The sequence below is a fragment of the Jaculus jaculus genome, chromosome 11 (genome assembly GCF_020740685.1).
Source record: "Jaculus jaculus isolate mJacJac1 chromosome 11, mJacJac1.mat.Y.cur, whole genome shotgun sequence".
NCBI lineage: Eukaryota > Metazoa > Chordata > Mammalia > Rodentia > Dipodidae > Jaculus > Jaculus jaculus.
Window position 1 is genome coordinate 39,142,809 of NC_059112.1, and position 71,585 is coordinate 39,214,393.

At 46.6% G+C, this 71,585-nt stretch overlaps 1 protein-coding gene and 1 pseudogene across 1 annotated transcript; one reads left to right on the forward strand and one right to left on the reverse strand.

Annotated features, from left to right (window-relative positions):
* Positions 1–1,722: 1,722 nt before the first annotated feature.
* Slc34a2 (solute carrier family 34 member 2) lies at positions 1,723–34,901 on the reverse strand. Its single transcript, XM_004656155.2, has 13 exons — positions 34,800–34,901; positions 20,384–20,498; positions 20,157–20,291; positions 19,169–19,297; positions 17,292–17,435; positions 14,770–14,881; positions 11,027–11,222; positions 10,189–10,284; positions 9,140–9,260; positions 7,740–7,907; positions 5,815–5,931; positions 5,586–5,710; positions 1,723–3,787 (listed from the first exon to the last, which is right to left on the reverse strand). The coding sequence occupies exons 2-13, from the start codon at positions 20,493–20,495 to the stop codon at positions 3,158–3,160; spliced, it is 2,085 nt and encodes a 694-aa protein (XP_004656212.2). The 5' UTR covers positions 20,496–20,498; positions 34,800–34,901; the 3' UTR covers positions 1,723–3,157.
* On the forward strand, positions 15,617–15,710 carry LOC123453428 (annotated as a pseudogene).
* Positions 34,902–71,585: the final 36,684 nt, after the last annotated feature.

A 71,585-nucleotide genomic window follows, 5' to 3' on the forward strand; every position in this document is an offset into this window, starting at 1 on the left:
GGGAAGGCCCACCCACCCTGAGTGTGTGATTGGTTGGCATGAGTAAAGATGAGAGGTGCTGATAAGGTAAGTCCAGTATTGCGCAGTTCTCAGAAAGTTCATCAGGCTGCCCACCAAGGCAGCACAATGGCAGGAAATTTTCCTCCAGTCCAGGAAGGAAGGGAAGCATTCGCCATCTTAATTTACCCAGGGCTGTTTCCTAATCTACCTACCTCCCCAAAAAACTGTCTCCTGCAGTGTTCAAACTCTACGTCTGCATTTAATATTAGGAAATTGTCTTTGTTAAACAATTTATACCTAATAGTGCTCTAGAGGAATTAGAAAAGCCTATTTCAGACTCCAGAGATGGCTCAACAGTTAAGGCGCTTGGCTGTAAAGCCAAGGACCCATGCAAAACCAGATGCACAAGGTGGCACATGCGTCTGGAAGTCCATTTGAAGTGGCTAGAGGTCCTAGTGTGCCCATTTTCTCTCTCTCTCTCTCCCTCTTTCTTTTACTGTCTCTCAAATAAACAAAATATTTTAAGAAAAAGAAAAGCTTATTTCATGTTTGAAGAGAATAAGATTGTAACATCCCTTATACATTGATCAAGCTGATATTACTTAGATTTTTTATATCAGAAATATACCAGGAGTCATATGTGAACTTAAATTTTCTAGTAAGCATATTTAAAAGGTAAAAATAACCTGAGCATGGTGGTACACACCTTTAATCCCAGAATTCTGGAGGCAGGAATAGGAGGATTTCTGTGAGTTCGAGGCCACCCTGGGACTACATAGTGAATTCCAGGTCATCAGCCTGAGCTAGAGTGAGACCCTACCTCAAAAAAACCAAAAATAAATAAATGAATAAATAAATAAAAATAAAAACTAACAAAAAAATAAAAATAGCTGGGTGTGGAGGTATACACCTGTAATATGGAGGTAATATACCTGTGATCCCAGGACTTGGAGGCAGAAGCAAGTTTGCTACTGATACCAAATTAGCTTGGTCTATGTAGTGAGTGCTGAGACAATCAGGTGTCTCAATCGAAAATAGAAACAGGAGGGGCGTGGTGGTATACACCTTTAATCTCAGCACTCAGGAGACAGAAGTAGGATCACTGTGAGTCTGCCGAGGTCACCCTGAGACTACATATTGAATTCCAGGTCAGCCTGGGCTACAGCAAGACCCTACCTCAAAAAAAAAAAACAAAAAAAAAAAACAAAAAAAAACCCTCAAAACACCAAAAAAGAAAAGAGAAGAAAGACAAGAAACAGGGCTGGGGAGGAGGATCATTGGTTAAAGATGCTTCCCTGCATTTTACAGCCTAACGGCACCAGGGCTCAATTCCCCAACAGCCACATAATGCCAGATGCACAAAGGAGCCCATGCAACTGGAGTTCATTTGCAGTCATGGGAGATGTGCCAATTTTCTCTTTTTTTACAAATAAATAAACATAAAGTGGTTAAAGACACTTATTAGGGCTTGATTCTCCATTACCCACACAAAGCCAGATGCACACAGTGGCACATGCATCTGGAGTTCCTTTGCAGTGATATTTATGTGAGGAAATGGATTCAAGGAGGCCTCCATTTCCTTGTAATTAGAAGCAACAGCACTCCATTTGGGTTTGATTATCTTTTATTTCTCCCTTCCCATAACCAATAAAAAAAATACAATCAACATAGATACAAAGATCCCAGTTTTTTTTTAAAAAAAAAAATCAACTGAGTGCAAAGAGAGCCACTGCCTGGGTTTTAATTACATATTTACAGGATGTGAAGAGGTGGCGAGGCCACAGAGGTGTGCTTAAAGGCAGCATTACAAAATATACAAAGGTGCTCATTCTGTCTCTATATTTCAGAAAATAACCCTGCCTCATTTCCAAACGAGGCACTATAAAACAAATCCCAACTATTTACTATTATAACTTATGAAAATGCTGTACAGGGGCATGACTATAAATATGCAATATAAATGGCTCTGTTAGGGAATGGGTATCTACATGGCGGGCAGAGAGGGGCTCAAGTTAGCATCCCAGCCTGTTCAGATGGTGACGGCGTGGGCTGAGGGAGAAGGGGTTACAGCCACTGCCTCCTTTCCCGAGGCTGATGGTTGAGGGTGAGCAGCTGCCGTGTGACTGAAGCAGGGCTCTGGGAGGCATAAAGGAGGCATCTAGGATGAAAGGGCCCACACCCTCTTACATGGCATCCCAGAACCCTTACTGCGCTGTACACACAGTTCTCAGCCCTGTTCCAATTGCCTTCTCCTGGGGGAATTTAGTGCTTGGAGGAAGCTATGGAAAAATCACTGGTGGAAACTGGGAAGAGTTTGGGAAGACTTTGATGATGGATATAGGGGCAAAGGAGGGGTGAGGGGGCTGGAGAGATGGCTCAGTGGTTAAGGCACATGCCTGAAAGATGCGTGAAAACGACCACCAAAAGCTGGCCCAGAAGTGAGGGGGGAAGCAGGAGACATAGGACCATTCCATGAGCAGATGGTACCAAGTGGCAGAAGAGGGAGAGAGATTGGACCTAGGCCTCACACATCTGATTCCAAAAGTCACAACAGTACCACTTCTAACTGACCAAGAGAGTGGCATTAGGCTGCCGCCACAAATGTCTGCAAATTTGACCTCAATAGCGGTCTGGTGCAAGAACCTGGAGCCCTTTGGCAGGTAAACCATCTTTCCAAACGCTGGAAGAGGGACTTCCCATGGTCCCAAACAGTGCTCCATTTCGGCCATACCACCTGCTCATGGGGCGGGGCGTGGGGTGGAGGAAGGGGGAGGTGGGCATGATCTTTGATAAAGGAGAGCTGGCTGGGGATCTGTGCCAAGAAAGGAGATCTTTGTACACATATATACACATGGCCTTACAGAGGGCCCTTCGAGAACCTTCCCTAATGCCTCTTAGGCCTTTCTCTTCTGAAGAGGATGGATTTTGAAAGCAGTTCCTAGTGGACCACATCGGGAGTGGAGGTGGTCATGGAGGAGCCAGGTTCACAGTGTCCCCTCTGCGCCCTGCGTCTTGTGGGAGGGCGAGACCTGGAGAGCAGGGGCTATTGTCAGCTTGGCTTCCTGCTGAAGAACAAATCGCTGCGAGGCTGCAGGAGATGGAGCCAGGATGGGGGGAGCGCAGGGGCCCTGGCTTCTCCCGGACCTCGGGGCCTCCCCTAGAAGGCTGTGCTGGTAGGCATGGTCTTCATGCTCAGGGCATCCACCTGGCCCTTGCCCTCATCCTGGATCTCTTTGCTCGTGACTGCGTTGTTAAAGACCTCGGGGCCCTTGACCGGGACGTCCTGCTCCTCGCGCCCCTCCTCCAGGTCCCGGCAGCACCTGCTGCAACGACAGCACCTGCAGCCACACACCATGCAGCACACCTGACAGCACACCCGGCAGCAGCAGCAGCAACGCCGCTGGTAGCAGGTGGTGGCCAGGGAGATGACCCGGTCCCAGGGCTTCAGCGAGTGCATCCAGTAGGGCAGGAAGTTCCAGTCGCGGAGCTTCAGGGGCAGCATGCGTGGGCAGCGGGTCTGCAGCAGCCTGATGCACAGGATGAGGAGCAGCACCAAGACGATGGGCACCCCCACGCCTACCAGCACAGGCCAGCCCGCCAGCGAGAGGCCAAACACCGCCAGCGGGGTCAGGAAAAAGAAAAAAATCAGGTAGAAGACGGCGAACCAGCGGTACTTGGCGGAGATGTTGCCCAGGCCTTTGGCCAGGCGGACGGGCAGGCGGGTGAACGGGATCGGGTACCACAGCAAGATGCCGGAGATGTTGAAGAAAAAGTGGCACAGGGCGATCTGAAACAGAGGAGGTTGGACACGTGAGGGGATGAGGAGGGACGGTCACCTAACACCTTCCTTGCCGGAGCAGGAGCTCAGCCTGTACTTGAGTGGCGGGGGGGCGGGTTGGTGAGACCCAGCTCAACCACGGTTCTGCTTTCTGGCTCTGGGGTTCTTTAGTTATCATCTGGTAATGGGTTTGCCCACTGCTTCTCCATGCCTTGGTCCCACTGTCTCCACTGGAGCAATCGGCATAAAGCCTGGATCATGGGATCACTGGCTTTCTTGGTTCAGGGGGCTGGAGAGATTGCTTAGTGGTTAGGGCACTTGTTTTTAATCCTGATGACCCAGGTTTGAATCCCCATTATCCCACGTAAAGCCAGATGCACAAAGTGGCCTATGCATCGGAGTTTGTTTGCAATGGCACGAGGTCTTGGCATGCCCATTCTCTCACTCCCCCCTTTCAAATAATAATAATTTTAAAGAAATGCTATACAAGTGAGGGGTGGTGTACACTCCTAGAATCAGAAAGACCACAATTTTGAGCTCAGCCTGGGCCACACAGAGACCCCGCCTCAAAGCAGAACACCCGAGATCCATTCTGCAGAGTGGCAGCCGTTATTACTTAACGTATGTGAAAACTAAGGCATCCCAAGTTGCAAATAGGAAGTGAAGGTCTGGCTACACAGGCCAGACGCCTGTTCCACTTTGCCGTGGTAGGAGTCTTGGACCAGAACTGTCAGACACATTAGCCACCAGCTGCAGGAGGCCGCTGAGTACCTCCGGTGAGGCTCTTCTGCCCTGCAATGATGTTCACAGGTATTTCTGTTGGACAGTATGGCATCAGACAGTGCCATCTTAGCCATATATCCATGGTGATCTTAAGGAGAAGGGGATTATGGTCTCTATTTTCTGGATAAGGAATTTATTTGTGTCATTTGTTGAAGGTCACTCAGACTAACAATGGATGGGACAAAAAACCTCAAATCTCTAAGATCTTTCCCAAGGTAAGCTTGGTATTCCAGGCCAAGCAGGTACTCCTGGAATAACACAGGCCACCTCTTTGGCCACTTCTCAGGCAAAGTTCCCAAGAGGGCAGAGAGAAAGATGGGCCAGAATGTGAGGTCAGAATTTCCTATAATCAGTGTCAGTCTGTGGAAGGAATATCCCACTTGTGTTTACACGAAGGCCTTACTACCTCTCTAAGGAGTGAGAGCTCTGACTCTCCCTGCAGCTTCCAGCAACAACTTGGTTCCACCTTTTGGCTAGAACATAGAAAGTCTGGCTCTTGTTAGAAATGACCTTGTAAGGGCTAGAGAGATGGCTTAGTGGTTAAGGTGTTTGCCTGCAAAGCCAAAGGACACAGGTTCGATTCCCCAGGATCCACGCAAGCCAGATGCACAAGGTGACACATATGTCTGGAGTTTGTTTGCAGTGGCTGGTGGCCCTGGCATATTCATTCATTCTCATTCTCATTCTCTCTCTCTCTCCACATATATTATCTATGCCCCTCTCGCTCTTTCAAATAAATAAATAAAAATAAAATAATTTTTAAAAATAGAAATGATAGCTGGGCGTGGTGGCGCACGCCTTTAATCCCAGCACTTGGGAGGCAGAGGTAGGAGGATCACCGTGAGTTCGAGGCCACCCTGAGACTCCATAGTGAATTCCAGGTCAGCCTGGGCTCGAGTGAGACCCTACCTCGAAAAACCAAAAAGAAAATAATAATAATAAAATAAAATAGAAATGACTTCGTAAGACCACAGAGTGGGTTGTTTTCCACCCAGAACCCTGGCCCCATGCAGTAGGTCCTGACCTGCAGTGAACTCCTGAGGGTGTTGCCTGGGCTGGCTAAAGCAGCCAGGATGGCCGTGGTGGTGGTGCCGATGTTGGATCCCAGCGTGAGTGGATACGCCCTCTCAATGGTGATTACCCCGATGCCTGGGGAGGGGAGGGCACAGAGCACATAGCATTAGCCACAGGGCATGATGGGAGTGGTGATGGGAATGGGACCAACCCAAGGGAGAGCTCAGGGAGAAACTCACCGATGAGCGGGGTCAAAGCAGAAGTGAACACAGAGCTGCTCTGCACGATGAAGGTCATGCCTGCGCCCACAAGGATGGCCAAGTAGCCAGTCACCCAGGCAAAGGGAAAGGGAAAGTCTAGAAGACCAAGAGGAAGAGGTTACTCCATGCGTCCCCTCTGGAAGGCATGGGCTACCACCTCGCTAGAGCCCAGCAGCAAAGGCTGGGCTATGGCATGAGTTTGTATGCCACCCCTAGTCTAGATTGCCAAGTCTCTTTCTAGAATCCTGTTTCATGCCCTCATGTCTTTGACCCAGCAGGTGCTGGGATGGTGAAGCAAGGAAATAAGGAACAGTGACGCAGACCAAGTGGAGACCCAAGTACAGAGACTTGAATCCACCAGGACAATCCACCTCCCTGACCTGCTCTCCTTCCTCATTCGTTTCTAGCGGGTGGAGCCTGGAAGGAAGGCACAAGCCTGGAGCACTGTGTGCTCAGCCAGCAGTTCGGCTGCACCTGAAGCAGAGGCTCCTCTCCTGACATTTTATTCCAATTTCAGGAAAATGCGGAGGTCCTGCATAGTAAGTTCTCAATAGCCATGATGCCTGATTGGGCGGGAGCTTCTGTTTGGTCCCATAGTTATTCCAGAACTGAATTTCCTTCCCAAAGAGTGAAGGTAAGTGAGGATGTGAGTGAATACCTAGCACACTTTTTCTTTTTGAGGTAGGGTCTCACTTTAGCTCAGGCTGACCTAGAATTCACTATGTAGTTTCAGGGTGGCCTCGAACTCACAGTGATCCTCCTACCTCTGCCTCCCGAGTGCTGGGATTAAAGGCGTGCACCACCACGCCCAGCAATACTTCTTAAAAAAATATTTTATGTTTATTTATTTATTTGAAAGAGAGAGATAGAGAGAGAGAGAATGGACACATCAGGGCCTCTAGCCACTACATACAAACTCCAGCTGCATGAGCCACCATGTGAATCTGGCTTATGTGAGTACTGAGGAATGGAACCTGGGTCCTTAGGCTTTGCAGGCAAGCACCTTAACCGCTAAGCCATCTCCCTTACCCATTTTTAATTTTTTTTATATTTGTTTCTTTGTTTGTTTGTTTGAGAGAGAAAGGCAGAGAGAGAGAGAGAGAGAGAGAGAGAGAGCAAGAGAATCCTGTTACACTTTTACTAAGAGCTCCAAACAGAGTAGGATAATCCTGGGCATATAGAAATTCTGCTAAGGGGCTGGAAAGATGGCTTAGTGGTTAAGCGCTTGCCTGTGAAGCCTAAGGACCCCGGTTCGAGGCTTGGTTCCCCAGGTCCCATGTTATCCAGATGCACAAGGGGGCGCATGTGTCTGGAGTTCCTTTGCAGAGGCTGGAAGCCCTGGCGCACCCATTCTCTCTCTCTTCCTCTATCTGTCTTTCTCTCTGTGTCTGTTGCTCTCAAATAAATAAATTAAAAAAAAATTAAAAAAAAAAAAAAGAAATTCTGCTAGGGTATAGCTCTTTCACACGAGCTTTCTACTTTGCAATGGAAGCTTATTCCCCCTGCCAAGCCCACTGAGGACACTCAGAAAAAATTATAAAGCAAATAACATCTTAACTTTTACAGCTTATCATATCATTGCAAGATGGAAACACAAGAGTACCTCTAGGGCTGGAGAGATGGCTTAATGGTTAAGGTGCTTGCCTGTGAAGCCAAAGGACCTCGGTTTGAGTCCCCAGGAACCAGTGAGCCAGATGCACGAAGTGGTGCATGCATCTGGAGTTCGTTTGCAGTGGCTAGAAGCCCTGGCACACCCATTCTCTCTCTCCCCCATCTCTTTCCCTCTCTCAAGTAAATAAATATAAATATATAAAAGAAAAAGAAAATAAAAGACAAGAATGTCTCTAGGGGTGGTCATATGCCATCCACCAAAGGCCAGAATGGACAGCGGGCAGTACACCTACCAGTGTTGAGCGTCTTCTTAATGATGACCGCAACCTGCCCCTTGAGCACGGAGCCCAGGAGCTTGACGATCATGATCAGGCAGCCACAGAGGACCAGCAGGGAAACAAAGAGCAGGATGATGCCCACAGCGAGGTCCGGGAGGTTGAAATTCACAAAGATGTGCTGGCCTGAAGAGGTACAGAGAGCTTTGTCAGGAGAGGGGGGACCACACTGACCAGAGGTTGTTGTAAATCCCCTGCCGTCTTCCTTCAGAACAGGCTCTCAGCTGGCAGCCAGAGACACCTGGCCACATGGATTAAAGATGGCATCCTTTGTAGGTAAGTGTGTCCCTGAGATGAGACAGGACCATATGAAGCCCGGGCTCGCTTCCAAGTTGCTATGACTCTGAGAATGACCTTGAACTCCTGATCCTCCTGCCTCCATCTGTCCAGTGCTGTTCACAGTCAGTGTACACTGCTCAGGATTCGTGCCCATGGGGAAGGGAGAAGTCAAGATGCATGGGAGTGGGTAAGAACTAGGGATCCTCAAGCCAGAAAAGACTCCAGGGCAAAATCATGGCTTCTTAAAGACCAGAGTAGCAGATGGGCTCACTGTCTTCTTCAGGGCCTCCAGACAGAAGGGATTCACCTAGTAAAAATATCTGTCCTGTGTAGGCCCCATGTTGCTCTTCAAAATGGCTATCGTTGGGCTGGAGAGATGGCTTAGCAGTTAAAGCATTTGCCTACAAAGCCAAAGGACCCAGGTTCGATTTTCCAGGACCCACATTAGCTAGATGCACAAGGGGATGCAAGTGTCTGCAGTTCGTTTGCAGTAGCTGGAAGCCCGGGCGCGCCCATCCCCTGCCTCCCCCTCCTCTCTTTCTCTGTCAAATAAATAAACAAAAATAAAATATTTTTTAGAATGTAACAAAATGGCTATCATCACCCTAGAGTTAGTGAGAAAGGGATACTGGTTCACAGGGAGGGAGCTCTGTGGAATCTGACAAGCTCCTTTGAGCAGGTATGGAGGTGTCAGAGCTCCTGGGTTTCAAGTCCCCAATCTGCCACTTCCTGTGGGCCACCTTGGGCCTGTCACGTGGGACATTCAGCCTCTTCACACCCTGCTGTGGCAGCACATGCTGGCTAGGACGGGTAGAAAACGTGTGCCGCCTGCTGCCCTCCTCCCTGCCTTCAGCGGACTCCACAGATAAGAAATGCTCATCTAGGCGCGCGCCTTGAATCCAGCACTCGGGAGGCAGAGGTAGGAGGATCGCCGTGAGTTCGAGGCCACCCTGAGACTCCATAGTGAATTCCAGGTCAGCCTGGACTAGAGTGAGACAGTGAGACCCTACCTCGAAAAACCAAAAAAAGAAATGCCCATGTGCCCCAGTGGCAAGGCCAGCTCACCACATCCCACTCACATTTTGCAATGTTCTCTTTGTAGGTCACATTCGTGGTGGTCCACGTGTTGATGCCGTCCGTCCAACACATTGAAGGAGAGGTACAGTTCTCCGGCGAGGGGACGGTGACGTTCAATTCCGTCTAAATGACAAACAGGATAAATGTCCACAACACACACTTCTGGTGGCAACGACAGTCAGTGAGGGGACCAGGTAAGACACCGTGCCCATGGGTCTGGGTGGCTGCTCCACGGTAGAGTGCCATTCCTCCCTCCAGGATTAGCTTATTCGGCTTCTGAACAAGCTCTTGAAACAAATGGGACAAATGAAAACCAACCCCTGCCATTTAAGAAGCTGCTGCTTTTTAGAGTTACATCTCTGGCCTTTAGTACCTCAGTGCTGCCCTTGCTGCCCACCCCGAATAGATTCCATGACACCCAGTACCCAGGAAGAGGCAGGCAACGACAGGCAATAAGCCTTCCCCAAGGCAGGTCTAGAATGATGCATCCATGCCCTGGGATGAGGCAGAGGTCGCCATCTGCCCTATTGCCAAAGACCCTCACTCGTGGACTTACTTCCTTTTAAAAATATGTTTATTATTTATTTATTTGAGAGAGAACAGGGCCATGACAGGACCTCTATCCACTGCAAATCAACTCCAGACGCATGTGCTACCTTGTGCATCTGGCTTATGTGGGTATTGGGGAATTGAACTTGGGTCCTTTGGCTTAGCAGGCAAGTGCCTTAACCACTAAGCCATTTCTCCAGCCCACATGGACTTACTTCTGAAAGGAAAGTCCTTAGACAAGACTTCCAAGTTTTCTTTCCTTTTCCTTTTTTTTCTATCTTTCTTTTTTTTTATTTTTAGTTTTTTATGGTAGGGTCTCTCTCCAACCCAGGCTGAACTGCAATTCACTACGTAGTCTCAGGCTTGCCTCAAATTCACAGCAGCTCTTCTATCTCTGCCCCCCCTCCCAAGTGCTGGTGGTATTAAAGGCATACGCCACCATGCCCAGCTTGCTTTGCCACCTTTAAGGGTTCACCTGCCAGGAAGTATTCCAGATACTTACTATGTTGGTGAAAGTTTTGCACCAGATCTTGACCAGGCTCTTGTTTTGAGCTGCCTCGTTATTCATGGCGATTTGGTGAATCACGTCCTTGTCCAGCTGAGAAAGATAACAGGGGAAGACAGTCAGCGTGACTTCACATTGACTTGGGACAGAAGTGGGGTGGGACTGTCACAGGGCCTTTCAGGGAATGAACTTGACTGTGAGCCCCTAGGGGTATGATTTAGGGCTCAACTGTGTGTAACCCCCATCCCTGGAAGTAGCATCAGTCGCTGAATAACTGAATGACACAGGCACTTATAAGAAGCAGGTCACGGACACCCGCTGACTAAATAAGAGAAACCAGAAGAATGCAAGTTCAGGGTCCCAGCAGGCCTTTGCTTCCCGAGGCAACATGGGCAAAACCCTCTTTCCTTCTCATGATAGGGACAGATACAAGGGACCAATGGGCTGGATTGGCCCCTGGTGGGAAGGGCAGTAACCCTTCTTAGCTAGGCATTGGGTAATATTTTTGTCATGAAAAACCCATTAGCTAGGCATTGGGTAATATTTTTGTCATGAAAAACCCATGTTGGAGACACTGATGGGGACAAAGTGGTCACAAGTGTCCAGTGAAGAATGCTCTAGAAGCACTCATCACCCTTGTCCCTTTTCTGTTAAAGAGGACACACATATTGAAGTCCAGGAGAGGGGACAGACAGACAGACACACACACACACTACTAAGCATCCCTGGAGTTCTGCTGCCCTTGGCTTTCTCCAAACTCAGCAGTGCAGTATTCCAGACTCCTAGGCATGGAGGGGCCCAGGCCCTGGGATTAGCTATGCTCGGTAACAGTTACCTGGATGATGAGCTTTGTGAACGGATCTGTGATGACTTTCAGAATGGCTGGGGCTTCTTCCCCATTCTTGAAGTTGAAGGTGTCCACCACAAGGTTGGTCAGGAGCTCCAGGTAGTGGGTGGCGGCCTCCAAGGGCAAGAGCACCAACACAGAGAGCCAGTTGAAAAAGTCATGCACAGTGGCCCCTGCAAAAGCCCTGTGGGTGGGAAGCCCCAAGAGCTAGGTTAGGCGATGAATTGAAAACATCAGCCGGGTCAGACCAGGTCATTGTATCTGCTAGCTATCACCCATCTGGTATAAGGTCTCCGAGAAAATAGTCAGCCAGTATGTTTTGGTCAGAGTTATTCCCTCAGAAACCATTGTTTTAGCTGGGCATGGTGGCTTCCTCCTACCTCTGCCTCCCGAGTGCTGGGATTAAAGGCATGCGCCACTACACCCCGTGGGTTCCACATCATTTTTTGAGACAGGGTCTCTCACTGAATCTAGAGCTCAGATTCAGCTAGATTGTCTAGCTGGCAAGCTAGTCCTCTGGTCTCCACTTCCCCAGAGTTGGCACCCAGGCACGCGTCAGCACGCTTGGCTGTATATGTATGTATGTATGTAGGGATCAAATCAGGGTCTCATGCTGGCATGGCGGAGCCATCCCTCCAGCCCCGCAAGACCACTTCTGAAGTGCATGAGCGCAGCCTGCCCTCAGAAAAGTGGGGGGTCAGATTGGCAGGCAACCATCAAAGCCTTCTATCTGAAATAAATTCTTGACATTTTTTTTTAAAGAAGTCTTGAGGGCTAGAGAATTGGCTGAGCAGTGAAGGCATTTGCCTGAAAAGACAAAGGACCCAGGTTTGGTTCCCCAGCACCCACATAAAGCCAGATGCACAAGGTGGTGCATGCATCTGGAGTTTGTCTGCAGTGGCTAGCGACCCTGGCATGCCCATTCTCTCTCTCTCTCTTAAATGAATAAATGAATAAATAAATAAGTCTTGAAATTCCCCTCCAGGAAACTAGGCTGATAGATGCTATCCATAGCATCTGCAGAGGTTCAGGTTCACCCAGAGTCCCATCCTATCTCAAGATGAGGAAACCATCTCAGCTAGGCTTGGGGGCACAGGCTGCAATCCCAGCACTCAGCAAACAGGCAATACAAGTTTGAGTTGAGGCCAAGCTAGGCTGGTTCAAGGCTAGCCAGAGTGATACAATGAGACCCTACCACCAAAAAAAAATTCCTGTGCCTCAGATTTTTTTTTTATTTTCAATGAAAATGTTTCTTTCAATGCGTTTGCATGCCAAAGCTGGGCATGGGGTACATGCCTTTAATCCCAGCACCCAGTAGGCAAAGGTAGGAGGATCACCATGAGTTCGAGGCCATCCTGAGATTACATAGTGAACCTCCAGGTCAGCTTGGACTAGAGTGAGATCCTTCCTCGAAAAACCAAAAAAAAAAAAAAAAAAAAAAAGCATGTCAGAAAACACTATCAGATGGTGTGCTAGAGAAAGAACACACAGAGGCATCTAATCAGGATATGAGGATGATAAGTAACTTAACTAGTGAAAGTACAAGTTTTTGCTTCATACCATTAGCTGATCTTTTAGAGGATTCCTATTATTCCTGAAGAAGGCAATTTAACACATTTTATATACTACCAAAAAGGGTAAAATAATTTAAGTATTTCCTAGTATTGGTGGGATCATGTTTTAAGAGCCTTGTAAATGTTTAATATGCTATCATTATAGAAATAATCCTGACCATGTGTGGAGATAGTGTTCCCTCCTAAATGGAGAGTTATGAAAAGCACACTGAAATAGCTTATACCTGTGTGACAGCTGAAGAGAAGCTACATTAGCTAGATATTCTTTTTAAAAATATTTTTATCTACGTATTTTATTGATTTATTTGAAACACAGAGAGAGATAGAGAGTGAGAATGGGCACACCAGGGCCTCCAGCCACTGCAAACGAACTCCAGACACATGTGCCCCCTTATGCATCTGGCTTACGAGAGACCTGGAGAATTGAATCTGGGTCCTCAGGCTTCACAGGCAAGCGCCTTAACTGCTAAACCAGCTGTCCAGCCCCAGCTATATATTCTTATATGAGGGTACCTCAATGGGTCATAGACAAATGCACAAAGCATTGTTTGCCCATGCTGTATCTCTATTTTATCTAAAATAAAAATATATTCAAGCTGGGTGTGGTGGCACATGCCTTTAATCCAAGCACTTGAGAGGCAGAGCTGGGAGGATCCCAGTGAGTTCAAGGGCAGCGTGAGATTACATAGTGAATTCCAGGTCAGCTTGGACTAGTGTGAGATCCTACCTCAAAAAAAAAAAAATTACATATATATATATATATATATATATATATTATATTATATCATATATATATATATATATATATATATGTATATGTATATATATATATATATATATGGCTGGAGAGATGGCTTAGTAGTTAAGGCATTTACCTGTGAAGCCTAAGGACCCAAATTTGATTCCCCAGTACCCAGATAAGCCAGATGCACAAGGTGGCACATGAATCTGGGGTTTGTTTGCAGTGGCTGGAGGGCCCTAGAGCATCAATTCTCTCTGTCTATCTGACTCTTTCTCTCTCTCTCAAATAAATAAGTACATATATATATGGCTGGAGGGATGGCTTAGCAGTTAAGGCCTTTGCCTGCAAAGTCAAAGGACCCAGGTTTGATTCCCCAGGACCCACGTTAGCCAGATGCACAAGGGGATGCACGTGTCTGGAATTTGTTTGCAGTAGCTGGAGGCCCTGGCATGCCCATTCTCTCTCTCTCTCCCCCTGCCAAATAAATATATGTTTAAATATATATACATATATATATATAATAAAAAAGGTATGTGCCACCACACCCAGCTCCATCATGTTTATAAAAAAAAACCCTCTTAAATGCATATTATTGTGGCCATCAGGACATGTCATCAGGGACCAAATGAGGTGGCTCACAGCAAATGAGTGGCTATGGTGGCATCCAATGACTGCCGAGTCACAGGCAGACGAGGGTGACGTTTGTCTCCCCGACAGGCCTGCAGTAATGCCAGCTGCCTGACTGCACCGTGGTCACCTCATGAAGACAAGCTGGAAATTACTCCTTTCTTTTCATAAGCTCCAGTGTCTGCCACTAGGTGAAGAGAAGTCTGGAAATGTTTCTAATTCTCACATGAATCTCTGTGGAGGAAAAGGGTTCCCTTTGCCTACTCAACATGTCCTGTTTTTATATCTAACACACCCTCAGGAACATCATTTTGCCTTTTACTGACCTTCCAGTGAAGAATAAAGAAGAGGTGGTATTGGTGGAGCTGGCCCAAAATGGAAGTTTGGAGAAGGTATAATTACTTATGACTAAGTGAGTCGGCCAAGCCTACCCTAACTGGCCACGTGTCAGGGCCACCAGCCCGCAGCTAAGTGTCTAGCTAGTGCTTGCCTTTCGTGAGCCCTGATGAGGTATCAGGCACTTTGCCAAACACTTGTCTCTATGACTGCTTAAACCTTAAGATAAAACAGCAGCGATGGATGCTATTATTATCCTAGCTCTGCAGACCAACCAGTAGATTTCATCAGCTGGGAAGTATGTGACCCCCAACCCCAGCTAGACTTCCTTGAGGGTCCTTCCAGGAGCTCCAGCAATGACTAGGCAAGCACACCCTTATTGCTAGAGGTGGTGACTCCTGCATGGCTTAAACAACAGGCCCGAAGGATACAGGAGTTGCTGAGCCTCCTACCTTCTGAACTCATTCCGGTCTCCTGCCTGCATGAGCGCCACGATGGTGTTGGTGATGGAGGTCCCGATGTTAGCCCCCATGATGATGGGGATGGCTGCGCGCACCGTCAGCACTGGAGGGTGGAGAAGAACCAGTGGTAAGCCTGGCCCATTGGCTGGGCCATGCTCCCCCAGCCTAAGGAAGGCTAAGCTCACTCTTGCTGGTAATTCCCCAAAGCAGTCCTTTGTCTCTTTGCAGCTCAAGCTACAGTGGGATGACACAGAAATATACATGTGTCCCACCCCCACAATTCCTGCCCGTCATTCTGGAGTCTCACCAGACCCCACGATGCCCTTCTGTGGACCCCAGTTGCAAAATTATTTTCCAGGTCAGGCATGGTGGCTCAATCCTTTAATCCCAGCACTCGGGAGGCAGAGGTAAGAGGATTGTGAGTTCGAGGCCAGGCTGGAACTGCAGAGTGAGTCCCAGGTCAGCCTGAGCTAAAGTGAGACCAAAAAAAAAGACTTTCCAAACTCCTCTGTCAGAGGTAAGATTGACTCACAGGAGACAGGGCACCGGTTGGCATTTGAGGAAAAGGTGACCGAGCCCCAGGGTTGATCTCAAGTACTTCAGAGCAATTGTGCATGGCACGATGGGTTCTACATGAAAGAGCCTCGCCCACATGCTAGACTGACATTTATAGTTTTACTGCTTAGATTCCTGGCAGGATTCTTCTGCTAACAAAATCAGTATATTGCCTCAATTTCCTAACATCTGAAAGTTACAGATTTTGAAGAACTAAGACTCTTTTCTAATTTATCCCAGAAATATTCTAGTTAATTGTCTAAAATGCTGGTCAAAAAAAATGGCATTCACTTCTGCAGCACATATACTAAAATTGGAACGATACAGAAAAGATTAGCATGATCCCTGCTCAAATTTGTGAAGCGGTCCATATTTTAAAAACAAAATGTTGCTGGTCATGGTGGGGCAAACCTTTAATCCCAGCACTCTGAAGGCAGAGGTAGGAGGATTGCCGACAGTTCGAGGCCACCCTCACACTACATAGTGAATTACAAGTCAGCCTGAGCTAGAATAAGACCCTCCCTCAAAAAACTGAAAAAAAGAGAAAGAAAGAAAATGGTGAGTCTGGTGTGATGGTGCATGCCTTTACTCCTAGCACTCAGAAGCAGAGGTAGATGGATGGCTGTGAATTCAAGGCCAGCCTGAGAGTGTAAAACGAATTCTAGGTCAGCAAGACCCTACCTTGAAAAACCAAAAACAGAAAGAAAAGAAAAAAGTTGATGTCTTCCACCTTATCCTCTCCAGCATCTCCTCGGAGAAAATATTAGGCCAAATACAAACTTGGAATTTTGTCTCCCGCAAACATGCAATCCCAAAGCCAATATGCGATGTGATTTGCAGTCATGCCCTTAGCTTTAAGCACAGCCCTGTCCAAGGAAGCTTTCTAAATTGCTGGAAAAAGCCTGGCCTGGTGGCTCATATCTGTAATACCAGCAATTGGGAGGCTGAGGCAGAAGGATTGCCACAATATATTTTTTGTTTTTTAGTAACTTATTTATGAAGCAAAAATGGGTGCTCCAGGGCCTCTGGCCACTGCAAATGAACTCCAGATGCATGAACCACATGTGCATCTGGCTTTTTTGGCCTCTGGGGAGTCAAACCGAGGTCCTAACTCTTCATAGGCAAGAGCCTTAACTGCTGAGCCATCTCTCCATCCCTTGTTTTTGTTTTTGTTTTTGAGGCAGTGTCTCATTGTAGCCAAAGCTGACATGGAACTCAGTCTAGGTTAGCCTCAAACTAATGGTGATCCTCCTAATTTAGCCTCCCCAGTATACCACAACGCTGGGCTTTGCCACAATTTTGAGGCCATCTGGTGAGTTACAGGCCAATCTGGGCTACAATGAAACCTGTCTCAAATGAAAAAAGAGAATGGAATTTCAAAGGGGAAAGTGGGGGGGGGGGGGATTAACATGGGATTTTTTTATAATCATGGAAAATGCTAATAAAAACTTTAAAAAAAGAAGACAAAAGCTGGCAGAAATGCTGCTTCATAGGCTGTGGCAAGTGCAATGGAGGATGATTTTATGTTTGGAACTTATATTAGTGAGGGTCAAGTGGAATTAAGTAGTCTCATGTGTGGCTGTATTCTTGAGCATTCAGAAGTTATACAAGTATTAGGGTCAGCCCTCCACATGGAAACAGGGGTCTACCAGGATCAAAAGCAGGAAATGGGGGTGGAGACAGGGCTTCGTGATTAGGGCACTTGCCTACAAAGCCTAGGGACCCAAGTTTGACTCCCTAGAACCCATATAAGCCAGATGCACAAGGTGGCACACGTGTCTGGAATTTGTTTGCAGGGGCTAGAGGCCCTGGTGTGCCCATTCTCTTTCTTTCTTTTTCTCTCTGAAGTGAATGAATGAGTGAATGAATGAATGAATAGATGGGGAAATGTCATGCTTAGACAAGATGGAGGACAATGGAAATAAAAACGCACATGAGCTCACAGGACCCCAACTCACATGAGGAGGCCACCATGCTGACGATGATGGATGAGGACGTGCTGGAACTCTGCACCATGACAGTCACCAGCACCCCGATGACCAGTCCCGCCACAGGGTTGGACATAATGGAGTTGTTACTGAAGAACTGCCCGGCCATTTTCCCTGAAAGACAAACCAATGATGCAGGGATGGGGAGGGACGGGCACACTGCGTCCAGAGAGAGGCCTCCTTGCAAGAGCAGCTGCTGTGGAGTAGGAGCCCAGCCTGCAGCCATGCTGAGCCTGTGGAATCTCGCTTCTCTGAGGGTTGTTTTCTTTCATTGCCCAGGTAGGAAAGAGATCTGACAGCTGTCCTCACTGGTCTTCTGCCCAATTCCTCTTATCACTTCACCCCACAGCTTCTAGCTTGCAACCACTGGCCTCTCCCTCGCCTTTTCTGATCATGGGCCTGGCTCTGACTGTGCTGGACCTCCTGATGCCCTAATTCCTCAGCCTTAGGACTGTATTCCTAAAGAAGACGTATCTGCAAAACTGGGTCTTCCCTCTTCTCCATCCACCCCCACCTCCAGTCTCAGCTTATAACTGAATGCTACAGAAGTCATTTTGAGGGTGTGCTTCTGCGACCCTCGATCCATTCCCCAAACCACTTTACAATAAAGACTGAGGGACTGGGTGGGTCAGAGGAACAATGAAAGGATATGCAGGAATTTAGTGCATCCATCACACACCTGAAAAATGACACCCCATCCTTGTGATCCCAGGTCACAAGGATCAACTCCCTAAGACAGTCACCAGAGCTGGAGAGATGGCTTAGCGACTAAGGCACTTGTCTGCAACACTAAGGGACCTCAGATCCCCAGGACTCACATAAGCCAATTGCACAAGGTGGTGCATGCATCTGGAGTTTGTTGGCAGTGGCTGAAGGCCCTGACACACCCATTCTTTCTCTCTCTGTCAAATAAATAAATAAAAATAAATATTGAAAAAGACTTAAACAAAAAAAAGCCGGGCGTGGTGGAGCACGCCTTTATTCCCAGCACTCAGGAAGCAGAGGTAGGAGGTTGGCCATGAGTCAAGGCCACCCTGAGACTCCATGGTGAATTCCAGGTCAGCCTGGGCTAGAGGGAGCCCCTACCTCACAAAAAAAGACAAATGAACAACAACAAAAAAAGACTTAGTAATGAAATGAACTATTAAAAAAAAAAAAAAACAGCACAGGCAGCAAAGAATGCAGAAATCCAGACTTTGCCACCCTGAACTGTAACTGAATCCTGCTGTGCACTTAGTAGTCTTGGTCCTTTCCCATAAATGGGAGGAGTTGAGGCAAAGACTATTTCAGCCACGGGAGCCCCTATCTATTCCTGTTGTCACCCACAGAGGGTACAAAGTTAATTGAGCACAAGGTAATGTCACTACTGGGTTGCATGCACACTAGCCAAGTACAGTCTTGGGAGACACGTGGGTGTTGGCTGTGGGTACAGATTCCTAGCCTGGAGACCACTGTCCTTCCCCATCAAGAGCTGGCTTTGATCTTTCCTATTTGCTTGGTCCTGGAAGAGCATTCATTCTTTCTCTGCAATCTCTGGGCAGAGAGGCCAAGAGACAGCAAGAACCGCTCAGATAAGAAGTCAAACAGCTTCCGGCTGGGGCTTGGGAACAAAGGCAGGGACTGATAGCTGGAATCAGTTCCATGTCTGGCTCCGCATCTAAGCCGTTTAGAGGCCTGGCAGTAGTCTTCTACACAATGAGGGGCGTGGACCTCGGGAGAAGCTCTGAGCCAAATTGTCCTAAAGCTCTCTACTAAACTGTAGCCTGAGAAACCTTGAGAAGCCGCAACCACTAAACTGAATTCAGGATTCTGGAACACTTGCCTCCCTTTAGCCCCCGAGCCTGTACCTCCGACCAGCTGGAAGGCGCTGCTGAGCACATCCAAGGAGCACACGAACAAGTACAGGAACCCCAGGAGCAGAAAGAACTTCCCAATTCCTTGGAAGACACAGATGACCTTCCCTCTGGTGTCTCTCTCTGCAGGGGACAAGGCACGAGGCTTTAGTGTCTACAATACTGAGAAGTAGGGCAGCTCCCTGCCGCTTCCACCAGCTCTTAGGTCTCGGGGCTCAGAGGTCAGCAGCTCCACACTGCAATCCATTCTGGTAAACCCTCCTCAGTGTTTCTAGAATCCACAGGATCTGTGTTAAGGAGGAGGACTCAGTGTGGCCCAGGGCCCAGAGAGGCAGCATGTCAGGCTCCATGCTCAGCTAAAACCACGGTGTCACTGAGGGCAGAGGCAGTTAGGAACACGAGTCACCTGCCTAAGTGCAGGGTCAGAGATAATGGCTCTTAAGTGCACCTTTTTATCACAGCGCACTTCCAGAATGAGGCTGCTGGTGGTAATCAAAGCCATAGATGTTTGTTGAGCCCTTGGGCCCTCATAAGACTCTATCCCTGACTGCTGTTTCAATTCTCACCTTCTCCCAGCAGCTCTGTCTCCCCCCTGCCTCCTGAGCCCCCCCTAGCTTGCTGGTCCAAAAGCTGTCCTTCATACCAGAGGTGGGAAAGTGAGCAGTGGCATACCCCAGCTATTCTGGATATATCATCTCTCTGCTACTTCAAGACAATAATGGTCTTGCCTACTCCCCGCGTCCCCTCTTATAATGCCCAGAACCTGGCTGGCGTGCACTGAATTCCAGGGATCAAGATAATGTCTGTCTTGGCCCTGGTGCCTGGTGTGTTGACTGAATGAAAGAACAAAGGGTCCCCCAGTCAGAGTGTGGATGACATTTCCTGGCCAGGATCCTGGTTCTCAGGGCCTCAGAGCCGCGAAAAAGGATGAGTGACAGTGTGAACAATGGGGCTGGTCTTCTCCTGCTGGCCCTCCATTTACCTGACCACTTGATCCCAGTATCCCGGAGTGCAGGCAGGTCCCAGGGGTCATCCACCTCAGTGGGCTCCTCGATCAGGGCCACCGTTGAGTAGGAGGGCAGCAGTTCGATCTTGGGCACTGGAGTCCCACTTTCATCTGCACACGTGAGTGGCAAAGGCCGTGAGGAATGACGCCTGCATGTCCGGCCCCCGCAGGCAGCCTGCCCATGTTTCCTAGGCAGTACTTACTTTGACCGGGCTCCTTGTCCTTGGCTGGCGTGGTCGCCTGTGGGCTCGAGGCCCCCTCGATGAATTTATTGGGGTTGGGCTGAGCATTTTCTACCTCAGGCCAAGGAGCCATGGTCTGTAGAAGGGAAGACAGAGGACTTCAGGAAGCAGTAAATGAAGATGTACAGGCTGATTATGAGAAAGAACCCGGCCCTGCAACGCTTCTACTCAGGCAGTGGAAGGGAAGGTGCCACGCTGACACCTCCTGCCATGCTTACCTGTGCCAGGTGTAGCACCAGGAAGGCCATGTTCTATCTCTGTGTGTCTGTTCCCCCGCTCCCAAGTGTGTCACTGAAACCAGCATGTCCACTGTGGCCTCCGTCCAGGCATGTAGTCTCCTCTCAATGTTCCTAACTTCTGTCTGTCTAAGCTTTTGTTGATCCTCTCTTTTATCAGAGATGGGATAAACAAGGTGACGCAAACCTTTAATCCCAGCACTCGGGGGGCAGAGGTAGGGGGATGGCTGTGAGTTCAAGGCCAGCCTGAGACTACACAGTGAATGCCAGGTCGGCCTGGGCTACAGTGAGATCCTACCTTTAAAAACAATGAAAAGGAAAAAAAAAAACAGAAATAGGATACTCATCCATCTAGCCTCATCATCTCAAGACTTGCCAACTGCCCTGGCCCTCCTTCAACAGGCTCCCCATCTCTTATTTACATGGAAGCAAGTTCAGCTTTCATTGCAGCACCTAACCTCATCCGGCGAAGAGACCACCGGGTACAGATGTGTGAGTGTGTGATGCCCCCAGCCCTAGACAGTGGGCCTGCTCGACCTTCTGTCCGCACTTCCTGTGGAAGGGTTACAAGGGGCAGGTTTAGAGCCCAACAGGGCACCTCACAGCTGGGGGTGCATGTGGGCCAAGTCCCCTTATGCCCTGGGGCGCAGTGTCAATTTCCCTGTGTGAAACAGGGATCACCCTTCACACCAACAGGCTGCAAGACTGGGGATGAGGTTAAAGGTCTGGCAAGCACACCTGGCATCGAGCAGCCTGCCCATGAGCAGCGATTATCACTGTGCCGCCTTGCCTTGAGTCATGACCCTTCGCCAGACAGAACTGTTTCTGGCCTTCTACAGATTTCCCCATAACTCGTTTTCCCCAAAATGTCTTTCTCAGTTATAGGGCTCCTGGTACACCTGGCAGTCCATCCCTTGCAGACTCTCTCCTCTGATACCATTAGACAAAACAATCCTAGGAACAGAAAGTTCACAGAAAGGGAAGTACAAGTTTCCAAATTCTAACTAAAGCCCAAGAGCTCAGCGTCATCGACAATCCAAGATATGCAAATTAAGCGTGGCAACTGACAATGTGGCAAAAGCAATTTCAAGGAAACAATTCAGCGGTTAAGATGCTTGCCTGGAAAGCCTAATGGCCCAGGGTTCGATTCTTCAGCACCCATATAAAGCCAGATGCACAAAGTGGCACATGTATCTGGAGTTTGTTTGCAATGGCTGGAGGCTCTGGTGTGCCCATTTTACTTCCTTCCTTCTTTCTTTCTTTCCTTCTTTCTCTCTCTCTCAAATAAATAAATTGTATAAAAAGAAAGCAGATAGAGAGGACAGACACTGAGGTTGTCTTTTGTCCTCCACATGCATGTCATGACACACACACACGCACACACACACACACACACAAAACAAACAAACAAATAATAATATAATATTCTGGAATAGATGTTATGAGACAAGCATTGCTAAGAGTCCTAGAAAACACTTGGCCAAATGTGTAATGTATTCACTCATTTTACTTCTAGGAATATTTACTCTCAGAAAATCAGAAACTTTGTTCCAACCCACTTCTGCTGAGAACACTTCTCAGAACCCTGGTCCTCCTGACACTGTTCTTCTCCTGAAGCCAATCCATCTCTCCTGAATGCAGCGCTGCCAAGAAAGGGCTTTTTGTCTATTCACTGCTGCATCCTCAAGCTGGAAACTCTGCCTGGCCCTGGATATGTCCACTATTTATTGAAAAATGACAGCAGCACAAACCAAAAAGCCATTTGCTGCTCTGGTCATTTACATATTTGTAAAATACAAATAAGGAAATTGGGACTGAGAGATGGTTCAGTGGATAAAGTGCTTGCCTGCAAAGCCCAGCAACCTGGGTCTGATTCCCCAGTACCCACATAAAGCCAGATGCATAAACTGGTACATGCACCTAGAGGTTATTTGCAGTGGCTAGAGGCCCTGGTGTGTCCATTCTCTCTCTCTCTGTTTGCAAGTAAAAAAAAAAAAAAAAAAATTTAAGGCTGGAAAGATGGCTTAGTGGTTAAGGCACTTGCCTGTGAAACCTAAGGATCCAGGTTTAATTCCCCAGGACCCACACAGAGCCATGCACATGGTGGCACTTGCGTCTGAGGTTTGTTTGCTGTGGCTGGAGGTCCTGGCATGCCCGTTCTCTTATCTGCCTCTTTCTCTCTCTCTCTCTCAAATAAACAATAAAAATAAAATAGTTAAAAATGTTTTTTTTTAAAAAAAATAGGGATATTAGGAGCTAGAGAGATGGCTTAGTGGTTAAGCTCTTGCCTGTGAAGCCTGAGGACCCCAGTTCGAGGCTCCATTCCCCAGGACCCACATTAGCCAGATGCACAAGGGGGTGCACGCGTCTGGAGTTCATTTGCAGTGGATGGAGGCCCTGGAGTACCCATTCTCTCTCTCTCTCTCTCTCTCTCTCTCTCTCTCTCTCTCTGCCTCTTTCTCTGTCTGTCATGCTCAAAAAAATAAATAAAACAATTTATAAAAAAAATAGGGAAATTATTATTCTAACTAGGGTAAATCCACATTGGACTAGCATGCCTTTAAGAAAATTCAAAATTAAAGAAAATGCATTAAATTATGAATAAAAAGGACATTTTGTCCTATTCCTGACATGATCAGTAAACAAGATCCAAAATTGTTCCATGGAGCTGGGCATGGTGGCTCACACCTATAAACCCAGCAGCACTCCGGAGGCAGAGGTAGGAGGAGTTAGAGGTCAGCCTGGGCTAGAATGAGACCCTGCCTCACAACGCCCCCCTGCAAAAAAATAATAATAATAATAATAATAACACAAAATTGTTCTGTGGATCACTGCGGTGGAGTTGAAGGAAATTTTATTTCTTCTGAAGCTCTAAATATCTAAACTCTGAATTTCGAAAAGTTAGCTTTACTTCCCACCACACACAGGTAAGCTGGCTCAGTGACACCTGGCTTGTTTTTGGCACTCCCGGGCACTAAGCTAGAGTTGAAAGCATGTTGGCTCCCAGCGCCTGGAAGGCTGAGGCAGAAGACTGCTGCATGTTTAAGGCTACCCTGGGCTACATAGTGAGTTATAGGATAGAATGGGCTGGAGTGACAGCCTGTTTCAAATCCCTTCCTCCCTGTTCCCCTCCCCCCACGCACACAAAAGGGGCTATTTCTAGCTTATGCAAGACCAAGGATCAAAAACAATATTTTTTATTTTTATTTTTTAATTTTTTTTATTGTTCATTTTTTATTTATTTATTTGAGAGCGACAGACATAGAGAGAAAGACAGATAGAGGGAGAGAGAGAGAATGGGCGCGCCAGGGCTTCCAGCCTCTGCAAATGAACTCCAGACGCGTGCGCCCCTTGTGCATCTGGCTAACGTGGGACCTGGGGAACCGAGCCTCGAACCGGGGTCCTTAGGCTTCACAGGCAAGCGCTTAACTGCTAAGCCATCTCTCCAGCCCATTTTTTTTTTTTTGTTGTTTATGTCATGCCCCATCCCTTTTGCTGACCCCATGAGGAGTCAGTATGATTGCTCTTTTACAGCTGAGGAAACCAGAGCTCACAGGAATGGGAAGGCCCAGACATGACATGGGATCTTCTCCAGTCTATCCTCACCACTCCAGAACTACCTGAATTCAAGCCAGGTATAGCAGAGTACTGGGACCCCAGCACACAGAAGGTGAAGGTAGAAATGTCAAGAGTTCAAGATCAACCTGGGCCACACAGTGAGACATTTCTTAAAATCTCTCCCAATGAGCCGGGCATGGTGGAGCACGCCTTTAATCCCAGCACTCTGGAGGCAGAGGTAGGAAGATCACTGGTGAGTTCTAGGCCACCCTGAGACTACATAGTAAATTCCAGATCAGCCTGGGCTAGAATGAAACTCTACCTCAGAAAAAACCAACCAAACAAAAAAAGAAAAATCCCTCCCCCTTCTAAAAAATAAACTCATGGACTATCAGACCTGGGCACAAGCAGATGTGTGGAAAAGACCAGGGTGAAGTAATGGGGGGCAAGAGGAGGGCATCACCAGATGATTCTGACTGAAGTCCCAATGAGGCAAGGGAGAGTGTCTTGCCTCAACTCACATGGAAGATGCCCACTTCCTGGACACGGAAGGCAGGCAGGAGGGCAAGAGTCCATGACTCAGGGTTCAGAGCAATACCTCCTGCCCAGATGCTTGTACAAGACCCTTCCATCGACATTCTGCCTAGAGGCTGCCAGCGTCCAGTGTTCCTGGGCACTGCACCACCTAGTTTAATTGCACCCTAACCTAAGCCTAACTCATGACTCTCCAGTCACCCCACATGTTGCTCTCCTATGCCAAACTATCCTACCTGTGATTGTTGCTTTCCTTGTCCCAGAATTTCAAAGCTATCTCTGAGTGACGCCAGATCCCATCAGGAGGGCTGGAGAGATGGCTTACTGGTTATGGCACTTGCCTGCAAAGCAAGGTTTGATTCCCCAGGACCCATGTAAGACAGATGTACAAGGTGGCCCATGCATCTGGAGTTGGTTTGCAGTGGCCCCACCACAAACCTTTCTCTCTCATAAATAAATAAAAATAAAATATTTTTTTAAATCCCATCAGGACCAGCTGACTCTAGCTGGGAGTATCTCGTACTTACTCAAGTCTGATAGCACCTTCCCAGCTTGGCCTCAGCATCCCCTACTTGGGTGGACTTAGCAGCCTGTTCACCCGGTTGCCCACATCACTCACAGATGAACTTTCCTCACACAAAGCAGAAGTGTTCAATCATGATTCCCCAGCCTCTGTTACCCAGTGCTCCCCACTAAGGTTTCCTCTTCTCTAGTCACACTTCCCCAAACATGGGACCCTGGACACTCCTCGGCCCTTGGGCAGACAGAGCCCCGGTACAAGACGCTTCTCATCTTCTGTCCAGCAGCCCTGAGGCTCTGCCCAGCTCCTTCCTCTCTGGCCTTACCCTTCTTTCTGATCCCTGATCCCCTCACGTGCTTCAGTGTGACTCCTGTGTCACTCCATCATACACATATGCCACTGTGAAATTTTTTAATTGATTTCTAATAACAACTGCCATTTAATGAGCATCAAAAAGCTGTTGGGTGCCACACTGGTGTCTGACATACATTCTCACTCAGGCTTTATACACAAAAATAGCAGCTACACCATTGTAAAAGCAACCCAGAGAGATGGGGACCCTGTACAAAGTGGCCCAGAAAGGGCTTAGACATAGTTCTACCTGCCATCCACGTTGGGTGACTCACCTTCCTCCAACAAAGCAACGCAGAGAGATGGGGACCTTGTACAAAGTGGCCCAGAAAGGGCTTAGACATAGTTCTACCTGCCATCCACGTTGGGTGACTCACCTTCCTCCAACACAATTTTCCTCATGGAATTGGGAAAGGGAATGGTAAGTCGTCTGACTGGTATGTGATTTACATTTCAGATACATTTACATGGAACGAGCTGTTTCTTAACCTTGACATCAGCTGGGTGTGGTGGTGCATGCCTTTATACCCAGCACTCAGGAGGCTGAGGAAGGAGGATCGATGTGAGTTTGAGGACAGTGTGGAACTACAAGTGAGATTCAGGTCAGCCTGAGCTAGAGTAAGACTTTGAGAAAAAGCAAAAAAATAAAAATAAAAAAAACTAAAACTTAACCTTGACAACTGATGCAGTGAAGTGGGCCTGGGCTCTAAGATTGTTTTTGCTCCTACTATTTCTACTAGCTAGAGGTCAGAGGACCCACAACCCAGCTTTAACAACAAAAATGTCCTCCGACATTGTCAAATACCCCCTAGGAGTTGAGAGCCACAGTTCCAGAGCTTTAAAAATTGTTTGCCAGGCATGGTGGCACACGCCTTTAATCCCAACACTTGGGAGGCAGAGGTGGGAGGATTGCCATGAGTTCGAGGCCACCTGAGACTACATTATGAATTCTAGGTCAGCCTGGGCTAGAGTGAGACCCTACCTCAAAAAAAATAAATAAATAAGGAGACATAAAGGGTAGAGAAAGGAAGGGAGGAGGATACTTAATAGGTTGATATTGTATAGATGTAATTACAATGATTGTAATGGGGAAGTAATATGATGGAGAATGGAATTTCAAATGGGAAAGTGTGGGGGTGGGGAGGGAGGGAATTACCATGGGATATATTTTATAATCATGGAAAATGTTAATAAAAATTTTTTAAAAAAGAATATAAGAAACAAAAAAAAAGAAGGAAAATGTGAAGTTTGAATGTTATGATTTTTAAATATTTATTGATTTGAGAGTGAAAAATAGAGAATGGATGTATCACGGTCTCCTGATGCTATAAACTCCATACACATGTGCCACTTTGTACATCTGGGTTTATATGAGTACCAGAGATTCAGACTGGGGCTACCAGGCCTTGCAAGCAAATGCCTTTAGCTGCTGAGCCATCTCTACAGCCCAAATGTTGTTTTTGAGGTACAATAAATTGCGGATTGTTATTGAATTAGAAAAAATAAATAAATAAATATAAATAAGTAAATAATAAATAAATAAAACCGAATGTTTAACTAGCTGGGAATGATGGCACACACCTTTAATCCCAGCACTCAGGAGGCAGGGGAAGGAGGATCACTGTGAGTTTGAGGGCAGCCTCCCACTATAGAGTGAGTTCTAGGTCAGTCTGAGCTAGAGGGAGACTACCTCAAACAACAAAACGAAACAAAATAATAAAATAAACACTGGAGGTTTGGATCATTTCTTGAGTCTAAAAGCCAGCTTCATGTTTGTGACTTTGGGCTAGCTCCTGTGCCTTCTCGGATGTAAAATGAGGACAATTCTAGCAAAGAATTAACTCGATTAAGTATGCCATGTCTTAAATGTTCTCAGAACATTGTCACACTGACAACTATCTTAACAAAATGAACATATAAAGATTATGGTAAGAGCTGCCGGGCGTGGTGGCGCACGCCTTTAATCCCAGCACTCAGGAGGAGGATTGCCGTGAGTTCAAGGCCACCCTGAGACTCCATAGTGAATTCCAGGTCAGCCTGGGATAGAGTGAGACCCTACCTCGAAAAAAAAGATTATGGTAAGAGCTGAAGAGATGGCTCTGTGGTTAAAGGCAAGTGATTACAAAGTCCGGCAGCCTGGGATTGGGTTCCCCAGTACCCACAGAAAGCCAGATGCACTAAGGCGCATACATCTGGAATTTGTTTGCAGTGGCAGGAGGCTTAATGTGCCTATTCCCTTTCTCTTATTCTCTCGCCCTCACTCCCTATCTCTCTCTCCCAGGTTGCAAGTAAATATTTTTAAAAGATTATGGCAGTGGGCTGGAGAGATGGCTTAGCGGTTAAGCGCTTGCCTGTGAAGCCTATGGACCCCGGTTCGAGGCTCGGTTCCCCAGGTCCCACGTTAGCCAGATGCACAAGGGGGCGCACGCCTCTGGAGTTCGTTTGCAGTGGCTGGAGGCCCTGGCACGCCCATTCTCTCTCCCTCTCTCTCTCTCTTTCTCTCTCTGCCTTTCTCTCTCCATCTGTTGCTCTCAAATAAATAAATAAAAATAAGCAAAATTTTAAAAAAAGATTATGGCAGAGTCCATGTTTTACAAAATTAAATTTGGGGGATGGAGAGATAGCTTAGCAATTAAAGCATTTGCCTGGAAAGCCTAAGGACCAAGGTTCAATTCCCTAGTAAACACATAAGCCAGATGCACAAGGTGATGCATGTGTCTGGAGTTCATTTGCAGTGGCTGGAGGCCCTGACACACCCATTCTTTCTCTTTATCTGCCTCTTGCTTTCACTGTCTCTGTCTCTCCCTAATAAACAAATAAATTAATTTTTTAAAAACTAAAATTTTGAGCCGGGCGTGGTGGTGCATGCCTTTAATCCCAGCACATGGGAGGCAGAGGTAGGAGGATCACCATGAGTTCAAGGCCACCCTGAGACTACATAGTGAATTTCATTCAGGTCAGCCTGAGCTACAGTAAGACCCTACCTCAAAGAAACCAAAAATAATAATAATAATAATAAAATAAAATTTTAAGGTAGGTGTTGTGGCATTCCCCTGTTATCTCTGCACTGAGGAAGCAGGAGGAGGAGTATCACAAGTTCAAGTACAACCTGATCTACACAGTGAGTCTAGGCCAGCCCGAGAGTGTCAGCGAGACTTTCTCAAAAAACAAAAACAGCTGGACGTGGTGGCGCACATCTTTAATCCTAGCACTTGGGAGGCAGAGGTAGGAGGATCACCATGAGTTCGAGGCCACCCTGACACTACATACTGAATTCCAGGTCAGCCTGGGCTAGAGTGAGACCCTACCTCAAAAAAAAAAAAAAAAAAAAAAAAAACAAAGCAAACAAACAACAACAACAAAAACATGGGCTGGGTTTGGTGGTGCCTTTAATCCCAGCACTTGGGAGGCAAAGATAAAAGGATTACCATATATTCGTGGCCACCCTGAGACTACATAGTGAATTCCAGGTCAGCCTGGGCTGGAGTGAGACTCTACTTCAGGGGGGAACAAATAAAAACAGTTTGGAGGCGGGGCTTGGTGGAACATTGAGTTCGGGGTTAGCCTTGAGCTACAAAATGAATTCCTAAGTCAGTCTGGGCTAGAGTGAGACCCTGCCTCGAAAAACAAAAACAAAATCGTTTTGCGCTTGCAGTGAGGCTATGCAGGGTTGCCCACAGACCTATGGGGGTTCACGTATGTGGCTCTGCTCTTGGAGACACTCAGAAAACTGTGACCTTGTCTCACGTCTTCCTTTCAACTTTGGATTTAAATTTAAGCCGGAGGGGAAACTACAATTACACTGCTCCCCGCAGCCCAGCAGGCGCTTTGAATGGAGGGCCACAACTGAAGGCTTGCTGAAGGAATGCGCCCGCTCGCTCCGCTCGCTCCAGGTTGATTATGGCGAATCACTCTCATCCTAAAGGCTGATAAGAGGTTGGCCCTCAACACTACATGCCATCCATCGGGTTGGCTGAGATTCTTAGGATGGAAACCACCCTCCAGGTGCCGCGGCACCCCACTCAAGTCAGTTCAGTCAAGTGTGAGGAGGCCCATTGTTTACCTGTTTAGATTAGATTATGTATGCTGCGACCAGATCACTGGCCAGGAACAGTTCCTTTGAGATTGAATTAAAAAACAACTGGAATCCACAGACACATCCAGGGCCCTGTAGCTTATAATGGCATTTATAAGGAAAGGGTAGTTTATACCCATCTGTACCAATTGTACAAAAAGGAACAAGACACAATTGCATGTGATCCAACCAACAAGAACCTCCCCAGTGTTCCTGCAGGAGGCCTGTGCTGGCTTCTGCCACCTCGAGAGTCCATATATTGTTAGTCTATGCCACCAAAAGGAAAGACATTTCCATTGAATGTCCGTACTCCTCCTTCTTGGAAGTTTTTTTTTTTTTTTTCCTTATTTTGAGTCCAACTGTTTGGTCCACTCTACAAACACTTCCCTGATGAAGCAAGACTTCCCTGCACTCTGCACTCTCTTTCTGTTACTCTCCCCACCCCTCCCCCACGCCTTTCTGATCACTGTGTGCTAGATTCTAGGGGATCAGGAAGGTCTCCATATACCTGTCATTGCGCCCGGACTCAGGCATCTAAAAGGCCTGTCCACCCAGCCCAACGTCTCTGAAGCCGCCTGCCCCTCCCTCCCTGACCCTCTCCACCCCCACAGCTTGTTGCACCTAGGAAGGAGGAAATGCAAGGTGCCTGGCAGCTACCCAGCCATGCTTCTTACCCCACAGCTTGGGCTCACAGGCCAATGGCCCCGACCTTCCCAGGTATCAAAGCGTCTGCTCTGGGCACAGTGGTCCAGAACCAGTCAGCCTGCGGGGAGCCTGCAGTTGGGGCTCTGGAGCAAAGACAAATGCTCGTCCCAGCGCTCCTCCAAGTCCCTGTGAGCCTCCCCACCTCCCCAACCCCACTGCCGAGACCAAGGTGTCTGGCCACAATGGAGGAGAACTTGCAGAGACCTGCTTCTTGCTATGCGAGAGCACCTCAGTTTTGTCATCTCAAAAACGGGACAAGGCCGAGTGTGGTGGTGCATGCCTTTAAACCCAATTCTCAGGAGAAAGAGGTTGGAGGATTGCCTTGAGTTTGAGGCCTCCCTGATGCTACACAGTGAATTCCATGTCAGCCTGGGTTAGAGCGAGACCCTACCTTGAAAAAAAAAAAAAATAGGACAATGCCATATTCCTCTCAGAGTTGTTGCAAGGACTAATTGATTTAATAAGTGTAGGTGAATGCAGTGTTGGGCACAGTCATGACCTACAATTTCTGAAATGCATTGCATCATAAAGAACTCATCTAGATTTCACTTTGCCCTACCCTGAGAGCCCACAGCCAGCCTTGGGCACAGTATGGGCCCTAGGTAAATTCGTGTTCATTCGAAAGCATGCAAAAACACCACAAATATCTGTCCAATAAATGACCCCAAGGAATGTGAGTAAAAACAGCCAACGGGGGCTGGAGAGGATAGCTCAGCACTTAAAGGCACTTGTTTGGAATGCCTGACGGCCTGGGTTCGATTCCCTAATACCCACATAAAGCCAGATACACAAAGTGGCACATGTGTTTGGAGTTCCTTTGCAGTGGCAGGAGGTCTGGGTGTGTGTGCCCATTCTCTCTCTCTCTCTCTCTCTCTCTCCCCCTCTTTCTAATAAATAAATCATTTTTTTTAAGAGCCAATGAAGACAGCTTGTGACCTCATTAACTTTGAGGACACAAATTCTTTCCAGGGTACAATGAAACTAAAGCAAAAAGAAGTTTCCTCAAGTCACAGCTGCCTGGAGTGGTTTCAGGATCTGAACCCAAGGCTGAAGTGTCCAAAGACTTGGTAGACCTCACGGGCAGGAGCAAGCCTCCAGCTACCACCTGAGCGTAGCGGGGGGCAGGGGGGAGCTCTGAATCTGACACACCAAGGGCTCTACATATTTCTGAAAGACGTGGCTTGAAGCACACATCCACAGGGTCATTTCTGCCTCTTTCAGAACACCGGCTCAGCAAATCCCCAGTCTTTCAGGGGTCTCCACTGAGCACTGACCAAGCCATCAGAGACTGAAACAGGGATTTCTGAGGTTGCTGTCCACTGGGACAGGTCAGACACTGAACCTGCTTCCTGGTGGAAGGGACATTAGAGCACCAGGGACCCTCCAAGGGCTTCTGCACCATCCCACGCCCTGTGCCGCTCTCCTTCTCCCCGACGCCCAAGACCGTACTCTGGCACCTTCCTGCTACCTGCGAGAAGTAGAGAGGAAGGGGCCGTGCGAGGCCAAGCTCTGGGGAGAAAGAACCAGGGCTGGGTTGAGGCCTCTGGATCCCGAGCCGTCATACACCTGCTCCTGGCACCCCCGCCCCACCCCAGGGCCTCCCATCTCTACAATCTAGTTGGCCTAAGCCCTGTCTGCTTGGCTCCACCTACAGGAGTGACACCTGATGCCAAAAGGAACTCTCTCTCTCTCTTTTTTTTTCACAGGACAAGAGGAAACTTCTGGGCTCTTCTGAGATGTGCAAACAGGGAAATGTAGGGCACCTGGCAGTCAACCAACTCTCCGCTTCGCATTGTTTGGGCCTTTCCGACTGGGACCTGTCAGGTAACGGCTGGGCTCAGAATGTCTCTGGCCAAGACTTCATGAGGAAGTAAGTGGGCAATAGCCTGGGACCGTGGTCCTGCACCCTCCCACTATGCACAGCCTCCACACGCACAGGGAAGACAACATTGAGCCCCTAGTTTGAAGGACAGTGCTTGGTACCCACAGCCAGATCAACTCATTCAACCTAAACACTTTGAAGCATGGTCTCCCTGTATAGTCCAAGCTGGCCTTCCCCACGTATATTCTTAGTGCCAACTTTAACTCCACACTGCAGAGAGATTATCTTAGTTTCTATCTGTTTAGTATCAACGTTAGGATCGTCTGCGGAGGAGGAAACTGAGGCACAGAAAATGTGCTTAAAGTCAAGAGTCCCTTTTGCTTCAGAAACTATTGGAACCTATACAGCCCAGTGTCTTCAATAGGCACAAAAGGCCTTTGACTTAGGAGTGATGGATGTCAGAAATTCCCAAGAGGGTGGAGGCTGCTTTTCTTCAGCTCGCTTTAGCAAGCTTAAGGAAAAAGAAATCCTCACCAGGCAGGCCAGGCTGAGATGTGAGGTGGAGTAGCTTCAAGACAGATAAGACGGGTGGGGTGACTTTAAACCTGGAATCAGGGGCTGAGATCAGAGAATGGGAGCCGGAGCAGTCTGGGCTGCACGGTGAGACCCTGCATGGTGCTAGGGATGTGGCTTTACTTGGTAGCGTGTGACACACGTAGTAAATGTGGGAACGGTGGTTCAGGTCTGCAATCCCAGAGCTGGGAAGTAAAGGCAGCGGGGATAAGAAATTCAAGGTCACAGCTCAGGGACCATTTAGGAAGAGTTGGTGTAGAGAATGTAATGCTAATGGAAGGGGAGGAAGGCTTTGCAATACCTTCCAGACACAAAAGTAGTGGCGGTATTCAGGACCTCACTGAGGCCGACACGATCAAACAAGACCCGCGCAATGGGAGGGCAAAAATGATGACATCAAAGCCAGGCGTGGTGGCGCACACCTTTAATACCAGCACCCAGGAGGCAGAGGTAGGAGGATCCCTGTGAGTCCTAGGCCACCCTGAGACTACATAGTTAATTCCACATCAGCCTGAGCTAGAGTGTGAAACCCTACCACGACAAAACCAAAACAAAAAAAAAAAAGAGGAGAGCAGCTGGAAAGAAGGAATTCAGTAGAGTGGGTACAGGAGAGGGGAAAGGGAGGGTAGAAGGGAGATTATTACCATGATATATTGGGTTATAGATATGAAGGTTGTCAAAAAAGAAGTTTTAAGAAAAGAAATTCAAGGGCATCCTTGACTACAGATCAAGTTTGAGGCCAGCTTAGGGTTCATAAAGCCCTGTCTCAAATACAATAGAAAGGCTTAGGATGCAGCTAAGGGGCACAGTGCCTGTCTAGCAGTGACAAGGTTCTGGGTTCTATCTTCAGTGTTGAAAAAAAAAAAAAACCTGTAATTAACCTGTAATTAGATTGGTTATTCACAGATCCCAAAATACTGTTTTCTTCATGAACTGAATTCAGTTCCCAGTATGTCCAGATTGTGTCCAACAGCAATAGTCCCCGTGCCCTGGGGTAATTTGTATTGCATCCCAAACTAGTACAAAGATGTTACTCTTGCCACCCAATTTACAAGCTTGCATTAAATAAAAGAGAGAAAAGGTCATCATCATCATCAGCTGGCTTGGGACAAAAGACTCAGTCTCCTAACTTGAGACAATGGCCACTGAGATGAAGCATGGATTACCAACACAGAACTGTCAAACAGGAGGGGGAACAAGACAGACAGGCCAGGCCCAGAGCCATCCCGGCTAAGACAGAGCCTTCCTGGTGAACGTGCATGGAGACAGACAGGTGAAATCCCTGGGTTTGAGAAAATGCACATATCGCCAAGGAAAACAAGAGGCTCTCTCTCTTGTCACCCCAGAGCCATCGCTGGCTCAGAGAACAGAAATTCACCTCTAGCCTCAATATGCCATTCCTGGAAACCCAACCACTCCTGCGCATGTAACTCTTTTTGAGTCTCCCCAACCTCACCATCGGATACCCTGGACCTCTTGAAACAGAAGTTGGGGACATTGTCCTGTTCAGACATCTGAAAGAGAGAACCCTTTGCTGCTGCTCACAGCCATCCAACTCTGGGTTTTGGTCACCTTAGAGAAGCAGCCCCGGGGGAGGGGGGTGCAGGCAGCACGTGGGAGTCACTCACACCAGATACACTGCCGTAAATCCCAGCCATCAGTCAGCACAAACCTAGCATTTGGGTAAAGAAAGAACACAGACGACCTGAGAAGGAAAACTACACCCCAGGCTGACAGGTAGTGAAAGGGTGGCCCACCCAGCCCATCAGATTCCAATCTTGTCATCTTGCCTCCAAGCCACACTCAAGACACAGGGATCATCTCTGAATCCCCAGGCGGGGCTCATTCCTGACACCGCAGGTCCACAGAGGACAGTGTGTGACAACAGTCGTCTGGTCATCCGGAAAGGTATGCTACTTTTTTTTTTGCCTGCCCCAGCCCAAAGTTTGGCCGAGGTCCTTGAAGTGAGCCCGGAGGGAGGGAGGAAGCGAGGGAGGGCGTACCTAAAAGAAGAGGGTCTTGGAAGGCGCCTGGACGGCAGCAGCACAGGCGGCGGCGGCGGAGCCGGCGGTTCTCCCGAGCTTCCCTGGCAGGTAGGGGACAGCAGGAGGCACCCAGGTGGAGTGGCGCTCCGGGCCGCCTATATATAGCGAAGGTGTTGCGCAAAGAGGCCGGCGGCCGTCGCTGTCATCACGCCCCTCGCACATTCCAGGACCGCCTGCAGCCGCGGCCGCCAGGGCACTGCCTACCGGCCCGGCTTAATGAGCCCATCGCCGCCGCCGCCGCCGAGCAGGACCGCCGGGAGGGCGGCCGGCCACGCTGCGGGCTGCGGACAGAAACCTCAGACAGACGGACAGACACGGATGGCAGCGGGAACCACCGAACTGCTTGCGCCCGGCCGGCGCCCCGCGCGCCCCGGAGGACGGGCCCCGACCCGGCTCCCCCATCGCCCGGCCGGCCAGCGTGCGCTACCAGCTGCGCTCGCCTCCCCCACCCCCAGGGGCTGGAGAGGACCCAGCGGCCCAGCCACTGATTAAAGGGGAAAAAAAAAAAAAAAGGCAACTAGAAAGTCAGGGAACAGATTCGTGACAACAAAGCCAGGATTGTTCCAGGTGTCTCTGCCTGGGCCTGGGCAGATAAGAGAGATACCAGTCCTGAGGTTGGTTGGGTTGAGAAAGGATTGGAATGGCCAGGACAGGTAAAAGAGTTGCCCTCTACACGCTGTCGGGGGAATCGAACCTAGGTCCTTAGGCTTCACAGGAAAAGCGCCTTAACCTGCTAGGTCATCTTTCCAGCCCCTCTCCAAGCTTTCTGAGTGCCCGGTTTCCTCAAGGCTCTTTTCAGTCTCGAGTGTGTCCCTATACACTCATCTTTCCCTATCTTGACTGTGAGAACTCTGCGTTCTTGGGAAGCTGGTGGAGATTGAAGGCAGAGATGGATGGCCTCCAGTGGGCGCACAAAAGCCTTCCCTGAGCCCGGGAGGAGCCAAGCATAGGAGTTAGGGGCATGCCAGTTCACCCAGGATTTACTGAATCAAGAGCAAGTCTGGGTTTTATTTTAATTTTCTTTTTCTTATTTATTTGTTGCTTTTTTTTTTTTTTTTTTTTGAGGTAGGGTCTCGGTCTAGTTCAGGCTGACTTGGAATTCACCATGTAGTCTCAGGGTGGCCTCAAACTCATGGTGATGCTCCTACCTCTGCCTCCCAAGTGCCGGGATTTAAAGGCGTGCGCCACCACGCCTGGCTAAACCTAGGTTTTAATCCTCTCCCCATCCTGGTTCCATGGCTGGGGAAGGGAGGCTCAGCCAGCTTGCTGGTTTAGTAAGCTGGTTGTATCCCCCCAAACAGACCCTGAGGAGTTTAAGTACTAGAAACCCCCACGGCTTGGGAGAGGGATGTATGGGGGTCAAGTTGTCTGCTGTGAATTCCCTATTCTTTTATTTATTTTTATTTTTGATTTTTCGAGGTAGGGTCTCACTCTGGTCCAGGCTGACCTGGAATTAACTCTGTCATCTCAAGGTGGCCTTGAACTCATGGCAATCCTCCTACCTCTGCCTCCCAAGTGCTGGAATTAAAGGCGTGCGCCACCACGCCCTGCTCGAATTCCCTATTCTTAATCCTTGCTTTCCTTGCTCTACTTGTATGTGATAGAGAAAAGGTAAGTAGAGAAATACAGCACCCCCCCCCAAAAAAAGTGAAATTACCGGGTGTGGTGGTGCACACCTTTAATTCCAGCACTCAGGAGGCAGAGGTAGGAGGATCGCCGTGAGTTTGAGGCCAGCCTGAGACTACATAGTGAATTCCCGGTCAGCCTGAGCTACAGTGAGACCCTACCCTGAAAACACCAGAAAAAAATAAATACATAAAGAGAAAGAGAGAAAAGGCAGGTAGAAAGGATAAATGTGCACTTGGTCAATGTTTCAGTGGAGCACTGCTGAAGAACATTTGTAACCTACCCAAGTGTGTACTTCCCATTGGTAAGTTCTAGAACTGTTTGTATAGCCAAGGGACTAGAGCTAAGCTAAAACCAACTTCACTCATAATTAATGTTTCCACTTTTTTCTTTTTCTTTTCTTGTTTATTTACTTGAGAGTGACAGAGAGAGAAAGAAGGAGGGAGAGAGATAGAATGGGCGCACCAGGGCATCAAGCCACTGCAAATGAACTCCAGACACATACGCCCCCTTGTGCATCTGTTTGACGTGGATACTGGGGAATCCATCCTCGAACAGGGGTCATTAGGCTTCACAGGCAAGCGCTTTACCACTAAGCCATCTCAACAATTCAGTTTTTTTTTTAATTTTATTTATTTATTTATTTGAGAGCGACAGACACAGAGAGAAAGACAGATAGAGAGAGAGAGAGAACGGGCACGCCAGGGCTTCCAGCCTCTGCAAACGAACTCCAGACGCGTGCGCCCCCTTGTGCATCTGGCTAACGTGGGACCTGGGGAACCGAGCCTCGAACCAGGGTCCTTAGGCTTCACAGGCAAGCGCTTAACCGCTAAGCCATCTCTCCAGCCCCGGTTTTGTTTTTTTGAGGTAGGGTTTCACTCTAGTCCAGGCTGACCTGGATCAGGGTGGCCTCAAACTCAAGGCGCTCCTGAGTGATGGGCCTAATAGGGTATGCCACCACAACCTGCCTTCCACTATTCTATGTTTTTCCTTTGCACAGCTATTTCATGACCCAAAAGGACTTGTATGAAACAGAATCCAGAGCTGGGCATGGTGGCTTTATACCTGTTATCCCAGCACTTACTTGATGAAGGCAGGAGAGTCAGAAGTTGGCTACACATTGACTTTAAGGCCATCCTGGCATGAGCTAGGCATGGTGGTGCAAGCCTTTACTCCCAGCACTTGGGAGGGAGAAGTAGGAGGATCACCATGAGTTCGAGGCCACCTTGATACTTGCCTCCAGATCAGCCTGGGCTACAGTGAGACCTGCGTCGAAAAACCAAAAAAAAAAAAAAGCCGGGCGTGGTGGCGCATGCCTTTAATCCCAGCACTTGGGAGGCAGAGGTAGGAGGATTGCCATAAATTCAAGGCCACCTGAGATGACAGAGTTAATTCCAGGTCAGCCTGGACCAGAGTGAGACCCTACCTCGAAAAACCAAAAAAAAAAAAAAAAAAAAAAAAAGGAAACTTGGTTTACACTTTCAGTGAAATGCAGTTGGGATAATCTGCAATAAGTGGACATCTAAATAAGAACAATGAGCTGGGTGGGTGTGGTGACACACGCCTTTAATCCCAGCATTTGGGAGGCAGAAGTAGGAGGATCATTGTGAGTTCGAGGCCACCCTGAGACTACACAGTGAATTCCAGGTCAGCTTGAGCTACAGAGAGACCCTACCTCAAAAAAATAAATAAATAAATACATGCAAGCAATGAAGCCACCAAAGGCAAAAGGAGCCAGGGGTGCCATGGGCTAGCATGTGGTAGGAAAAACAGACAAATAATACAAGACAGTATAGACAATCATTCCTACCCTAGTTAGGAAAAGTATACAAGGTGCATTAACCATAAGAAAGATGCTTTAAGGGCTGGAGAGATTGCTCAGTGCTTAAGGCGCTTGCCTATAATGCCTGAAGACCTGGGCTCAATACTCCAGTATCCACATAAAGCCAGATGCACAAAGTGGCACAGATAAAAAATTTTTGAAACTTGCAAATTGGGCTGGAGGGAAGGCGATTGTCCTGGCCCACCCATTCTCTCTCCCTCTCTCTGCCTCTTTCTTTCTTTCTCAGATAAATAACTAAAAATAAAGTTAAAAACTTAAAAAATTTTTAAAAATACACTTTAAAAGAATGGACAGGCAAACCAGTATAGACTGATGTTCACTCCTGGACAGAAACCCAAGAGAACTGGGTACATGCCCACCCAAACACCTGGAACAGCCCTGCTCTCAAACAACTGAGACGCCCTGCCCATGGATAGAATGAGATCAAATGAGAAAGTGCTCATAGACCACAGCACTTACTGTTATGAAGCATGATTTTTTGTTTTCTGTTAAGGCTGAACACATAATATACAGCGATGAAAACCAACAACTTACTGGACTGAAACGTACATCTTAGCAAAGCACTGTGAAGTCAAAGCCAGAAATAAGAGTTCCAGTGGTTTGATTCCACTTACAGGAGATTCCGAAACCAGCCCAGACTGGACCTTAGCACTTAGGAATGCATGCTTAAGTGGCCAAACTGTGAACGCGAGAAGCAAGGACAACCGCGGGAGTCACTCCCGGGAGGGAGGGGACTGAAGGCCACCGACAGGATTTCTGAGGCCCCGACTCGTTTGCTTTTCAGTGAATCCATGAGTTGTACCTAGTAACTCAACACTATTTATTTTTGAGACAGGTCTTGCCACGAAGCCTGGGCTGCCATGCACTCAGCCTCCTGAGTTCTAGTATTACAGGTGTGTGTCACCATGCCTAGCTTCATGCATTTAGAATGAATGTCTCCATGAAGTAGTTTTAAAATTTAAGTGGGGGGCTGGAGAGATGGCTTAGCGGTTAAGCGCTTGCCTGTGAAGCCTAAGGACCCCGGTTCAAGGCTCGGTTCCCCAGGACCCACGTTAGCCAGATGCACAAGGGGGCGCACGCGTCTGGAGTTTGTTTGCAGAGGCTGGAAGCCCTGGCGCGCCCATTCTCTCTCTCTCCCTCCATCTGTCTTTCTCTCTGTGTCTGTCGCTCTCAAATAAATAAATAAAAAAAAAAATGAACAAAAAAAAATTTAAGTGGGGCCCCAGGGAGTGGGTGTAGCTCAGTTCTAGAATAGTCCTGGGTTCTACCTCCACTCCACAAAAATAAATTAAGTCCTAAGTGTCATCACTATAATCAGCAAAGTTATGACATACTTTCTCTATACAGCATATAGCTAAGTGCTCCAAACAAATTGACTCATTTATTCCTGAGATAAGTTTATTACCCTAGTTTTATTGATGAGCATACTGATACAGAGATTATTTAGCCCAAGGTCACAGCTAATGAATGACATAGCTGGAATTTAAAGTCCGGCTCCAGCGTTCATGCTTCCATCTAAAATCTGTAGCCTTGGGCTGGAGAGAAGGCTTAGCAGTTAAGGCGCTTGCCTAAGCCTAAGGACCCAGGTTCAATCCCCCAGAACCCACATAAAGCCGGATACACATGGTGGCAGGCTCATGCACCTAGAGTTCGTTTGCAGTGGCTAGAGGCCCTGATGTGCCCATTCTCTCTCTCCCTTTTTCTCTCCCTCTCTCATAAATAAATAAATAAATAGTTGAAACCAAACAAGTCATATTTATAAGGACTGCCAGGCTTCTACAGGGACACTTCTTACCCGGTGAGCTTTGCAGAGTAGTCTCAGGGTGGCCTTGAACTCACAACGATCCTCCTACCTCTGCCTCCTGAGTGCTGGAATTAAAGGCATGTGCCACCACACCCGGCTGTTTTTTTTTTTGTTTGTTTGTTTGTTTTTGCTTTTTTTTTTGACGTAGGGTCTCGCTTTAGCCCAGGCTGACCTGGAATTCACTACGTAGTTTCAGGCTGGCCTCAAACTCACAGTGATCCTCCTCTTTTGTCCACAAAAGAACTTCAAAGAGGGCTGGAGGGATGGCTTTAGTGCTTAAGATGCTTGCCTGCAAAGCCAGAGGACCTCGGTTTGATTCCTCAGGACCCACGTAAGCCAGATGCACAAGGTGGCGTATCTGGAGTCTGTTTGCAGTGGCTGGAGGCCCTGACACACCCATTCTATCTCTCCCTCTCTCTCTCTCTCTCTCTCTGCCTCTTTCCCTCTTAAATAAATAAATAAATAAATATTTTTTTTAAAAAAAAGACTAAAAAGAAAAAAAAAAGAACTTTGAAGAAATGTGAGGTTTTTTTTTTTTTGTTTTGTTTTTTTCTGTTTTCTCTTTTTGAGTTGAGTAATTAAAATTCAGGGTCCAACTTGTTCCCTGAGTCATTCAACTTCAACCATTTTAACGATGAAGAGCTAAATTTAGACTATACAACTTTTGTAGTTATTTATGTATTTCTTTGTTTGAGAGCAAAAGAGAGAGAGAGAGAGAGAAAGCATGGGTATGTCTGGGCCTCCTGTCACTGCAAATGAGCTTCAGACACATGTACTATTTTGTATGGCTAGCTTTACATGGATACTGGAGAATAAAACCCAGGCTTTATTAGCAAGTGCCTTTAGCCTCTGAACCCATCTCTTCAGCCCTAGACTATACAACTTTTTAATCACAGTATATAAAATTCACAATGATCTAAGGAAATATCCACAGCTCTAAACCCTGGCTTAGAAGCCATTCAAAAGATCTGAATCGTGGCTCTTTTCCCCTCCACCCAGCTGACAGAGCTGTATTATAGAACCAGTGTGGCTAAACCTGGGGAGAGCTGGGATTATAGGCAGGAGCTACCACGCCCTGCGTGTTGAGATAGAGTTTACTGTAGTTCCTATTATAAGATATTGAGGAAGGATAAGAGATAATCAGAGCTCTGCCCTCATGAATGAATTAATCTATCAAGGGCAATTAGTGAAGGAATGCTTAATGGGTTCCCTGAGAGTGGGTCTGCAATCAAAGCCAGTTTAACTGTGTCTCTCTTGTACTTCCTGCGTCACCTGGGGACTCGGGCAGGAAGGCATCATCAGATGTCCCCAAACCATGAGCCAAAAGAAATTTCTTTGGCTCTGACCCAGTCTGTGGTATTGGTAGTAATGGAAAACAGACTAAATAATATTAGTAAACAATCTATTTCTTGTTATTTATTTATTTATATTTCTGTTTTTATTTTTTATTTTATTTTATTTTGGTTTTCCAGGTAGGGTCTCACTCTAGCCCAGGCTGACCTGGAATTCACTGTGTAGTCTCAAGGTGGCCTCGAACTCATAGCGATCCTCCTGCATTGCCTCCCATGCGCTGGGATTAAAAGCCTGCGCCACCACTCCCGCCCATCCATCTATTTAGTTGTGACTTATTAGTACAGCCAAATTGACTAATCTGAGCCACAGTTTTCTCACCTGCTAAATGGGGGTAGTATTCACACCCCTTACCTAACTCAAGGGTGATAAGAAAAAAGTTCCTAAGCAAACAGGCATTGGCTGGGTTTGTTGGCACATGCTTTGAAGCCTAGCACTTAGGATGTTAGGTAGGAGAATCGCTGAGTTCCTGATCAGGCTAGGCTTGAGTGAGATGCTGCCTTGAGGAAAAAAGAAAGAAAAAAATAAAAACAGACTTGGGAACTGTAAAGACTTGTACCAGGTGCATGTGGTGGTGCATGCCTTTAATCCCAGAATTTGGGGGATAGAGGTAAGATTGTCATGAGTTTAAGCAGTCTGGGACTACAGAGTGAGTTCCAGGGGTCAGCCTGGGCTACAGTGAACCCCTACCTTGAAAAGCAAAACAAAAGCAAAGCATAAAAAAGAGTTGCACCAATAAGATAGTTACACTGTGCCAAAATATGCACATAACGTTGTATGGTATACATGCATGTGTCTTTTTTTTTTTTTTTTCCTGAGGTAGGATCTCTCTCTAGCCCAGGCTGACCTGAAATTCACTTCGTGGCTCCAGACTAGGCTCAACTCACAGATGTCCTCCTACCTCTGTCTCTCACATGCTGAGATTAAAGGCATGTGAAGTCATGCCTGGCACGTGTGTTTTTATGTATATGGGCACACATGTATGAGTGTACATGCGCATGTGTGAGAATGCGTGTGAAGGCCAGAGCTTGACCTGAGGTGTCTTTCTAGATCACCCTCCACTTTATTTATTGAGGCAGAGTCTCATCTGAACACAGAGCTTTGCAAATTCAGCTAGTCTGTCTAGCCCCAAGGATCCTGTCTCTGGGTCCTCAGTGCTAGGACTGCAAGGGGACCACCACACCCACCCCAACATTCATGTGGGTGCTGGGGATATGAACTCAAGTCCTCACGTTTGCATGACCGGCAGTTTATCTACTGAGTCATCTCCCCAGCCCGTTTTCTTTTTTCTTTTTCCTTCCTTCCTTCCTTCCTTCCTTCCTTCCTTCCTTCCTTCCTTCCTTCCTTCCTTCCTTCCTTTCCTTCCTTCCTTCTTTCTTTCTGCCTGTTTTCTGTAAAAGATTTATTCTTTTCCAGAAGTCTACCATTCTGACTGACACTTTTGCTCCCCCCAAATGTCCCTGCCTTCCTACTTGCCCCTCTCCATAGTCCCTGTCTTTGGGGGTGTGGTGGCAAGCAGCGGGGGGATGGGGAGTGGGTAGAGCCATAGCAGAGGGCAGGAGAGGAAAGCAGGTTAACTTTAAACAATGCTGCTGGCTTGGAGCCTCGGCTAAGACTAGCTGAGCAGACAGAAAACAGGTCAACTAAGAAGAAGGTGAGGGGTGGAGGGTCTGTGTTCACCAGGAAGAGACCTGGGCAGGGCCGGTGCTTCTGATACTGTTCAATCTTTGGACTTCCCTGAAAGTCAGATACCCAGGATTTATGTGAAATTTAACATTTAAAAAATAAGGCATGACAAAGGAAGGGTAGGACTCATAACAATGTGCTCCCCCAGAGCAAAATGGACCCAAAATGGCCTGGATATCCATGACCTCACAGTGCCTGACACGGCCTACACAAGACCCTCATAATAGGAGGAAAAGATCATGACATCAGAATAAAAGAGAGACTGATTGAGAGGGGGAGAATGGAGATCCAAAGGGGAAAGTGGGGGGAGGGAGGGTATTACCATAGAATATTTTCTACAATTATGGAAGCTGTCAATAAAATAAATCAATTATAACAACAACAACAACAAAAAAAAAAACCTCAGAGTTCCCTCTGAGCCCACCTAAAAAAAAAAAATAAGGCATGAGCCGGGCGTGATGGCGCACGCCTTTAATCCCAGCACTTGGGAAGCAGAGGTAGGAGGATCACCGTGAGTTCGAGGCTACCCTGAGACTCCATAGTGAATTCCAGGTCAGCCTGGGCTAGAGTGAGACCCTACCTCAAAAAAAAACTAAAAAAAAAAAAAAAAACCTCAAAAAAAAAAAAAGTAAGGCATGAGATGACTTAGCAGTTAAGGCACTTGCTGTGAAACATAAGGACCCGGGTTCAATTCCCCAGGACCCACATAAACCAGATGCACAAAGTGGTGCATGCTTCTGGAGTTCGCTTGCAATGGCTAGAGGCCCTGTTGTGCCCATTCTCTTCTCTCTCTCTCTCTCTCTTTCTCTCTCAAATAAAAAAGTAAAACAAATAAAAATACAAAACTAAAATAATACATCCAGGTGTGGTGATGCACTCAGGAGGCCAAAATAGGGCTCACTGCAGGTTCAAGGCCAGCCTGGGCTAGAATGAGACCCTACCTCAAAAAGACAAATTAAGAAAAAATATAGTACATCAGGCATGGTGGCTCACGCCTGAAATACCAACATTTGTGAGGTGGAGGTAGGGAGATTAGAGGTTCAAGGTCTTCTTTGGTTATATCTGTCTAAAAAAAATAAAATAAAATAAATAAATCAATAAAATAGTTTGGCCCAAGAATAGTAGAACTCTCAAGAGTAGAGTGCTTGCCTCGTATGTGCAAAGTCCTGGGTTTAAGACCCAATGCTGAAAAAAAAAAAAAATTAAAAAGATTTTAAAAGCCAACTGGGCCTGGTGGCACATACTTTTAATCCTTGCAATGGGACTGCAGGATGAATTCTAGGTCAGCATAGGCTAAAGGGAGACCCTGTCTTGAAAAAAAAAATTAGAAATGTGGGTTGGAGAGATAGCTCAGCAGTTAAAAGCACTTGCTTTCAAAGCCTGATGGCCTGAGTTTGATTCCCCAGGACCCATGTAAAGCCAGATCATAGTGTGCTGCATGCATCTGGAATTTGCAGAGGCAGGAAGCTTTGGTGCACCCATACCCATTCCTTCTCCACCCTCCCCACAAACCCTCTTTCTCTCTCAATGGAATTCACTCTGTATTCTCAGGGTGGCCTTGAACTCATGGTGATCCTCCTACTTCTGCCTCCCGAGTGCTAGGATTAAAGGCATATGCCACCATGCTTGGCCTTTTTTTTTTTTTTTCTCAAATAAACTTAAAAAAATTTTTCTTTTCAATTTTTGTTGTTGTTGTTGTTGTTGTTGTTGTTGTTTTGTTTTTCGAGGTAGGGTTGACCTCACTCTAGTCCAGGCTGACCTGGAATTTATTATGTAGTCTCAGGATGGCCTCAAACTCACCGTGATCCTCCTACCCCTGCCTCCCGGGTGCTGGGATTAAAGGCGTGCGCCACCACACCCACTCAAATTTTTTTTAACAACTTCCATGATTGTAAACAATATCTCATGGCAATGCCCTTCCTCCCCCCACTTTCCCCTTTGAAATTCCATTCTCCATCATATCCCCTCCCCCTCTCAATTAGTCTCTCTTTTATTTTGATGTCATCATCTTTTCCTCCTATTATGATGGTCTTGTGTAGGTAAGTGTCAGGCACTATTGTGTCTGGAGAAGCACGTTGTAAGGAGTCCTACCCTTCCTTTGGCTCTTACATTCTTTCTGCCACCTCTTCCACAATAGACCCTGAGCCTTGGAAGGTGTGATAGAGATATTACAGTATTGAGCACGCCTGTCACTTCTTTCCATCACCTTCTGAGTCATTTGAAAAGAGAAGATTCTCTATCGAAAGTGAGAGTAGCATTAATATAAGGGTATGAACATTAAGAAAAGTGCTTACTGGACAGTTTGATAAGCATAATATATACATTTAGCCAGACAGCATCAGATGTTACACCCCTAGGGCTCATGACTATCCCTGTTTTAAGTTTTCAGTATCTGGGATGTATTCCTTACCACAGAGCGGGCCTCCAGTCCAATTAGAGGGCAGTTGGTTTCCACCATGACAGACATGCCACTATTGCACCCATTGGCTCATTTGGCCTGGCTGGCCATATATAAGGCTTGCAGTGTCTACTGTTGAGTATCTTCACTGATGATTTCTCTCTCTTTCATTGAACTGCATGTAGAATGGCTTCTTCCAACTTTCTGTCAGGTGGTCTACGTGGAGGAGGTTATTAGCTCAGTTCCAGCAGGATTTCTCAGTGGCCTTGCAGCCCAAGTATGTGGAGTCTTTAGCAATAGGGTCTTACCATCTACTCCTGGTGGGAAACCAAGGGCCTCGGCAATGGCCTGTAATGTTTTGGGGTATCAGTGACCTCCCTGGCCAACAACTCACTGGGAAATGTCCCATCCCTGGCATTGAAATTTTTCTAGCAACAATCTATGGCTCCTGAGTGTTCCATTGTCCAAAAAAGTAGGTTTCCATATGATTTATTTATATCTTCTTAGATTATTATTATTTTTTTTGAAGTAGAGTCTTACTGTAGCTCAGGCTGACCTGGAATTCACTATGTAGTCTCAGGGTGGCCTCGAACTCATGGTGATCCTCTTACCTCTGCCTCCTAAGTGCTAGGATTAAAGGCGTGCCCACCATGCCCAGCTCAATATCCTCTTAGATTTTGATTAGCCCTCCCTCCACCTTTTCTTTACTCAGTCTCTTCCCCTGACCTCACTTGGGCCTTTTCACCCCCATTAATCTATTCTTCTACTTACATATATACAATGCCATCCTACTAAGTCCCCTCTCCCTTCCTTTCTTTTCCCTTTATATTCCTTTTTTAGCTTACTGGCCTTTGCTACTGAGTTTTCTTCCTACTTACCCAGAAGGCCAGTCATCTGTAGCTAGTATCCACATATGAGAGAGAACCTGTGATGTTTGGCTTTCTGGGCCTGGGCTACCTCACTTAGTATGATCCTTTCCAGACCTATCCATTTTCCTGCAAACTTCATAACTTCATTTTCTTTAGGTAGGGCCTCACTTTAGCCCAGACTGACCTGGAATTCACTACATAGTCTCAGGGTGGCCTCGAACTCACAGTGATCCTCCTACCTATGCCTCCCGAGTGCTAGGATTAAAGGCATGCACCAACACACCCAGCCCCCGTTTTTGTTTTTTTTTTTTAAATAACCTTTAAAATTTTTTTTAAATAAAAAATACTTTTTAAGATTTGTTTTTATTTATTAGAGACAGAGGGAAAGAAAGAGTGAGAAGGGATGCACCAGGGCCTCTAGCCACTGCAAATGAACTCAACACATGTGCCATTGTGTACATGTGGCTTAGGTGGGACCTGAAGAATTGAACCCGGGTCCTTAGGCTTCGCAGGCAAGAACTGCTAAGCCATCTCTCCAGCCCAATAAAAAAAGATTTTAAAAGCCAAACAAAGCAGGCATCTCAAGTGCATGGACCTGGCCTTCCACTCCTGTGCAGCATCTACAGGGCCCAGCTTCTTGCCTATGTGCTAAGCCATTCCATGGGGCCTGAAGTTCTTCACCAAGTAGAAGCAACAGAGATTCCACAGGGGAGCATGTGGTGACATTCCTCCCCAGAGATGCAGTGCCCTGAGAGAGAAGGCCACCCACGAGTCCAGGCTCTGGTTTCTCTTCTCCACCTTCTGAGTCACCAGGCCTGGGGAAAACCCAGGAATGGAGTGGGATGATGGGGAAACCCAGCCCTGCCCAGCTCACTGCATTCTCTAAGGCAGAGAAGTGGCAAGGACAGCAAATACTGCTCTCATGGTTTCCAGGGGCCAGCTGAACCAAGCCCGAGAAGGGAGGTTGCGGCACTCTGGGCCTGCTTGCTCATCTTTATTTATTTATTTATTTATTTATTTATTTATTTATTTATTTATTTAAGAGCGACAGACCCAGAGAGAAAGACAGATAGAGGGAGAGAGAGAGAATGGGCGCGCCAGGGCTTCCAGCCTCTGCAAACGAAATCCAGTGCATCTGGTTAACGTGGTTCCTGGAGAATCGAGCCTCGAACCGGAGTCCTTAGGACTCACAGGCAAGTGCTTAACCGCCAAGCCCTCTCTCCAGCCCTGCTTGCTCATCTTTCAGCAGTGAGCCAAATTGCAGCTGCTGGTATCGGGCCAGCTCTCCCCTACGTTTTCTCGCCATCCTGGGGCTGCTCCTTACACTGCAGAGGTTCTAGTTCACCTCTTTCCAGTGGCTTAAAACAAGAACAAACTCTCTTGTATATTTTCCTTTTGTAAGCAGAGATTTTTGTTTGGTTTTGTATTTTTTAAACATTTGTTTATTTCTAAGCAGAGAGAGAGAGAAAATATGAATGAATGGGTGCACCAGGGCATCATACTCCTGTACATCTGGTTTTATGTGGGTCCTGGGGAATTGAACCACAGGCCAACCCAGGCCAGCAGGTTTTATAAGCAAGCACCTTTAACTGCTGAGCCATCTCCCCAAGCCTTGTTTCTTTTCCTTCCTTCCTTCCTTCCTTCCTTCCTTCCTTCCTTCCTTTCTTTCTTTCTTTCTTTCTTTCTTTCTTTCTTTCTTTCTTTCTTTTTCTTCTCGGTAGGGTCTCACTCTAGCCCAGGCTGATGTGGAATTCACTGAGTAGTCTCAGGGTGGCTTAGAACTCAAAATGATTCACCTAGTTCTGTGTCCTAGTGCTGGGACTAAAGGCATGCACCACCATGACCACCTGTTTTTATTTTTTAGTATTCATTTATTAATACTTGTTTAATAATATTTATTTGTTTAATATTTATTTATTAATTGACAGTTTATATTTTACTATTCATTTACTCTTGTTTTGTATCTTTGAAACAGGGACTTTTATAGCTGAGACTGTATGATCTCAATCTTCGTGCCTCTACCTCCCAAGTGCTGGGTCTCCAGGTATGCACTCCAGATTTGATTTAAAGTCAGAAATGTTTTTCAGATAAAATGGTGCTCCACTCAAGATGGCTCTCTTGGTGTCTTCAGACAGGGGCCGTTTCATGTCATTTCTTTCTCAATTATGGAAAATCTGTTATCCCCGTTCCAAAGGTGGTTGGAATACTCGGAAAAGATTATGTTGCTTGGTGTGCGGGTGTTTACCGCTTATCCCAACACTCAGAAGACTGAGGCAGGAAGATAGCCTGGGCTAGATAAGGCCAGCCAAGGGAACATAGCAAGACCCTGTTCCAAGGAAAAATGAGTATGCTCCGGCAGATGCCATCACCGGTGCTGGTCCTATGTGTGGCATACAACATGTGCTCCGTAGTGGTTATACCGTTCGCTGCTATATGTGGAGAGCTGCTCTCTTCCCAGCACTGCCCCTGGCTTGGCATCCGTCGCTCCACCTCACCCTTATGTGACTCCACCAGTTGCTTCCATTGTAACAATGTCTAGCCTTTGCAGACTAGAGATGTATGTATATGTACACACACACACACAATTTATTTGAGGGGGGGGCACCCCAGGGCCTCTAGCTGCTGCAAGCCAACTCCAGACACATGCATCACCTTGTACATCTGGCTTTACATGGGTACTGGGGAATTGAACTTTGGGACCTTTGGCTTTGCAGGCAAGCACCTTAACTGCTAAGTCATCTCTCCAGCCCAGACTGGTTTCTTTTTTTTTTTTTTTTTATTTATTTATTTGAGAGCAACAGATACAGAGAGATAGAGGGAGAGAGAGAGAATGGGTGTGCCAGGGCTTCCAGCTTCTGCAAATGAACTCCAGACGCGTGCACCCCGTTGTGCATCTGGCTAACGTGGGACCTGGGGAACCGAGCCTCGAACCGGGGTCCTTAGGCTTCACAGGCAAGTGCTTAACCGCTAAGCCATCTCTCCAGTAAGTATTGGTGGACAGGTACTACAGACGCCCTCCCTTCATTCTCAGCTGACTGCACACTGTTGGTAATCTCACTGAGAAAATGAGAGCCCCAATAGAGACCCCTGTTCTCCATCAGTGAACAGATCCTGAATCTGTACTGTGCTCTGTTATCTCCATCCTGGAAATATAACTCCTACAGACAGCTCCTTACAGATGTCGCAGACTCTCAGCCCTCCCCTATGGCCCCACAGGTTTCCCCTCGCCCTCCTGGAGATACCAGTGTATACCTTTTTACTGGCATACAACTTTGAAGTATCTCCCATCTCAGGCTCCGCCATTGAGACCACCATCTCCTCTCAGCTACCATCCCACTTCTGTTAGGCCTCTATGTAGCAAAATTCCAAAGGTTTTTCTTTGTTGGTTTTTGGTTTTGAGGGTGTTGTTCTTACCTGGGCTGACCTGGAATCTTGTAAATCATGGTAATCCTCTTACCTCAGCCTCCATCCCTGGGATTATAGGCATGGGTCACCGTGCCCAGTTTTCCTTAAAATTCTTCTCTATTCCCTTTCCACTTTTTTCTTCCATCCCATATTTCCCCAAACCCATCCTAACCAGTCTTGTCCCTAACACGCCAGTAAAATACCGCTTACTCATGTCACCATTGGCTTTCAGTGGCTAAATCAACTCAATAGTAGATCCCTCATTTTATTTGGCCTGTTAGCAGTATTTGAGGTTCATGGCCCTTCTTTGACTTGGAATGCCTTCATGGCTGGCTTCCTTCTCAATGTTCCCTCTACATTACCTGCTGTTACTTCTCACATCTCTCCTACTCAATTCCCTTCCTGACCCGCACTTACCACAGGGCCTCAAGACCCTCTCAGTTCTCTTTCATTGATCTATTAGGCCAATAATGTTCATGCTTCTCTGACCATAACTTGCCCAAACACATTTTACACCCTGACATAGTACACACAAATAAAGCAAAAATTCTTCACAAATGCCCTGCATGGTGGCACACACCTTTAATCCCAGCACTTGGGAGGCAAAGGTAGGAGAGTCACTATGAGTTCGAGGCCACCCTGAGACTACATAGTGAATTCCAGGTCAGCCTGAGCTAGAGTGAGACCCTACCTCAGGAAAAAAAAAAAAAAAAAAGTTCCTCAGGACCACCTCATGGAATTGTTTTGATGACCAGTAATGGGTCACTACCATAATGTGAGAAACATGGCCTTGTGCTTATGTGACTTTGAACACCTTTTATATGTTGCCAACCTCTAGATTAATCATCTCTGGCCTGGACTAGAGCTTTATTTATTTATTTATTTTTGGCAGAGGGGGAGATTTCAAGGGAGAGTTTCACTCTAGCCCAGGCTGACCTGGAATTCACTATGTACTCTCAAAGTGGCCTCAAACTCACAGCGATCCTCCTGCCTCGGCCTCCAGAGGGCTAGAATTAAAGGCGTGTGCCACCACACCTGGCTTTTTTTTTTTTTTTTAATTTGTTTGTTTGTTTGGGACAGGGTTTCAAGTAATCCAAGCTGGCTATAAACTCTTGATCCTCTATCCTCCACTCTCAAATGCTAGGATTATAGGCACGTACCACTGCACAAGGTGGGGCCAGCGCTTGGGCAAGAGTCTCCGAGGGCCCCTCTGTGTTCCCTGGTATGCTTGCATAGATTCTCCCAGCCTTTCAAACTTGACCAAACACCTGACTCACTCCTCCAGCCTCCGCCAACAGCTTTCATCTACTCACTTGATCAAAACCCTAAGAACCTTTGATTTCACCTTGACTTCCTTCCATACCAAACATCTGACACACCAGAATACCTTTCAGTTGCTTTACTTTCAAAAGACGTCCACTCACCATGCTGGTGGGCCCATCTCCCCCATCTGGGTCTCTAGGTCTTTCTGCATCCACTCTGCCCCTCTCTCCAAGAAAACAGCCCAAGGACTCTTACCGAACCTTACAGTAGATCCCGTCCTGCCCACTCAAGTCCTCCTTTCTAAACCTTGCAGGGCTGGGGATCAAACACAGGGCCTTGCACATGCTAGGTATGTGATCTCTCATTAAGCTACACCCCGAGGCTGTCAAACCTTCCCAAGTTTCCCCATTCCTCTTGCAACACAACAGAAAATCCTGCAACACTAAACAAGGCGTTTCCAAATTCACTTCCACTCCAGCCGCAGCCTTCCAACCGTTCCTCAGCACGCTTCTGCCCAGGGCCATTGTTCTCTCTGGTTCTCCTTCCTGGACGGCATAGGCACCTGCTTTAAGCTTCCTTAACCAACTCAGGCCTCTGCTCAGGACACTGCTACCTCTGAGATGTTTTCCCTGATCCCTCCAAAGCTGTTTGGTCTCTTTTTACTTGTTTGTTTTGTCTTTTTGAGACAGGGTCCCATGCCAAGTAGCTTTGAATGTATAGCCAAGGTTGACCTTAAACACTTGGTCCTCCTGCCTCCACCTCCCAAATGCTGGGCTTATACCACCACATCCCTGGTCTGGTTCAGCCTCTTTAAAATATCTATCTATCTATCTATCTATCTATCTATCTATATATTTATTTATTCATTTATTTGAGAGAGAGAGGGGAAGAGAGTATGGGTGTGCCAGGGTCCCCGGCTACTGCAAAACAAACTCCGTATGCATGTGCCACTTTGTGCATTTGGCTTTACATGGATACTGGGGACTTGAACTCCGGCAGTGAGGCTTTGCAAGCAGTCCCTTTAACTGCTGAGCCATCTCTCTAGCCCTAGTTTCAGCCTTTTACTTTGCCTGATTTTCTGTTTTTGTTGTTGTTGTTTGTTTTTTGAGGTAGGGTCTCACTCTAGCCCAGGCTGACCTGGAATTTCCTATGTAGTCTCAGAGTAGCCTTGAACTCATGGCGATCCTCCTACCTCTGACTCCTGAGTGCTGGGATTAAAAGCGTGCACCACCACACCCAGCTTTAATTTTCTATTTTTTAAAAAAAAACTTATTTATTGTCTCCATTGTCTATAGACCATAAGTTCCTAAAGGGGAAGGCTTCTCTTCAGACCTACCAAATACCTGATACACAAGGGGTACTCTGAAAATTTGTTGACTTAAATGGACCTCAAGTCAGACCTGGCGTCACAGGCCCAAAATCCCAGTTACTGGAAAAGTTAAGGCAGTCAGTTCACAATTCCAAGGCCTGCCTGGAGAACTTAGTGAGACCCTATTAAAATGAAAAGTGCAAAGGTCTGGGGACACTGCTCAGTGGTAGAGGGCTTGCCTGACATGCATAAAGCCTTCAGGTTGTTCCATAGCAATGCAAACGCAAAAACAAAAAGACATGGACCTCAAATACTTTCAGGCAGGCAGGTCAACTTGTGAAAGGCCAGATGGATAGGGAAGTTATGGAGCAGAGAAATGCGAGGCTTAAGGCAAAGTCGAGACAGCGTGCCCTGCCTCTAAGCAGTCAAGTTCACATGCAGAAAATAAGGGTACTATGGTAAAAAGAACTAGAATCCTCCGGGAGGCAGGAAAGGGGGCGTGGGGAGCGTCAATTTACAAACTCAGAAAGTTACACGAAGGAAGGTCAGCAGTCCTAAAAATCTGACCAGAGCCGAACTTTCCACTTGCCACAGGTGTTCTTTCCTAGGGGGCCCTATTGAGGCCATGAATATGGCTGGTTCCTAAAGCATAAAGCACTGGACAACGTACCCTTTCCAAGAGTGCCTATCTAATTGAGAACTGTCAAGGGAGGGTTTGGTGGAAACTTGCTTCAGGAGTGACATGGCTATAGGGCTTGCCCTTTTTTTTTTTTTTAATTTATATTTTTTTTTGGCCACTTCATTTCCAGCCATTAGGTATGTAAGCATGAATTCTCTCCTTTCAGCCAAAGCAGGCTTTCTGTCTTACCTGTATACTTGAAGCCAAGTAAACATTCTAATGGGAGCTGGGCGGAAGTGGCTCATGCCTGTCTTCCCAACACTAGAAAGGTGGAGGCAGGAGGATCAAAAATTCAAGGTTATCCTTGGCTAACCTGGGCTAAACAAGCCAGGTGTGGATCGCCATGAGTTCAAGGCCACCCTGAGATTACATAGTGAATTCCACATCAGCCTGGGCTAGAGTGAGACCCTACCTTGAAAAACAAAACAAAAACAAATCAAAAAAAGATTCTAACACCAGATCCCATTGGGACTTCCTTGTTTTTGTTCATTTTTATTTATTTTTATTTGAGAGTGACAGAGAGAGAGAGAGAGAAAGGGAGAAAGAGAGAAAGAGAATGGGTGCACCAGGGCTTCCAGCCACTGTAGACGAACTCCAGATGCGTGCGCCCCCTTGTACATCTGGCTAACGTGGGTCCTGGGGAACTGAGCCTCGAACAGGGGTCCTCAGGTTTCACAGGCAAGCACTTAACTGCTAAGCCATCTCTCCAGCCCAGGACTTCCTGTTTTTATATTGATTCTCTGATAACTGAGAACCTGAGCTGATAATAACCATGCACTTGCTGGGAAATGTAATATTATGGCCTCAGAAATTCCTTAATTAACCTTAATTCCTGCATTTTCTCCTGATTTATATCCTGAGCATTTTTTCTTATTTTTCAAATTTATTTATTTATTTATTTGCAAACAGAGAGACAGACAGACAGACAGAGGCACACTAGGACCTCCAGTTGCTACAAATGAACTCCAGATGCATGCTCCACTTTGTGCATCTGGCTTTACTAAGCAATCTCTCCAGCCCTCTCTTTTATTTTGATGTCACGATCTTTTCCTCCTATTATGATGGTCTTGTGCAGGTAGTGTCAGGCACTGTGAGGTCATGGATATCCAGGCCATTTTGTGTCTGAGGGGAGCATGTTGTAAGGAGTCCTACCCTTCCTTTGGCTCTTACATTCTTTCCACCACCTCTTCTGCAATAGACCCTGAGCCTTGGAAGGTGTGATAGAGATATTGCAGTGCTGAGCACTCCTCTGTCACTTCTCTCCAGCACCATGATGCCTTCTGAGTCATCCCAAGGCCACTGCCATCTGAAAAGGGAAGATTCTCTATCAAAAGTGAGAGTAGCGTTAATATAAGGGTATGAACATTAAGAGAAGTGCTCACCGGGCAGTTTATTAAGCATAGTATATACGTTTAGCCAGACAGCAGCAGACATTACACCCCTAGGGCTCATGACTACCCCTGTTTTAAGTTACAAGTATCAGGGATGTATTCCCTCCCGTGGTGTGGGTCTCTAGTCCAATTAGAGGGCAGTTGGTTTCTACCATGGTAGATGTGCCACTATTGCACCTGTTTGCTCATTTGGCCTGGCTGGCCAATTACAAGGCTTACAGTGTACACCAGGTACTCTTGCCACTACAAACTAACTCCAGATGCATGAACTAGTTTGTGCATCTGGCTTTATGTGAGCACTGGGGACTTGAACAAAGGTCATCAAGGCTTTGCAAGCAAGCACTTTCAGGCACTGAGCCATCTCTCTAGCCCTCTTTTTCTTCTTTCTTTCTTTGTTGTTATTTGGTTTTTGGTTTTTAGAGGTAGGGTCTTTCTCTAGCCCAGGCTGACCTGGAATTCACTATGTAGTCCCAGGCTGGCTTCAAACTCATGGCAATCCTCTTTCGTCTGCCTCCCAAGTGCTGAGATCAAAGGCGTGTGCCACCACATCCAGACTGTTGTTTTGGGCCAGGTCTCATATAGCCTTGGATGGCCTCAGATTTACTAAGGAAGCTCTTGAACTCCTGATCCTACCTCCATCTCCTCAGTGCTGAAATTATAAACCTGCAACTCCACACCCAGCTGGTCAGAACATTTGTTTCTTTCTTGCCAAATGTTCTTTGAACCTACTGACCTCCCCTGCAAACACAGTGACAATGCTTCCCAGTCCTCCCGCAGGAGTGAGCTGGGCGCCTTATGCTGTCCCTGTCGTCTTTCATGGAGTTGTGATGGGCGCTGTCTTCACCGTTGTTCAACAGCCTGTCTGTTATCCACTTTTCATCTTGGAACTTTGCAGGCCACGTGCATTGTCTCACCTCCACAACAATGCAAACTGTTTTCATCTCCATTCTGCCGACAAAGTCAGGTTCAGCCAATTCAATGTTCTGCCCAGGTGCTAAGTTAATTTCCTGTCTGGTCATCTCCTGAGGACCCTAGCCCTCTTGCTAGAACCCTTACGTGTAGAGAGCTCATGACATAAGCGAGCACCTTTAACCACTAAGTCATCTCTTCAGCCTCACTCATGACACAAGGACATCAAGCTACACTGGGGCCAAGAGACTCACCCCAACACACAGAATGAGTGGGGCTGGAAGCAGGGTGCCTTAACTGCGCCTGGATTTCCCTTCCCACAAATGACGCTCTTAGCCGTCTCCCTCTTCCACCTTCATAAAGACAAGGGCTGTCCCCTGGGGACTTGGGGAGTCTAAGCGCCTGGTGGTATAGAATCTAGTCTTGAGACCCCACAGCTGTCTTCGTACCTGGAAAGAAAGCAGTGGGAAGCTGCTGGGAACCACTACTGCCTGAGAGCTTCATAAGGCCAGTCCTAGATGCAGTTATCTCCTCATCTATTCAACTTTCATCTCACCTTAGGGCAGGAAAGCCCTGTCCAGGCCAGCAGGCTCCCTAACCCTAATCAAGCCAGCTCCCCCAGAAGAGCTGGTTTAAACCTTGCTTTGGGTGGGGGCCGGTGCTGGGGATGCTATTTGGGAATTCTTTGTTTTGACTTTTCAGGGTAGAATCTCACTCCAGCTCAGGCTGACCTGGAATTCACTAAGTAGTCTCAGGGTGGCCTGGAACTCATGGGGATCCTCCTACCTCTGCCTCCTGAATGCTGGGATTAAAGGCATCTGCCACCATGCCCAGCTTTTTTTTTGCCGGGGGTGGGGGCATTTGAGGTAGGGTCTCGCTCTAGCCCAGGCTGACCTGGAATTCACTATGTAGTCTCAAGTTGGCTTCAAACTCACAGTGATCCTCCTACCTCTGCCTTCTGAGTGCTGGAATTAAAGGCATGTGCCACCACACCTGGCTGGGATATATATATTCAATAAAGGGACTCACACTGTAGCTCAGGCTGGTCTGAAACTCACTATGTAGCCCAGATGACCTCAAATTTAGGGCAATTCTTCTGTTTCAGCTCCCTAAGTACTTTGACTATACGTGTAAACTACAATATTGGGCTCCCAAAGTTACTTTTATGTTTGTTTTTATTTATTTATTTTTGTTGTTTTTTGTTTGTTTCTTTGTTTTGTAGAGGTAGGGTCTCATTCAAGTCCAGGCTGTCCTAGGATTCACTATGTAGTCTCAGGCTGGCCTCAAACTCGCAGTGATCCTCCTGCCTCTGCCTCCCAAGGGCTAGGATTAAACACATGTGCCACCATGACCTGCTGGGTTTTTTTAAGTATTTAATTTTAATTAATTAATTAATTAATTTGACAGAGAAAGAGGGGGGAGAGAGAGAGATGGAAGGAGAGAGAGAGAATGGGCATGCCAGGCCTCCAGCCACTTCAAAGGGACTCCAGACGCATGTGCCCCCTTGTGCATCTGGCTAACATGGGTCCTGGGGAATCAAACCTGGGTCCTTTGGCCTTGCAGGCAAATGCCTTAACCATTAAGCCATTCCTCCAGCCCTGTATTTATTTTTTTAATATTCATTTATTAGACAGAGATAGAAAGCAGACAGAGAGAATGGGTGTGCCAGGGCCTCCTGCCGCTGTAAACAAACTCCAGACACTTGCACAACTTTGTGTATCTGGCAAGAAAGTGCCTTTACCTGGCTGGGCCAGGCCATCTTGTTTTCTGAGCCTGGGGAAGAGCCCTTGCTAGCTTCTGGCAATGGCCAGTAATCCACGGTGTTCCTCGGCTGGCCTTGGCCTCCCTCGCTCCGTTCTCTGCCTCACTCATGCCCTTCTCTCCATGTAGCTCAGATTGAAAGCACTGTAACGTGGAGAGAGGCCACTTATTTGAGAAGATGGTGTGAGTGTGACTTTCAAGGAAAAAAAACAATCAAAGGTCTGCCTAACCCTTGAAAAATGTGACTTGTAACATAGAAAACAGTAATAGAAGTAAATCTGGAAGTATTAACCTGTGTCAGTGTAGCTCCAACTAAAATCTTGGATTAAGTAAAAGACAAAGGAACAGTCAAACTTTGGAGTATAGAAATACTTTTACTTTTGTATAATGCCACTTCAGATTTTTTTTGGAAGAAGTCAGTGTATAAGTAAATAAATATGACAGTACTCATAAAAAAGTACCTCTAACCACTGAGCGATCTCTCCAGTCCTATTCTTGGTTTTATTTATTTATTTATTTATGTATTTAATTGTTTATTATCATCATCATCATTACTATTTTTGGCTTTTCAAGGTAGGGTCTCACTCTGGCTCAGGCTGACCTGGAATTCACTATATAGTCTCAGGGTGGCCTTGTATTCACAGCGATCTTCCTATCTCTGCCTCTCAAGGGCTGAGATTAAAGGTGTGCACCACCACGCCCGACTTTTACTTTTTTTTGGCCTATTCTTGATTTTGAGATAGTCTCATGTATTCCAGGCTGACCTCTACTCATATATAACTAAGGATAAGCTTGAACTCCGATCCCCCTGCCTTCACCTCCCACATGCTTGGTGTGTACTAGAGATCAAACCTAGAACTTCATGTATGCTAAGCAATCTACCCACCCACCGAGCTACACTCCCAGCCCCCCAAATACAGGTAAAGACACTGGATCCTGACTCAAGGTTTTCTCACAGCCTGCAATCACTTGCTTTAAAGCCATTTTTAAAAACCAACTTCTCTCTAATTGGACGGAGGCCCACTCCACAGGAGGGAATACATGTCTGGTACTGAAAACCTATGACAGAAGTCACGAGCCCTAGGGGTGTAATGTCTGCTGGTGTCTGGATAAATGTATATACTATGCTCACCAAACTGCCCAGTAAGTACTTCTCTTAATGTTCATACCCATGTATTAATGCTGCTCTCACTTTTGGCTAGAGAACCTTCTCTTTTCAGATGGCAGTGACCTTGGGATGACTCAGAAGGCATCACAGTGCTGAGAAGAAGTGACAGAGGAGTGCTCAGCACTGAAATATCTCTATCACACCTTCCAAGGCTCAGGGTCCATTGCAGATGAGGTGGCGGAAAGAATGTAAGAGCCAAAGGAAGAGCAGGACTGCTTACAATGCACTCCTCCAGGCACAAAATGGCCTGGATATCCATGACCTCACAGTGCCTGACACTACCTACACAAGATCCTTAATAGTAGGAGGAAAAGATGATGACATCAAAATAAAAGAGAGACTGATTGAGAGGGGGAGGGGATATGATGGAGAGCACAGTTGTGAAGGGGAAAGTGGGGGGAGGGGAGACGGAATTACCATGGTTTATTGTCTATAATCATGGAAGTTTTCAATAAAAATAAATAAGTAAAAAAAAAAAAAAAAGGGCTGGAGAGATGGCTTAGCGGTTAAGTGCTTGCCTGTGAAGCCTAAGGACCCCGGTTCAAGGCTCGGTTCCCCAGGACCCGCGTTAGCCAGATGCACAAGGGGGCACATGCGTCTGGAGTTCGTTTGCAGAGGCTGGAAGCCCTGGCGCGCCCATTCTCTCTCTCTCCCTCTATCTGTCTTTCTCTCTGTGTCTGTCGCTCTCAAATAAATAAATAAATAAATTTAAAAAAATAATAAAATAAAAAAATAAAAATAAAAATTTGAAAAAAAAAAAGCCGGGCGTGGTGGTGCACACTTTTAATCCCAGCACTCTGGAGGCAGAGGTAGGAAGATCGTGGTGAGTTCAGGCCACCCTGAGACTACATAGTGAATTCCAGGTCAGCCTGGGCTAGAGTGAAGCCCTACCTAGTCAAACAAAAACAAAACAACAACAACAAAAATTGTGTTTGTGTGTGTGTGTGTGTGTGTGTGTGTGCTTGAGATAGAACCCAAGGCCTTGAGCATGCTGGCCAAGCACTCCTCAGAGCTGCTGCCCTCAGCCTATAAAGCAGGGTTTTGTTTGTTTGTTTATTTATTTTTGGTTTTTCGAGGTAGGGTCTCACTCTAGCCCAGGCTGACCTGGAATTCACTCTGCATTCTCAGGATGGTCTCGAACTCACAGCGATCCTCCTACCTCTGCCTCCCAAGTGTTGGGATTAAAGGCGTGCACCACCACGCCCGGCTCCTATAAAGCAATTTTAAGGTCAAAAAGTATGCCAGGTATGGTGACCCAAGCCTTTAATCCTGGCACACAGGAGGCTGAGGGAGAAGGGGGACTACACAGTATGTTCCAGGACTGCCTGGGCTTGGTGACGTTGTGAGACTGTATCCCGAAAGCTAACAGAAAGAGCGTGGCATGTGGCACATACCTATAACGGCAACACTGTAGGAGGGAGAGGCAGGAAGGTCAGGAGTTCAAGGCCAGTCTGAGCTAATGGATAGCAAGTTTGAGCCATGCTGAACTATAGGAGACTGTGTCTCAAGTAAACAACAGTAACAAAGAAAGTTAAGGACTATTAATATACTTTCGATAAGAACTAATTTACAATAAGTACAGATCAACTTAGGTATTCCTCACATCATATTTGGAAAAAAAAAAGTATTTTGAAAAATGTTTTTATTTATTTATTTGCAAGGAGAGAGAGAGAGAAAGAATGGGAATGTCAGGGCCTCCTACCACTGGAATGAATTCCAAACACATGCGATACTTTGTGCAACTAGCTTTAGGTGATTATTGGGAATTCAAACCCAGGCTGTCAGGCTTTGCAAGCAAGTGCATCTCTCTTGTCCTGGAAAAGAGTTTTAGAAACCATAGCCATATGTTTGTCTAGACAGCTCTGTCAACTTAAGCAAACATGGTGAAAAAGAAACCCCACTGTAATTTTTGTTTTGTTTTCTTTTTGTTTTTCAAGGTAGGGTCTCACTGTAGCCCAGGCTGACCTGGGATTCACTCTGTATTCACAGTGATCCTCCTACCTCTGCCTCCCGAGAGCTGAGATTAAAGGCGTGTGCCACCATGCCCAGCTTCCCCACTGTATTTAATAAACAAGGCAAATGTATTTTTTAATTTGGAAAGTTCATTTAAACTAGTACAAGCACTGAGACATCCATCAATAACAGCACTAAGCAGAAAATCCACGTCTACTTCCAAGACCACCTGTTTCCATCTTAGAAAGGCCCATCCATCATCCCATCAGTCCATCAGGTTTGTTGTAATGGTGGGTTTTTTGTTTGCTTTAATTTTATTTTTTTATTTAGAAAGAAGAGAGAGAAAGAGGGAAATACCAGCATTATGTCCCACACCTTTAATCCCAGCATTTGGGAAGCAGAAGTAGGAGAATTGCTGTGAGTTCAAGGCCACCCTGAGACTACACAGTGAATTCCAGGTCAACCTGAGCTAGAGTGATACCCTACCTTGAAAAACCAAAAGACAAAAAAAAACAAACAAACAAAATCTCTTTGGGCTGGAGGGATGGTTCTCTGGTTAAGGTGCTTACTTGCAAAGCCTACAAACCTGAGTTTAATTCCCCAATATGTGTATAAAGCCAGATATACGAGGTGACACATACGTCTAGAGTATGTTTGCAGTGGCTAGAGGCCCTGGTGTGCCCATTCTCTCTCTCTCTTAAATAAATAATAAATTAAAAAATTTAAAACCTTTTTGTAGTTGAGGCCAAGCTAGGACTACAGAGTTCCAGGTCAGCCTACCTCAAAAAAAAAACAAAACCATGGGGCTGGAGAGATGGCTTAGCAGTTAAAGTGTTTGTCTGCAAAGCCAAAAGACCTTGGTTCAATTCCCCAGGACCCACATAAGCCAGATACACACAATGTGGGACATGCATCTGGAGTTCATTTGCAGTGGCTGGAGGCCCTGGTGCGCCCGTCTTCTCTCTCTCTCCCTCTTTCTCTCTCATAAACAAATAAAAATAAAATATTGGAAAACAAACAAACAAAGCTCTTTTTTGGCTGGAGAGATAGCTCACTGGTTAAGACGCTCATTTGCAAAACCTAAGAACCTGAGTTTGATTCCCCAATACCTGCATAAAGCCAGATACACAAGGTGACATGTATGTCTGGAATACGCTTGCAGTGGCTAGAGGCCCTAGTGTGCTCATTTTCTCTCTCTCTCTCTGCCTCATTCTCTCTCAAATAAATAAAACATCTCAAATAAATTTAAAAAACAATCCCCTGCTTTTGGGAATTACACAGTTTAGAAACTGCATGGTTAACTCTGCGTGGCTACAGTTGACTGAGCAAGGGCGACAGGTTCTGAGAGTCCAGGACTCTGGGAGTTTAGCCAGACACATTGTGGTCAGCCAAAGCAGTTAAGCGCTGCTTCTGTGATCAGCCTACCCTTTTCCTTGTTCCCTCCTCAAAACAAAAGATCTTCTGGTGACTACCAAACTCTCAATAGACAATCAGTCTGGGACCCTCTCAACTATGGATGGAAACAGCTCCAACATACTTAAAGCCCACAAATTCAGCCCTCAGTGACTTTCCCATGTTCAGCGGCTCCCATCCATGTTAATGAGTACTTTCTTGCTTGTCTGATGTTTCTGCCTGTACTGTATCTTGGAAATCTGTTTGTAGGGCCTGTTATATTCCTCTACCAGCTGTGATTGTCTCGCACCAGAACCGAAATATTTTACCACCCTCTAGGCCCTTGCTCACTCACTCACTCGCAGAGCGGCTCCCTTCCCATTTCACGTACATATAGACAATATATCATGGTCACAATCCCCTGATACTACCCTTCCTTTATCCCACTTTCTTTTATTTATTTATTTATTTATTTATTTATTTATTTATTTATTTTTGTTGTTTATTGAGGTAGGTCTCGCTCTAGCCCAGGCTGACCTGAAATTCACTATGTAGTCTCAGGGTGGTCTTGAACGCACAGATATCCTCCTATTTCTGTTTCCCAAGTGCTAACGATCAAAGGTGTGTTCCACCACTTCCAGCACTGACCTCCACCCCGGGCTTTCTATAGTTTTTTATTTTTTCATTTTTTTGCTTTCTATGGTTTTGACTTTTTTTAAAAAAATAGATTTTATTTAGTTATTTGAGAGAAAGAGGCAGATAGAGAGAAAAAGGGCCTTGGTTTCCCACCAGGAATCAATGGTAAGACCCTATTGCTGAAGACTCCACATACTTGGGCTGCAAGGCCACTGAGAAATCCTGCTGGAACTGAGCTGATAACATCCTCCATGTAGACCAGCTGACAGAAAGCTGAGACTATTACTAGAAAATTTTCAGTGCCAGGGATGGGATACCTTCCAGTGAGTTGCTGACCAGGGAGACCCTTGATGCCCCCAAAACATTACAGGCCATTGCCAAGTCCCTTGGTTTCCCACCAGGAATAGATGGTAAGACCCTATTGCTGAAGATTTCACATACTTGGGTTCCAAAGACACTGAGAAACCCTGCTGGAGCTGAGCTGGTAACCTCCTCCATGTAGACCAGCTGACAGAAAGCTGGAAAAAGCTGTTACATGCAGTTCAATGGGAGAGAGGGAAATCACCAGTGAAGATACTCAGCAGTGGAACTGCAAGCCTTAAATCTGACCAGCCAGGCCAAATGAGCCAACGGGTGCAATAGTGGCACATCTGTTATGGGGGAAACCAACTACTCTCTGTTGGAATGGAAGCCTGCTCCATGGGAGGGAATACATACCTGAAACTGAAAACCTATGACAGGGGTTGTCATGATCCCTAGAGGTGTAATGTCTGCTGGTATCTGGCTAAATGTGTATACTATGCTCACCAAACTGCCCAGTAAGTACTTCTCTTAATGTTCATACCCATATATTAATGATACTCTCACTTTTGGCTAGAGAACCTTCTCTTTTCAGTAGCAGTGACCTTGGGATGACTCAGAAAGCACCATGGTGCTGACAGGAAGAGACAGAGGAGTGCTCAGCACTGAAATATTTCAATCATACCTTCCAAGGCTCAGGATCCATTGTGGAAGAGGTGGCTGAAAGAATGTAAGAGCCAAAGGAAGGGTAGAACTTACAACATGCTCCTCCAGACACAAAATGGCCTGGACATCCATGACCTCACAGTGCCTGACACTACCTACACAAGAGCCTCATAATAGGAGGAAAAGATGATGACATCAAAATAAAAGAGAGACCGACTGAGAGGGGGAGGGGATATGATGGAGAATGGAGTTTCAAAGGGGCAAGTGGGGGGAGGGAGGGAATTACCATGGGATATTGTTTACAATTATGGAAGTTGTCAATAAAAATATTAAAAATAAAATAAAATAAAAAGATAACTTAAAGAAAAAAGTCAAGGTCTGGAGAGATGCTTCAGTAGTTAAGGCACTTGCCTGCAAAGTCTAACGACCTGGTGCAGTTTCCCAGAACCTACGTAAAGCCAAATGCACAAAGTGGTGAATGCATCTGGAGTTCATTTGCAGTGGGCCCCGAAATGCTCATTCTCTCTCTCTCTCTTTATCTGCCTCTTTCTCTCTGCCAAATAATAAATAAATAAATGAAAAATGAAGCCCCATTTTTTTAAAAAAAGAAAAAGGTCAAATTTAATTTTTGTTTATTTATTTGAGAAGAGAAGAAGGAGAGAGAATAGGAATGCCAGGGCTTCTTGCCATTGCAAATAAACTCCAGCCACATGCACCACCCTGTGTATCTGATTTTATGTGTGTACCTAGGAATCAAACCCAAGGCCATCAAGCAAGCAGTTTTTAATTTTTTTGTTTTTATTTTTATTTATTTATTCGAGAGTGACAGACAGACAGACAGAGAAAGAGGCAGAAACACAGAGAGAATGGATATACCAGGGCCTCCAGCCACTGCAGATGAACTCCAGACACATGCTCCACCTTGTGCATCTGGCTTACGTGGGTCCTGGGGAATAAAGCCCCAAACTGAGGTCCTTAGGCGTTACAGGCAAGCACTTAACCACCAAGCCATCTCTCCAGTCCAAGCAAGCACTTTTTAACTGCTGAGCTATCTCTCCAGCTCGTTTGTTTGTTTAATGAGATAGATTTCCCATGTAGTCCAACCTGGCCTGAATTCGCTATGTAACTCAAGCTGGCCTTATACTCACAGAAATCCTCTCTCCACCTCCCAGTGCTATTAATATAGTGGTGAGCCACTACATCCAGCTAGAAGTAGACTTAAAAAAAAATCACACACACACACACATACACACACACACACACACATACACACACACACACACATATGTATATATATATATATATATTTAAGAGTAGAGACAGATAGATAGTGAGCATGTTCTCCCTCATAAGTGGATCCTAGCTACAGATGACTGGGCTTCTGTGTGAGAAGGAAAAAACTCAGTAGCAGAGGCCAGTAAGCTAGAAAACAGATAGAAAGGACAGAGAAAGGAAGGGAGGGGGTCACTTAATAGGATGGTATTGTATATATGTAAGTAGAAGAATAGATTAATGGGGGTGAAAAGGCCCAAAATGAGGTCTGGGGAAGAGATTGAGTAAAGGAAAGGTGGAGGGACAGCTAATCAAAATCTAAGAGGATATAAATAAAACATATGTAATCCTACATTTTTGGACAATGGAACACTCAGGAGATGTAGATTTTTGCTAGAAAATTTTCAGTGCCAGGGATGGGATATCTTCCAGTGAGTTGTTGTCCAGGGAGATCCCTGATGCCCTCAAAACAGTACAGGCCATTGCCGAGGCCCTCGGTTTCCCACCAGGAATAGATGGCAAGACCCTATTGCTGAAGACTCCATATACTTGGGCTGCAAGGCCACTGAGAAATCTTGCTGGAACTGAGCCGATAACCTCCTCCATGTAGATCAGCTGACAGAAAGCTGGAAGAAGCCATTTTGCATGCAGTTAAATGGGAGAAAGAGAAATCACCAGTGAAGATACTCATCAGCGGACACTGCAAGCCTTATAATTGGCCAGCCAGGCCAAATGAGCCAACGGGTGCAATAGTGGTGCATCTGTTATGGGGGAAACCAACTGCCCTCGGATTGGACTGGAGGCCTGCTCCATGGGAGGGAATGCATCTCAGATACTGAAAACTTAAAATAGGGGTATTCATAAGCCCTGGGGTGTAAGGTCTGCTGTTGTCTGGCCAAATGCATATACTATGCTTACCAAACTGCCCACTAAGCATTTCTGTTAATGTTCACACCCTTATATTAATGCTACTCTCACTTTTGGTAGAGAATCTTCTTTTCAGATGGCACTGTCCTTGGGACGATTCAGAAGGTATCATGGTGATGGAAAGAAATGACTGCAGTGTTCAGTACTGCAATATCTGTATCACACCTTCCAAGGCTCAGGGTCTAATGCGGAAGAGGTGGCGGAAAGAATGTAAGAGCCAAAGGAAGGGCAGGACTCCATACAACATACTCCCCCTAGACACAAAATGGCCTGGATATCCATGGTCTCACAGTGCCTGATACTACCTGCATAAGATCATCATAAGAGGAGGAAAAGATCAAGACATCAAAAGTAAATGAGAGACTGATTGAGATGGGGAGGGGTTATGATGGAGAGTGGAGTTTCAAAGGGGTAAGTGGGGAAAGGGAGGGTACCACCATGGGGTATTTTTTATAATCATGGAAGTTGTTAATAAAAAAATTAAAAATTGCCGTGCATGGTGTGGCGCACGCCTTTAATCCCAGCACTTGGGAGGCAGAGGTGGGAGGATTGCCGTGAGTTCGAGACCACCCTGAGACTACATAGTGAATTCCAGGTCAGCCTGGGCTAGAGTGAGACCCTTCCTCAAAAAATCAAAAAAACCAAAAAAAAAAAAATTAAAAATTAAATAAAAATAAATAAATTACACACGCACACATATATATGCATACATATACATATATATGCGCATATATATATATTTATTTATTTAAGAGTAGAGGCAGATACATAGTGAGAGAGTGGATGGGCACAGCAGGTACTCTAGCCACTCCAGATGCATACACCACCTTGTATATCTGGTGTTACATGGGTACTGGAGAATTAAACTTGGATCCTAAGGTTTTGCAGTCAAGCACATTGATGGCTGAGCCATTTCTCCAGTCTAGAAGTGGACTTTTTATTAATTGAAACTCTAGGAGAAAAAATAATAGGAAAGTCAAACCTTTTTTTTTTTTTTTTTGGCTGGGCATGGTGGCACATGCCATTAATCTCAGCACTCTGAGGCAGAGGTAGGAGGATCATAGTGAATACCAGACCACCCTGAGACTACATAGTGAATTTCGGGTCAGCCTGGGCTAGAGTGTGACCCTACCTCGAAAAAACAAAACAATCTTTAATAAATTGTAAGTAATATTTCAAAAACCAAAAGCCAGTCTGCATAATCCTTTCTATGCCATCATCAAGTGCACTTATTTGAAAACTGCTCTGAGAGCCAGATTGGGTACAGGCCTGTAATCCCAACTAGCTGGGAGGCTGAGGCACTAGAAGCCCAAATCTAAGGGCTGTCTGAATGACAGAGTGAGTTCAAGGTCAGCCTATGTAGCCTAGCTTACAAATTATCGCGTGCAAACAAGGAAGGGCAGGGACACAGCTCAGTAGTAGAGTCCTTACTTAGCGTCCCTAAGCCTCTGGGCCTAAGCTCGGGACTGTAATGCTGATGGCAGTTGTGTGGAGAAGGCTTGGAGGGCGGGGGGGGGGGGGGGGATGGAGGGGAATGGGAGGAGGGTCAGCAAGGAAGACAGGGGGTAGAATGAATTGGATTAGGGTGGTCACAGAAGATTAGGGTGACCAGTGACCACAGTTTGCCTGTGGCCAGGGGTCCTTCAATGCTAAAAAATGGAAACATCCTTAGAAAAACGTACCCATCTGATCACCTCTGACTGCCTGCGGTGAGGATGAGAGCACCCTGTTCATTGATGGATGGATGCAACAGCAAGCAAGAAAGAATGTACAAGCACAGGTTAAAAAAAAAAGCAGCCAGAGGGGCCAAGTGGCAGCTGCTGTTTGTTAACTGCAAAGACAGAACAGCCGGTCCAGAGAGAAAGACAGGTCAGCTTTCTGAGCTCTCACAGGGAGCTCCATAGATCTCAGCCGAATGGCCAAGCCCGCTCGCTCTCTTAGAACCTGGAGAGACTTGTGGGACCTCCCAGATCTACAGAGACGGAAAGTGGATGCAAAAAATAGGGAAGGTGGATACAAAAATAGAGGTTAGAACCAAAGAGCAAACTCACTCTGGGGTCTGTAATTGCTGGTCACTGCGAAGCCATCCGTGCCAGCGGGGAGCATCCATTTCCTGCAGGGGTGGTGTTCTCAGATGCAGAGGTATGGGGGGGGGGCTGCATGAGCCCTGACCTCTGCAGTCTGGCCGCAGAGCAGGTTGGGAAGGTGACCCATGTCATGCAGGCTAAGGAGGAAAGGAGGGAGGGAGGGAGGAAGGAGAAGAGGAGGAAGAGGAGAGCGTGGGGGAGGGGCCAGGTGGAGTTGCTCCAGACCTTCCTCTGTCTCTAGACGTTTCTCTGCAGGATCCTCTGCCTTGATCCATCCCAGCTATATTTTCTCTGGGACACAGCAGCTTCCTCCCGCACCTCTAGGTAAACTGGCTTCAGATGGAGCAGAGTGCTCTCTACTGCACATATTAAGAGAAACCCTTTCCTGTCTCACGTGCCTCCCTCCCATGGCCTGGGGAGCCACACTCTTCACTGGGAGGGTATGCCACAGCCCCCTTCTTGCCGCCGCTGCCCTGCTGCCCCAAAGGCCTGCTGACCATCCCTCCATGGCTCAGGAAGGCCAGAAGATTTAAGGAGCTGACTGAGAGGAGGTAGAAGAGGAAGCAGGGCCACCTAGTTTGTCTCACCTGCCAGAGGCCACTGGTGCTTTTCTTCATAGTGTCTGCCACCCCCAACATCCCACTTCTCCATCCAACTGTCTTGGCAAGCAGTGACATTTTATTCACCATAACGGTTTTTTTTGGGAGGCGTATTAATTTTGATTAGTGTTGAATATTGCATTAAAATATACCTTATCATGATCACTAAGGTGTTTTGAATCCCCTTAAATTTTGTGAGAGTCATAAATGATTCCTTCATTTCACCCCAGGTTTGTCCTTCCTCAGAGGTAGGACTTTCAGATTTAAAATCAACACAGGCTTGGTGTGGTGGCTCATACTTCTAATCCTAGCATTTACAAGGCTGAGGCAAGAGGATTGCTTCAAGACTGAGCCTGAGTTACATAGCAAGATCCAGGACAGCCTGGGCTAAATAGTACAATCCTGTCTTTTTAAAAAGTGGCTGGAGAGATGTCTTAGCAGTTAAGGCAATTGCCTGTGAAACCTAGGGAGCCAAATTCAATTCTCCAGCACTCACGCAAAACCAGATGTGTACATCTGGAATTCCTTTGCAGTGGCTGGAGGCCCTGGTGTGTCCATTCCCTCTCTTGGCTTGCACATAAATAAGTAACTTTTTAAAAAAAAAACAAAGCCGGGCATGGTGGCACACGCCTTTATTCCCAGCCCTCGGGAGGCAGAGGTAGGAGGATCGCCGTGAGTTTGAGGCCACCCTGAGACTACATAGTGAATTCCAGGTCAGCATGGGCTAGAGTGAGACCCTACCTTGAAAAACCAAAAAAAAAAGAAAAAAAAAAAACACAAGAAATGAAACAACCCAGGTGAGTTCTGGGAAGCCCTGGAGCTAGGGACATTAGGAATGCTTGGGCCTAAAGCCACAAAGCTGATCTCGGCTTTGCAGCTCTCCAGCCAGGAATGTCATTTCTGTGTTTGTTTCCTCACCCGTGCAGTGGAAATGTTGGCTCTGGGGACAACTGGGCTCATACAGTGAGCCTGGCTTGGCAAGTGCTTCGGAATTGAGTGGGGTGGTGTTAGTGAGTATCCGCCCATGCCAGGGAGTAGTAGCCAGTAGTACTTACAGTGAACACAGCCTGGCTCATATCCTAACAGAAAAGTCAGACTGTGGGCTGGAGAGATGGCTCAGCCATTAAAGGTGCTTACTTGCAAAGCCTGAAGACCTAAGTTTGATTTCCCAGTACTCATGTAAGGACAGATGCACAAAGTGGTAGGATGCATTTGAAGTTCATTTGCAGTGATGGAGGCCCTGGTATGCTCATATTCTCTCTCTGTGTCTCTCTCTCTTAAGTAAATAATAGTTTTTAAAAAATTTTTTTATTAACAACTTCCATGATTATTAAAAATACCCCATGGTGATACCCTCCCTTCCCCCACTTACCCCTTTGAAACTCCATTCTCCATCATATCCCCTCCCCTTCTCAATCAGTCTCTCTTTTACTTTTGATGTCTTGATCTTTTCCTCCTCTTATCATGATCTTATGCAGGTAGTATCAGGCACTGTGAGACCATGGATATCCAGGCCATTTTGTGTCTGGGGGGAGCATGTTGTCCTACCCTTCCTTTGGCTCTTACATTCTTTCCGCCACCTCTTCCGCATTAGACTCTGAGCCTTGGAAGGTGTGATACAGATATTGCAGTACTGAGCACTGCAGTCATTTCTTTCCATCACCATGATACCTTCTGAGTTGTCCCAAGGACACTGCCATCTGAAAAGAGAAGATTCTCAACCAAAAGTGAGAGTAGCATTAATAAAAGGGTGTGAACATTAATAGAAGTTTGCTTACTGGGCAATAATAATAGTTTATTTTTTTTAACCCAACTATAAACAGATATCAAGAATTGTTTGTGCAGCCGCTGGAGAGATGGCTTAGCAGTTAAGGCGCTTGATGGAAAAGGCAAAGTCTGATGCACAAGGTGGCGCATGCATCTGCAGCTCATTGCAGTGGCTAGAGGCCCTGGTGTGCACTCACGCTCTCTCTCTCTCTCTCTCTCTCTCTCTCTCTCTCTCTCTCTCTCTCCATATACATACATACATACATAATATATATATCCTCATATAAATAATGAAGCACTTTTTATTATTTTTTTATTAACAACTTCCATGATTGTAAACAATCCCATGTATCCAGGCTATTTTGTGTCTGGAGGAGCACGTTGTAAGGAGTCCTACCCTTCCTTTGGTTCTTACATTCTTTCAGCCACCTCTTGCACAAAGGACCCTGAGCCTTGGAAAGTGCGATAGAGATACTGCTGTGCTGAGCACACCTGTCACTTCTTCCCAGCACCATGATACCTTCTCAGTCATCCCAAGGTCACTGCCATGGGAAAAGAGAATGTTCTTTACCAAAAGTGAGAGTAGCATTAGGGCTGGAGGGATGGCTTAGTGGTTAAGGCATTTGCCTGAAAAGCCAAAGGACCCAGGTTTAATTCCCCAGGACCCAAGTTAGCCAGATGCACAAGGGGGTACATGCATCTGGAGTTCATTTTCAGTGGCTGGAGGCCCTGGCATGCCCATTCTATCACTCTTTCTCTGTCAAATAAATAAATAAATTAATTAAAATTTTAAAAAGTGAGAGTAGCACTAATATATGGGTATGAACATTAAGAGAAGTGCTTACTGGGCAGTTTGATGAGCATAGTAGATACAGACAGCAGCAAATGTTACTCCCGTAGGGCTCATGTCTACACCTGTTTTAGGTTTTTCAGTATCTGGGATCTATTCCCTCCCATGGAGTGGGCCTCCAGTCTAATTAGAGGGCAGTTGGTTTCCACCATGACAATGTGCCACTATTGTACCCATTGGCTCTCCTGACTGGCAAACTATAAGGCTTGCAATGTTCACTGTTAAGTATTTTCACTGGTGATTTCTCTCTCCCATTGAACTGCATGCAGAATGGCCTTTTCCAAATGAAGCACTTAAAAAAAAAATTATTGAGCTGGGCGTGATGGTGCATACCTTTAATCCCAGCACTCAGGAGGCAGAGGTAGGAGGATCGCCACGAGTTCAAGGCCACCCTGAGATTCCATATTGAATTCCAGGGCAGCTTGGGCCAGAGTGAGACACTACCTCGAAAAAAAAAAAAAAAACAATTGTTTGTGCAAATTGTGTGCCTGGTCCCAGGCCAGGAACTGTGTGGGGTCTCCGGTAATCCTCTTCCTCCTTGCTTCCTCTCCAGCTTTGCAGATGAGGCCCTTAGAGAGAAAGACTGGACTTGATCCCAGAGGCCTGGACTTACTTGAGAGCTGCCCTGCACTCAGAGTGGACCTTCTACTCAGAGCTGCTCAATGGCCTGGGAAGGTATCCATCATGGCTAGGACTCAGAAAGAATCAACCTGAACCAACAGTTTATCTTACAGACCATTGCTTCCAGCAGGCAGACAGAGAGAAAGAGGACAGAGAAAGAGTATGAGCCAGGGCTTCCCATCCCTGCAAACAAACTCCAGATACATGTGCCAC

What these genes read in the sequence shown, in the direction of transcription:
- Slc34a2 (XM_004656155.2), bottom strand. Translation starts at nt 20,495, where the DNA reads ATGGCTCCTTGGCCTGAGGTAGAAAATGCTCAGCCCAACCCCAATAAA. An exon ending in GGACAAGGAGCCCGGTCAAA is followed by an intron (nt 20,292 to 20,383) that starts GTAAGTACTGCC and finishes TCACGTGTGCAG; the next exon opens with ATGAAAGTGGGACTCCAGTG. An exon ending in TAAGAAGACGCTCAACACTG is followed by an intron (nt 5,932 to 7,739) that starts GTAGGTGTACTG and finishes TTGGTCTTCTAG; the next exon opens with ACTTTCCCTTTCCCTTTGCC.